General features: G+C 48.7%; 4 protein-coding genes across 6 annotated transcripts in view; 2 read left to right on the forward strand and 2 right to left on the reverse strand.

Annotated features, from left to right (window-relative positions):
- The first annotated feature begins 4,897 nt into the window (after nucleotides 1–4,897).
- On the forward strand, nucleotides 4,898–12,220 carry LOC114789813 (serine/threonine-protein kinase ULK4-like). The gene is made up of 5 exons (XM_028979214.1): nucleotides 4,898–5,068; nucleotides 5,666–5,758; nucleotides 7,756–7,941; nucleotides 10,953–11,038; nucleotides 11,689–12,220. Exons 1-5 carry the CDS (start codon nucleotides 4,898–4,900, stop codon nucleotides 11,750–11,752), a joined length of 600 nt encoding a protein of 199 aa, XP_028835047.1. The 3' UTR covers nucleotides 11,753–12,220.
- On the reverse strand, nucleotides 11,873–33,082 carry ctnnb1 (catenin (cadherin-associated protein), beta 1). 3 transcript variants are annotated; one of them, XM_028982103.1, is made up of 17 exons: nucleotides 33,013–33,082; nucleotides 18,810–18,860; nucleotides 18,143–18,367; nucleotides 17,816–18,069; nucleotides 17,495–17,733; nucleotides 16,511–16,712; nucleotides 16,273–16,417; nucleotides 16,071–16,174; nucleotides 15,925–15,954; nucleotides 15,440–15,778; nucleotides 14,659–14,817; nucleotides 14,451–14,570; nucleotides 14,226–14,376; nucleotides 14,018–14,139; nucleotides 13,867–13,927; nucleotides 13,524–13,747; nucleotides 11,873–13,437 (listed from the first exon to the last, which is right to left on the reverse strand). In XM_028982103.1, the coding sequence occupies exons 2-16, from the start codon at nucleotides 18,820–18,822 to the stop codon at nucleotides 13,542–13,544; spliced, it is 2,370 nt and encodes a 789-aa protein (XP_028837936.1). In that variant the 5' UTR covers nucleotides 18,823–18,860; nucleotides 33,013–33,082; the 3' UTR covers nucleotides 11,873–13,437; nucleotides 13,524–13,541. The 3 variants fall into 3 exon arrangements, with proteins under 3 accessions (XP_028837936.1, XP_028837935.1, XP_028837937.1); XM_028982102.1 differs by lacking the exon at nucleotides 33,013–33,082 and adding an exon at nucleotides 20,136–20,320; XM_028982104.1 differs by lacking the exons at nucleotides 15,925–15,954; nucleotides 33,013–33,082 and adding an exon at nucleotides 20,136–20,320.
- A 28,371-nt stretch (nucleotides 33,083–61,453) lies between these two features.
- Nucleotides 61,454–67,329, forward strand: pdp1 (pyruvate dehydrogenase phosphatase catalytic subunit 1). Its single transcript, XM_028980268.1, has 6 exons — nucleotides 61,454–61,589; nucleotides 62,547–62,726; nucleotides 63,462–63,606; nucleotides 63,690–63,974; nucleotides 64,805–65,020; nucleotides 65,950–67,329. Exons 3-6 carry the CDS (start codon nucleotides 63,481–63,483, stop codon nucleotides 66,796–66,798), a joined length of 1,476 nt encoding a protein of 491 aa, XP_028836101.1. The 5' UTR covers nucleotides 61,454–61,589; nucleotides 62,547–62,726; nucleotides 63,462–63,480; the 3' UTR covers nucleotides 66,799–67,329.
- Nucleotides 67,330–67,843: 514 nt separating this feature from the next.
- The window catches only part of cdh17 (cadherin 17, LI cadherin (liver-intestine)), a 7,763-nt gene continuing 5,235 nt past the window's right edge, over nucleotides 67,844–70,371 (reverse strand). Inside the window, exons 13-19 of the mRNA XM_028980345.1 lie at nucleotides 69,686–69,877; nucleotides 69,367–69,611; nucleotides 69,153–69,283; nucleotides 68,737–68,964; nucleotides 68,555–68,665; nucleotides 68,359–68,475; nucleotides 67,844–68,268 (exon numbers count right to left, since the gene is read on the reverse strand). Coding sequence (XP_028836178.1) covers nucleotides 68,174–68,268; nucleotides 68,359–68,475; nucleotides 68,555–68,665; nucleotides 68,737–68,964; nucleotides 69,153–69,283; nucleotides 69,367–69,611; nucleotides 69,686–69,877 — 1,119 coding nt within the window. The 3' untranslated portion in view covers nucleotides 67,844–68,173. The remainder of the gene's footprint in view (nucleotides 68,269–68,358; nucleotides 68,476–68,554; nucleotides 68,666–68,736; nucleotides 68,965–69,152; nucleotides 69,284–69,366; nucleotides 69,612–69,685; nucleotides 69,878–70,371) is intronic.

The raw sequence follows: 70,371 nt of genomic DNA on the forward strand, positions 1-70,371 counted from the left end.
TGAAAAGGCGGGGCCTTGAAACGACTTCACCGCTCAGGTGGGGGGGTCTGAAGAACGGAAGAGAAAAAGGAGAGTAAATCCCTCGAGCAGCACTGAGGCAGCCTGTCCAGCGCCTTCATTACAGCACACATCGATCCACCATGCTGACTTGCTCTCTCGCCCTCTCTCTCTCTCTGTGTGAGTGAGTGTGTGTGTGTGTGTGTTGGGGGGGGGCATCTTTCCACTCTTGTTGATGAGCCCTGCTGTCGGCATGGAAACCTCCACCTACGGGAGAGCGTGCACACACACACACACACACAGTGGTGGTGGGGTGTGCAGAATATTCCCAAGTGTTTTCTTTTCATGAAAATGACAATTATCGCAAATATTTTACAGGCGTTTATGGAACTTTTTCTGCTTGAACTCATTACAAGTAGAACCGGAGCACCATGCGGTCGTGGAGGATGGAGACCCAGACAGTACAATGCCGAGTCACTCCTGTAATGCGACACAGCAGCTTTTTACGAAAGAATGAACCGTAATGGAACTCGGAAGTGCTGATTTACTGACCGGGCCTCTGGTCTCTGAAGCCTGGTCCAGTTGAGATCTTCTCGGTCATTACCATCCTCGTAAACCGCCGTCGGCAGGACGGAACGATATATTGAAATCGATTTTGCAACCCCAGCCTGCTCCGTCGGTTACTGTCAGGGCTGCCGCGGGTTGGCCGGGGACAGCCCCTGGGGACGTTGGGGGCGCAGGCAGAAGAGAGGCGGCCGAATGGGCAGGGCGTGGCCCGACGTGGCACCTTCCCTCCCAAAAATGAGCGAGTGGTTTATTTAGCGAGTGGTCGGTGGCGAATACAATACTCACTCAGTAGTGGACACTCGTCTCCACTCCTGCACTCACGTGGGGTCTCAGCCGGAGCACGCCTGTGTCCATCGCTCTGGTTACGTACCTGGCTTCGTGTGAAGAGGTTGGCAGCGTACCGGCTGGGTCTTGTATGCTCTCGTCCGCCCGTATGTCCACCGGACACTGCACCTCTGCCGTAGGCCAGAGCGACCCCTTCCCTGGCAAAAACGCCTGAGTCCAACTGAACCTCTTCCAAGCGGGCCGGGGACGGCTAAACGAACCGCGCCCAGGCGCGGTGGTGGTGCAACCAGTGTGAGTGCACCCTCATATCACCCTCAGACGCTGAGATCAGCCTCCTCCGCTCCCGGTTTACGCGCGTTTCCGAAGTTCAACTAACTCACTCATCCTCACGAGATACACGCCACGTCCAACATATTCCAGCGTATGTCCTCCAGAGACTCGTTTTCACTTCCTGCCGGTGACCAAAAGCCACCTATCTGGACTGTGACCGCGGTGTGCCGCGCAAGGCTGCCGAGCGGCCTCGCGCTTGGTGCTGTGCCATGCGGAACCGACTGAGCAATGGAAGCCGTACTTGCGCCACGCGAGCCATACAAAATAAGGGGTTTCTGTTGCCCTTATCCAGAGCGACTTACAATCAGTAGTTACAGGGACAGTCCCCCCCTGGAGACACTCAGGGTTAAGTGTCTTGCTCAGGGACACGATGGTAGTAAGTGGGGTTTGAACCTGGGTCTTCTGGTTCACAGTTACCCACTAGGCTACTACCTCCCCTTCTACAACCAACCAAGACAAGAGTGTCTTCTCTTCTTCAGGCCTTCATTTGGGATTTTCATCAGGATCTAGTTTAGTTCTGTTTCTTGACTTGCATCTGGACCTTTTTTCCCCCACACCCCACATAAAACCGTGTAATGGATGCACAGGAGCATCCAGGAGCATCTAGGTGGGACCGTGCAGAACGCTGCCACTTTGCTCAGCCATCTGATCTCCAGCCTCTCTACCAGGAAGGTGAGGAAGGTGAAGCTGCTGCTCGAAACCTAAACTTAAAAAATTACTTTCACTTTCTTAGTCTATGAAAAATCTTAAAATGCATTAAAATCTGTCCTTTGTACTGAAGCAGTGTGTTTTCTGAACTGCCCCCACATCTGTGTGTGTGTGTGTGTGTGTGTGTGTGTGCTCGCGCCCAAGAGCATTTTTACTAGTCAGCTTTCATCTGTGGATATTACAGTGCAGATATGGGCCTTGCAGCCCTTATCTACTCAGTGTGTACACACACACACTTACTGAGCACTCATCTGATGCCTACCTACCTCATCACCTGCAGCGGCATCTCGCTCTCTCTCTCTCACACACACACATTCTTGCTCTCTCGTTCTCTCTCGCTCTCTCTCTGAATTATTGAGGACGACTTCAGCTGTTCCCTCTTCTGACAGCTTCCTTTCCAGTTTTATCCACGTGTCTAAGTAGCTGCTGTCATCCAACTTTCCACAGTTCAGCAGAGCTCGGACACTCACCCTCACACACTCACCCTCACACTCCCTCACACACTCACCCTCACATCCCCTCACACTCATCCTTCACCCCCTCAGTCTCCCTCGCACACTCACCCTCACATCCCCTCACACACTCACCCTCACATCCCCTCACACACTCACCCTCAATTCCCTCACACACTCCCCTCACATCCCTCACACACTCACCCTCACATCCCCTCACACACTCACCCTCACATTCCCTCACACACTCACCCTCACATCCCTCACACACTCACCCTCACCCTCACACTCCCTCACACACTCCATCTCACACTCACCTCACACTCCCTCACACACTCACCTCACATCCCCTCACACATCTTGCACCCCCTCAGTCTCCCTCGCACCACTCACCCTCACATTCCCTCACACACTCACATAACATGTCCACGTCACACACTCACCAGTAAATTCCTCACACACTCCCCTCTCCCCCCTCACCCTCACACTCATCCTTGCACCCCCTCACACTCCATCACACACTCACACTCATCCTTGCATCCCCTCTCACCCCCTCACACACTCACCCTCACAATCTCACCCTCACACACTCACCCTCACACTCCCTCACACACTCACCCTCACATCCCCTCACACTCATCCTTGCACCCCCTCAGTCTCCCTCGCACACTCACCCTCACATCCCCTCACACACTCACCCTCACATCCCCACACACTCACCCTCAATTCCCTCCCACACTCACCCTCACATCCCCTCACACACTCACCCTCACATCCCCTCACACACTCACCCTCACATTCCCTCACACACTCACCCTCACATCCCCTCACACACTCACCCTCACACTCCCCTCACACTCCCTCACACACTCACCCTCACACTCCCTCACACACTCACCCTCACACCCCCTCACACACTCACCCTCACACTCATCCTTGCACCCCCTCACACTCCATCACACACTCACACTCATCCTTGCATCCCCTCTCACCCCCTCACACACTCACCCTCACAATCTCACCCTCACATACTCACCCTTGCGCCCCCTCACACACTCACCCTCACACCCTCTCAAACATTCACTTCAGACACAGTCTTACAATTACTTAATTCACTCTCACGTCCCCTTACACACTTGCTCACTTCACCAAACACCCTCAACCCTAATAACTGAGTACTGGAGTGACCTGCACCAAACTTTATAGCTTCATTTCATTAGCATGTTCGTGTCAGAGATCCCAGTTGAATCAAAGTGTTGTCAGATCATCATTATGTTCTGGCAGCTGGATTGGCAGGAATGGTGACTTCATTTCTTTAGTCCTGAACTTGAAGCTTTTTTCACCGCTGGACACAAGTGTGTGTCCCAGTCTGGCCCAATCAGAACCGTAAAGCATGTGGGGAAACGCTGCTATAGATGGGCACGGCCAACAAAGCTGCCTCCTTTGAACTTCGTACACACCTCTCATTAAACAGGGGTGGCGAGTGGGGGCCGGCAGGGCATTTTACCAGCAACTTGAGCTCGTTGGCTTAATTAGGCTCGGATCCAACAGTGAAACTGTTGACCCGGCACTAAATATAACCGTGACAATTAACGCTATCTGTCTCCAGCCCTGACAACAGCCACCCAACTCCCCTACCCTTAGTGTGCGGCACGAGAGGAAGCTCATAATTGGCTCTTTTAGGTGTGACTGGGCGAGTAGAGATGAGGGACGGAGGGAGAGAGGGAGTCGGGGCTGGAAGAGGAGAAGATGAGTTTTATAATTGGTGAGATTTTCCTGAGCTGAAGATAAGAGCCTCGAGGGAGAGCGGGAGCTCTCTCTCTCTCTCTCTCTCTCTCTCTGTCTGTCTCTCTCTCTGTCTGTCTGTCTGTCTGAAGGTTTGCCGCGAACCCCTTTAACCCCTGACCCCTCCCATCTGTGCCCTCACCCCAGAAACAATGCAGCTTTTTGATATTTTTAATGAAAATGTACAGAATACTGCGGCCGGCGCTGCTTTTCCTCGTTTTTGACGGAGGGGGAGAATAAATTGGCGTGCGTCTGAATTGCTGACGCGTTTTTCTGTCTGGCGCCCAAATCCTTCCCTGTTCATTAGCATGTAGCGCATGTATTACTCGAGTAGAAATAATGGCAGAAACCGCCGAGCTGCACCGACATTTGTAGTTGAGGCAGGAAGTAAAAATTCTGCTGCGTCTGGAAAACGTCTTTGTACTCGTGTAAACAATGCAGTGCTGATCTGTGTGTGTGTGTGTGTGTGTGATGTAATTGGAAAGCCAGTTCTGAATGAAGATCAGCCCATCTGCCACAAAATTAAAACCACCCCGTCACCAAATCACTTCATATTTTTCCTCCTGAGGAGAGATGTTGATGGATAATGTGACTAACTAGTGGTGGACTAGCGGTTAAGGAAGCGGCCCCGTAATCAGAGCAGAGCACCGTCCCCACACACTGCTCCCCGCCCACTGATCACTAAGGGTGATGGTTAAATACAGAGGACACATTTCACTGGGTGCACCGTGTGCTGTGCTGCTGTGTATAAGAAGTGACTAGTTGAGCTGCACATGTTGGCTCTGTCCCCAGACGTGGTGACACTGCTGGTCAGCTGCCTCCTGTACGTGCAGAAGGAGCCGTTGTTGGAGGTGAAGGCCGGCAGCCCGCTGCTCCTCTCGCTGCTGGAGATCCTCCACAACCTGCTACGACACGTCTCCACCGTGGTCCGGCACGCTCTGCAGGTGACGCCGCTGGATTTAATGTCTCTTCCTCCTGATCCACTTCTGATGGCAGAATCACATCCGTCCCTTTCCTGCATCAGGCCGCTCGTAGGGGTAAATATGGGACTGAAGCTCCGGATTTGACGTCTCCCTCCGGCCCTCATTATCTCCTCCTTTTGTCTTCCGCCCGCCGCCGGCACATACATATTTATGCGCGGACGTTGGAAGAAGCGGAATATGGAATTGGAATCAATCCGAAAGCTCATTAAAAGGCGTTACTGCAAACCAAGTTCATTTGGCCAATAATGATCATGGAAGGGGAGTTCATGGGCAGAGCCGCTCTTCATCCCGGCCCCTCTCACCATTTTAATATTTCACCGCGCTTTTAATTGTCAAATGCTCTTTGCGGCTTTTCCAAAGGAAGTTTGCAGCTCCTCTGGTTTTTTGTTTCTGTTTCCATCGCTGAGTTGAAGTGGTGAACATCAGGGCTGTTTTCTGAGGGTGGGAGTCCAGCGCAGAGACACCGCAGCAGCTCCGGCTCTAGTCCGACCGCCAGCTGCTCTCCACCTCGTCTCCAACTCTCTCTACACCTCTCTCCTCTCCTCCCTTCTCTCTCAGAAGACAGGCAGCGTGGTGGAGACCGAGGCTGCAGAGGAACTTCTGCTCGTCAACAAACCACTAACACAACTCAACAGCGTCCTCATCCACATGGTGAGATGTGTGTGTGTGTGTGTCATTGTGTGTGTAATCATTTCTGTAAGATGCGCTTTGTATTCTCACACACACACACAGAGCACTAGCCTGATGTTGTGTAGCGCTGCATCTTCAGTATTCCACATCCCAACCTCACAGCGCTGACTGGTGGAGTAAATAGTGGCGCTTTTAACAGGAATTGTTCATTCAGGGCACTTTTTTATTTTTTCCTCTTGGATTCATGAAGAAGGAACGACTATTAAACATGGAGAAGTCATTTTGAAATAATCGAAGTAAACCAGTGAAACATTTATAATTGACCAGTGCAGATGGTCTTTGATCTTCTCTATGGAAGCTGTAGTTGATGCTGCTGCAGATCTGTGTCAATAATGGATGCAGGATGAATTTTCTCTGCCTGTCAGTGTGGGATGTATATTTAGTTGTGGAGATGAAGCTGTGTGCTGATGTCTCTGGGAGGCGGAGGGACGGAGAGGGACGCCGGTAAATTGGACACCCGGCGCTGTGAAGGCCTCTGCTGTGCCGGTTGGTATTGATGGCTTCTCCCCGTACCTGAACTCTGACCTTCATCGCAGAGACAGAACCTGCAGCTGCAGGCTACAGAGCAGGAGGATCCAGACAAGAGTGTGATGTGACACACACACACACACACACACACACAGGATCTACAGCTTAATGATGATGTTGGATTTGTTCTCAAGAAGCTCAAGATTCATTGTTAATTATTCATTTTATTCATTTATTTATTGTAACTTTTACTCTGACAACTTCTTCACCAGGATTTACATTCAGATTTTCACTCCCTCTCCTCTCTACTGCAGATAGTGTGTGTGTGTGTGTGTGTGTGTGTGTGTGTGTGTGTGTGTGTGTGTGTGGTGTGTGTTTGTGTGTGTGTGTGTGTGTGTGTGTGTTGTGTGTGAGTGAGTGTGTGTGTGTGTGTTTGTGTGTGTGTGAGTGAGTGTGTGTGTGTGTGTGTGTGTGTGTTGTGTGTGTGTGTGAGTGAGTGTGTGTGTGTGTGTGTGTGTGTGTTGTGAATTGTGGTGGTAACAGATGGAAGAGAAGAGCCCCACAGGGAGGAGTTTCAAACCCTCCTCGTTCCCCTTATCTTCTCCCTGCAGTCCAGATACCAGCAGGTCCATCACACTGTGTCCCCATCAACGTCCATCAGGGACTGACCTCTGACTGTAAACACACACACACAGTATTCCTGAGACACACACATGCTCTCTGTAAAAGTTTTCGGTGAGGTCACTGAAGGTGAAATAATTGTCATTGTGAAGCACAGCACACAGTGACACAGTGAAATGTGTCCTCTCTCCCTTGGTGAGCAGTGGACACCATGACTCGTCCCCCGTTCCTCTCCGTTTCCTTGATTCCTTTCTTCTCCAGGCGTTGTCCTCCTTCCTCGTCCCGGTCCTCCTCTCCCTGCCATTTTTCCCATCATGCATCTACAAGTGGCGCTAAGTAAACACGCCTCTTGTATTAGCAGGGCTAAGCAGGTTTAGCTCTTGTCGGCGGCGACTGTGTTGGCATGTGGACAATACGGCTGGGCGGGGCCGGGCGGGTCTTTTTCAGAGAGGGGACAAGGACCAGCCCCCTTTTCTCTAAACATTCCGCCCATTCAGAGCACAAAGAGCGAGGGCCCGGATTAGGTTCCTCTTACCCCCTTGCCCCATGGCCTCCTGGGAATTCACTTTTTTCTCTTTGGGGAGGGGCCAGCAGTGGATCAGTCCCGGCGTTCACACCCACCAGCTTTAGAGATAAATGGAGGGTGGAGCTGGAAAATCCCCAGGGTTGGACCAGGTCTTGGCCCACCACCATAGCAGCTATGACTGGGGGGTGGGGGGTGGTGTCCTCACGGCCTGAAGGGGTGAAGAACGGAGCAGATCTCATCTGATGGTGAGATGAAGATGATGATCTTTCCCCAGAATCCATAGAACTTGTGACCACCAGGAGGAGTTCCTGGACTTTAGACCAATGATGTTTGTCCTCCACAGCTCCTGTCTGGAGACCCGGAGGTGTACGAGGAGGCCAGCCAGTGCCTGTCCCTGCTGGTCCAGATGTATGGGGGCTGCAGTCCAGACTGCTTCAGACCAGAAGACCTGCAGGTTCTGACCGAGGCGCTGGAGCTCCAGACGCATCCCAAACAGCAGCGTCTGCTGCTGCGCATAATCAAGCGCCTGGTAACACCTACATTTACATTTACAGCATTTACCAGACGCCCTTATCAGTAGTTACAGGGACAGTCCCCCCTGGAGACACTCAGGGTTAAGTGTCTTGCTCAGGGACACAATGGTAGTAAGTGGGATTCGAACCCGGGTCTTCTGGTTCATAGGCGAGTGTGTTACCCACTAGGCTACTAACACCTACACACTTACACACACTTACACACACCTACACACTTACACACACCTACACACACCTGCACACTTACACACACCTACACATACACACACCTACACACTTACACACACTTACACACACCTACACACATGTACACACACCTACACATACACATTCCTACATACACATATACACCTACACACTTACACACACCTACACATACACACACAACTATACACAAACGTACACATACCTACACACACTTATACACCTAGACATACACACACCTACATACACATATACACCTACACACACACTTACACACACCTACACACTTAACACACACCTAAATCTAAACCAAGCGTTTTTGTCTTAGTCTTTTAGTATTAGTATTTACACACACATACACACAGACCTATACACACACACACACAAACCTAAATCTAAACCCAGCGTCTTCTTCTTAGTCTTTTATTTTGTTTTTTTTATTAGTTTTTATTGTATTTAGTATTAGTATTTTATTTGACTCTGTTATATGACATGTTTGCTGCAGTTTCAGCTCTGATTGTGTGTGTGTGTGTGTGTGTGTGTGAGAGAGAGAGATGAAGAGCTTTATCTATTGTCCCCATCTCCTGTTTCCCTGTTGGGAGGGAAACGTCTCATCACAGCAACACAATAATTTAATATTTAATATTTAATCATGTCTGCACTGAACGCAGCTCTGATGACCCAGTAGCACTTGAACGTTGGGCTGGTTCCTGTTCAGTGAGGTTCCTGCTCTTCTCCTCGTACCAAATCAAACCTGGTAACCAGTTCACACACCCATGTTCCATCCTGCAGAACTCAGCTCTTCTAGAACTGTTCATCGGTCTGATACAGACACAGCATAAGGGTTCCAACCGACTCGTCACCCAGAGTGACTCTCCAGCTCACTTCTCACAGACATTTTTTATTATTAATGTCTGCTGAACCTCAACCTCGAAACCCTGATCAGCCCTGATCTTTATTTTAGCAGATGTGGTGCTGTATTTTCATCCCTGTGGTCAGCAGTAAACTGATTCACTTCTGTGTGTGTGTGTGTGTGTGTGTGTGTGTGTGTGTGTGTCCTAATAACCTGACCGTCTTTATTAATCTGCTCCCCGGCATCCGGCTGCATAGTGTAATACAAATGTTTTACACACACACACACACACTCTCACCCTCACTTCAGTCATTACTTGCCCTGGGGCAGGATGGTCAGTCGGTCAGTGTTACAGTCACGTACCTCATAGATCATTTTACACACAAACACCACATAGTTTGTGTTTTAAACTTGGACATCAAGTGATGCAGATAGATGTTCTCATCGACCGTTCCTTCTGCATGCAGAGACGATGAGGATGATGAAGATGGTCTTTTGGCTGGACATCTCTGTGATGTCACCGGTAACCATGGCGCTTTCATCTTATTTGTGGAAACGCAGATAAATTAAAATGCAGAGTGGGCCGGTCACGAAGGTTTCAATTAGGCGGCAGATATCAGGCGTAATTCAGAGCGCTCCACACCGCACCGCCAACAAAGGCCTCTTCATTAGTATTCATTAATACAGGCCGCGCGCCGCGCCTATCAGCCCATCAAACAAATCGCTAATTGCCTCGTCACAAAATACCACAAAAACGCCACTTGGGAGAACATTTCTAGCCCATTTGTTGGTACCGTGAATGTGAGGGGACGTTTCTGCCCGTCCACATCTTGTGTCCACAGGATGTGAATTATTTCTTGTATTTCTTCCATCATCTTTCGTTGCCCTGTACCTGTACATGTGTAATGACAATAAAGTTGAATCTAATCTAATCTAATCATCTTCCATAAATTCTGTTTCGGGTATTTGGTGAATTTGAAGGTCATTATTTTAAAGTACAGACAGTCATTGCTGATTCCTAAATGATTAAGTTTTCTGATTAATGTGCGAGTCTCGATATCGAGCGCTGTGATCAGAAGGATGGATCCACAAATCATCCAGGACCAGGAGAAGTGAGCAGCGAAATCCTGCATGAACTTGGAAACTGGGAAGACCCAGGTTCATATCCCACTTACTACCATTGTGTCCCTGAGCAAGACACTTAACCCTGAGTGTCTCCAGGGGGGGACTGTCCCTGTAACTACTGATTGTAAGTCGCTCTGGATAAGGGCGTCTGGTAAATGCTGTAAATGTAAATGTCCATCTCAGCGTCAACTCTGATGATCTGGTCTTACTGTGTACTGATTGGTCAGTGTCTACTAGTCCTGTACGTGTCCATGTGAGACATCTGTACGGGTCTCAGCACAAGAGGAACCGAACTCGCTTTTTTAATCGCTTTCAGGGTTTGAAAGAGACTTTCTTATTGTGTGTGTGTGTGTGTGTGGTGTTGGGTTTGGTGGCATGTAACCCTGTTGCCTGGCAACGGGCAAGTTGCGAGTCTCTGTGGAGAACCCTGACGTCGCACACACTGCACTGCAATAATATCAGAGCTCGTCCTCGTACTTCTCTAGGTGCTGAGGGGACGTTTAGGGGAGGTTCGCGGAGGAGCGTGGAGATGCGGGGGGGGCGTGCTGTGATCAGAGCTGGACCCAAGGTGGTGGGGGGAAAACAAGTCGTGCTGCAGCATTCTGGACGAGTTGGAGAAGACGAACGGAGCTCAGAAGTAGACCTGCAGTAGTCTAGACTCGAGTCCACCAGGGACTGATCCAGATCCTGAGTGGCCTGTGTGGTAGGAATCTTCCTGATGCTGAAGAGTAAAAGTGGACATGGACACAGATCAAATTTTCCCATCTCGTCTCCCAGATCCCAGGCGCATGGGTTCCACTGATCTCGTCTCCTCCTCTGTTACAGGTAACCGAGACACACGTCCCTGACTGGACGTCACCAGACGGCCGCGCACTCGTCCACGTTCTCCAGAAGCTGTCCCAACATTCCAGGTGGGTTCAGAGCAGTCCCACCAGTGCTCTTCTGTAAGCTCTTCACTGGAAGGGAGTGTTGAGCACCACTACCCAACATCACCTGTGTATGGTGTGTGTACGTTTACTCCAGAAAGATGGAGGCGGCATATTCCACATGAAGGAAGATCTTTACAGACCAGTTTAATAAAGACTTTTGAGGTCAGGGTGCTGCAGGTGAGAGACGAAGTTGGACAGATTGTAAAACAGATGAATTCTCTGAAGGAATCAGGTTCTTGACCAGAATGGCTGAGATGATGAATGAGGTTTCAGGAGGAAGCGATGGAACGTTCATCAGGCCGCGGAGGAGCCGCCTGATCACTAATTAAACTCTGAGCTCTGAGATCCATCATCCTGTCAGCAGTCATGCAGACTGACAGGTTTAATATTCATCACATTAATTTAGCCAAAATGAAATCAAAAACGAGCCTTCACCCCCACAACTGCCTCCAATCTGATCCTCTCTGATCCAGAGGTTCCTGAGCAACATCGTGACCCCGCAATCGTAACCAATGAAATGTAGGGCCATCTCAGCCAATCAGGAACAGTCAGTCTGCATGAACGCCAGACCCCGCCCGAGTCTTCATACAGATCATAACGGAAGCGTAACCTTCTGCGTGCTCCACCCACAGGTCCCATGCTGACGTGTCCGTGTGGTCGCTGGCAGAAGAGATCTTAAAGATTGTTGGTCTGTGAGGAGGCCCCGCCCCCCCGCCTCTGTACAGTTGTGTATTTCTACAGTAAACTACGCCCAGTTCCCTGCTTCACTTCTCCACGTCTTCAGGACATGCAGCAATGACGAGGGGAGCCGACCAATCAGCAGAGGGATTTAAGTCCATTTTATTGTTCAGCCATGAGAACCACGTCTCCAATATGCACAGCAGGCTACAGTGATGAGGGGGTTTCTACAGCAACCACCCCAAAAGTTAACTTAGGTGGTCGCACCCGTGCCACAGCCTTTGGAACATCAGACACTGAAAACAGCTCAGTTCATTAAAGCAGTTCGTATTTATATTGATCAGCAGTTCAGTTCATTAAAGCAAAAGGGACAAAAAAAAAAAAAAAAAAAAATTTTTTTTTTTAAAAAAGTCAGGCAACTTATAAAATGGGATAAATCTATCCAGATAATTATGGCAGGAGAAGAAACCCCAAATTACATATAAAAGGAGGATGGAGGACTGGGCCTTCCCTGCAGCCCAGTGGAGGGCCTTGAGTAACACAGCATTAAAGGTGATGCAAGGCCCATTTAAGATTGAGATGGGTTGCATATGATTCAATTTCCCCACTTAATCGATGACAGATTTAGAATTTGGATTAATAAAAGCATTACAAATTAATACAATTGTGCATAAAATGCTGCTAGAGATCTGGTCACTTCCATATCTTCTGGGATTGCCCGGTCTTAACTATTCTGTCTGGGGTCACAAAAACCTGAAGGCGGTGTTTGAGACGGACTTTCCACTCAGATACCTGGGAAACATACCACTTGAAAAATGGAGAGGGGGAGGAAATAAAATTAAAAATAGCCTGCTGGCGATAAGTGTAGTAGCAGCCAAAAAGACCAGAATCTCCTACAACTGAGGACCGGAAAGAAATAATTAACGAAATAAGGACAAATTGGAAACAGAATGGAAAATTCAATAGTATTTGGACCAAGTGGACTAAAAACACATACATAACTTAAATGTGAATGTACCACTTTTCTTGAATTGAAGTCCCCCTGCTTTATCCTTTTTTTCAGGGCATTTTTTTCTTGCTTAATGCTTGAAAAATAGTCATAGAGAAAAATTCAGAACTGACTGGAAAAGCACGAGAAAAAAAAAAAAAAAAAAAAAAAAAAACATTTGGACCATATTCTTTGTTTTTTTGAATATTTTCGTTTTTACAAAAGCTACACAATGTCTTCACTTGATCAGATACATTTCAACTGATTAGTGTTCCAACACCGTAACTGATAAAGCATTACCACTATAACCGAACACTACAAGGAGACGTTAAAGAAATACAAATGACTGGAGAGAAAAGCAAAAAAAAAAAAAAAAAAAGTGAAAAACATGAAAACCAGGCCACCTTTAAGTACCATTATAGATTTTTTTAAATGAATAAAAAAAAAAAAAAAAAAAAAGGCAAGGCTAAGGTCGTATATTCCATCAGAACAGTCCTCTCGGCCTCCATGTTCATGTCACCCTCTTCTCTCATACCTCAGCAGTTTGGAAAATTTCGGACAGACAGGAACCAGAACTAAAGAGTTTATCTTCCACTTGTTCCCATAGGAAACTCCACTTGAATTGTGTGTCAGGCACTTTCTGAGAAACGAGCCAATCGTGACGCTCCGCAACTCTACAGGCCAATCACAACGCAGGTTCATTCTGATCTTACACCTGCAGAGAGAAAGAGACGGCGGTTAGATGGCAGCTCCAACCAAAGCAGAATCTAATAAAAATCCACCAAGTGAAGCGCCTCTTACCCAGAAAAGAAGCTTTATTTACAGATCCGTGTCGAACCACGCCAGCTGATTGCTGTCGCCAGGCGGGAGCCCATCAATCAGGTCCTGGGTGTGGCCAAGGTCAGGCAGGCCATCCACAGGGTAGTCAGGGCCGGGGTGGTGCCCAGCCATTTCGTGGTCCATCATGGGGTCCATCGGCATGCCGTCCTGGTAGCCGCCTGCGTGGAATGAGCGGTAGTTGGGATCTGTGGATAAAAGGTGGGAAGGGGAATGAGTGCGGGTGTGGACGAGCTTCCCAGGTTCTACCACATGTACTCTCTCCAGCACCGAGTGGAATTGTGTATAAATGGAGGCGTCTACGCACCCTCTGGTCTGTAGCCCAGCGGCTCTCCCTGGGCACCGATGTCCAGGCCAAGTTCTCCGGTCTGAGGGGAGATTACGGAGTCCACAGAATGAAATCAGTTATTAAAAAAAAAGAAAACGAAATGAAGGAGGCGCTGGGTGTGTGTTCATACCTCGTTCCAGGCCATGGGCTCGGTCCTGAAGAGGGAGCTGGTGAGCTCTACCGACAGACGTTTCTTGTAGTCCTGAGGTTTGTCCTCAGACATGCGGAACAGCACAGCTGCGGCATACGTGGCTGCAGTGGGGACAGACCGTAATCAGCAGCGATTTATACGGACCGACCTCTCCTGCACTACGATGAAGTGGAAGCGCGATCCTCACCCACGCCCTCATTCCTGGAGTGCAGGAGCTCTGTGAGAGGGGCAGTTGCTCCCTCTGCCTCGATGGCTTCAGCTGCCTCTTTGTCCTGTGCCAGTTCACAAAGCACGCCAGCCGCCACACGCTGGATGTTCTCTATTGGAGAGTAGAGCAGCTGGGGGGGGAAAGGGGCGGAGTCAGTAACTGTCTGTCAATCTAACAGAGGTGTCGATGGAATTAGAGGCTCACCTGTACAAAGAGCGGGATTGTGTTGAGTCCGCGGATGACGATTCGGTTGTGGACGTCCCGGGCCAAGATGTGCAGTGCACCGGTGCAGCCTTCGACAATCTCCTCCATCCTCACGCCCTCCTAGCAAAAAAAAAAACAAAACCCGCAGGGTCACCAGCTGCCCACGCTCTGCCCACGCCCACTGCAGAGAACCGACCGACACACTCACCACAAACTGCTGCTGGGTGCCGCCCATGGACGTGCGGCGCTGGGTGTCCTGGTGAGCACGGACCAGAAGCTGCACCAGCCGAGGGATGGCGCCCTGCTCGCGCAGAGGGGCGTGGTTGGCCGGGCACAGAGCCAGGTTACGGATCAAACCCACAGTGGCCTGGAGACAAACCAATGTTAGTCAGGAGGTGGGGTAAAAATAATAAAAAAATAAAAATAAAAAAAAATCCACCAAATATCCAGACCCATTTACATTTACAGCATTTACCAGACGCCCTTATCCAGAGCGACTTACAATCAGTAGTTACAGGGACAGTCCCCCTGGAGCAATTTAGGGTTAAGTGTCTTGCTCAGGGACACAATGGTAGTAAGTGGGATTCGAACCCGGGTCTTCTGGTTCATAGGCGAGTGTCTGACTCACTAGGCCACTAACCACCCAGTGGTAGACCCCTTAAGTCCAGGTCAGCTGAGGTCAAATACGCCGATTCAGTACAGAGACAGATCTTTGCTCTGATTCATTCCTGATTATCTCAGATCAGCCAGGGTGATTAAGGCCAGGTTTAGTCTCAGATTAAGATCCAAGGCTTAACATTTCAACACAGAAAACAAATTAATGATTAAAATGTCTGTGATATTATTAAACGTTCCTCGAGCCCGTCTACGTTCCTGCGATAGGTTTAAAGAGTGCTTTCACTGGATCAAAGTGGCTGTAATTCTGCACCAAGAGGGTTCAGACTCAGAACTAGGGGACCAACGAGACCGACATAAAAGCAAAATGTCACCTTAATCAGGGGCCAGTGTGAAGGCGGATGCAGCAGCTTCACCACCACAGGCAGCCCGTAGTGCAGTCGCACGGCATTCTGGGCCATCTCCGCGTCCTGGTGGCGGCTGGTCAGGTGGCGCAGGGCGCAGATGGCCGGCTCGGTGATGTCCTCCCGGTCGCCGGCGCGGAGCACGGTGCGCACCAGCGCCTCGATGCCGCCCACCTGGCACACCATCATCTTGTTCTTGTAGTTGTTGCAGGTCAGGTTGGACAGGATGCCGGCGGCGCACGTCACCACGTTGATGTCGTCCGAGCCCAGCAGCTGCACCAGCGTCCCCAGCAGGCCCTCCATGCCCTCCTGCGAGCAGACAGAGCACAGCTGATGCCACCAACGTCCGGCTCACATGACGCGCTCAACACTCGTCCCGCCCACAGTCCGGCGACTGGTTAAAAAGACGCGGCGGTCCTCATCTCACGGATAAAAGCAGGAACGGCTACTTTTACCTGCATCACATCTACTTCTGCTAACGACGTCTTCTCCATGGAAACAGTGGGGAGACAGAAAGAGAGGTCTCATGTTGGAGGAAAAGAGAGGAAAGGCCACAAGAGCTGGCGCTGTGGGGGCGGGGCTACGGCGGAAAGGCGCTCACCTGCTTGGTGGCGGCGTCGGACAGGTTTCTGAGGGTCCAGAGGCAGTTCTGCACCAGGCGCTGGCTGGGGTCGGTGAGGTGCAGCCCCAAAGCCTGCATGCCACCTGAAACCGGGAGACGTAGAGGGCGTCAGGTCCCAGCAGGACACGACCCGTCGAAACTTAAACCAGGCCGAGCAGCAAGGGCCCCGAGGTTCACCCACCGGCTTCCACGATGGCCGGCTTGTTGCTGGAGCAGACAGACAGCACCTTCAGCACCCTGCTGGTCGTCCAGAGCAGCTTCTCGTACGTGTAGGTCCGCATGATGTTCACCAGCGCCTGGGGACCTCCGCTGGCCAGGATGATCAGCTACGGCAAGAATTAAATAAAAATTAAAAAAGCCGGGTGAGGAGCACAATAAGGCAGGTTCACGGAAGAACCCGGCTACGGCGGGCTCAGTACCTTGCTCTCCTGGTTGCCGTAAGCGAGGATCTGTAGGCAGTCTGTGGTGATGGCCAGGAACTTCACGTTGGTCTTGTTGAGCAGAGCGACCATTTTCTGCAGCCCGCCGGCAAGACGCACGGCCATCTTGGCTCCTTCCTGGTGCAGCAGCAGGTTGTGGAGGGTGGTGATGGCATAAAACAGAACAGAGTCTACCGGAGACCTGCAGAAATCAAAATATATTAGAGCTCGGAAGTGATGGAAACGTTAACCTGCCAAAAGAGGAGAGTTCAAAGGCCTCTTATTATTACGTAAAGGTCGCCTGACCTGAAAAGGTCACCTTGTGAGAGGATTTAACATGAATACGAGTTCCCCAGCCCGTCTACGGTCCTGCAGCGGTTAGAAACGGCTTCACCGTTCAGCCAGCAGGAGCTCAGGCTGTCAGATGTGGAATGTCAAAGTAGCCTAGCGTGTAACACACTCGCCTTACTACCATCGTGTCCCTGAGCAGGACACTTACTGTCCCAGTCACTAATGATTGTAAGTCGCTCTGGATGAGAGCGTCTGGTAAATGCTGTAAATGTAAATTTAGTTTTTCTGGAAAACATTGTTGGTGAATGGTGTTGATGCCGCTCTCCCCTTCATTAGCATTTAAAGCTACAGACGGTGAGACGGCGTGTCCTGGGAAATCGGGTGGTAGTAGCCTAGGGGTAACACACTCGCCTATGAACCAGAAGACCCAGGTTCGAATCCCACTTACTACCATTGTGTCCCTGAGCAAGACACTTAACCCTGAGTGACTCCAGGGGGGGGGGACTGTCCCTGTAACTACTGATTGTAAGTCGCTCTGGATAAGGGCGTCTGATAAATGCTGTAAATGTAAATCTGACTGTGGGACCGGATCAAAGTGGCTGTAATTCTGCACCACGGCTGGATTTCAGACACAGTATTAGGAGTCCAACCAGACCGATGTTGGTTAAAATTTAAAACAGTGTGGCCACGTACCCCAGCATCTTGACGAGGGCGGGGATGCCCCCGGACTTGAAGATGGCGAGCAGCCCCTCCCTGTGGTGGGAGAGGTTATGGAGGGTCCCGGCAGTGCAGCGGGCCGTCTCCACGTCGCCAGTGTTCTGCATGGTCCGCACCACGGCAGACACCATCTGGGGGGAGCGCATGATGGCGTGGCGGGACGCCTCTTTCTTGGAGAGCTGGTGCACCATGACCGCGGCCTTGTTCACCACCACCTGTGAGGCGAGCAGCGAGATGGAGTGAGCTGAGAGAACTGAGACTCTATGAACGGAACCCCCGCCTGCTCGTCAGCGGTACCTGGTCTTCATCGTTCAGCAGCTTGGTGAGCTCGGGGATGGCTCGAGTGGCCAGTTCCGCGTCGTCCTGGTAGTTGATGAGGTTGACGACCGCGTGCTTGAGCATCTGTGAAGGTTCGGCCAGGCGCTGGACGTTGGTGGGGTGGGAGGACTCGAACTGCGTGGAGGGGATCTGCATGCCCTCGTCCAGCGTCTCGGGGAACATGGCGGCTCGCACGCGCTGCGCTCTGGTCATGGCGTACTGCCCGTCAATATCTGCAGAAACAATTCGTTTCAGACGAACCGTAACCCAGCCCGGCCACGCCCAGTGCCGAGTCCAGGTTCTCACCTGCCACCTGGTCCTGGGAGAAGGGCTGGCTGAAGCCCTGCTCCCACTCATACAGGACCTGGTTGTCCACGTCGTCCTCCTCCGGGTTGCCCTTGCCACTGAGGGACGGGGCGGTGGTGGTGGCCCCAGAGTGGATTCCCGAGTCCAGGTACGACTGCTGCTGCCAGTGGCTGACGGCGGCCTTGCGGTCCGGCTCCATCACCATGTCCAGCTCCATCAAGTCCGCTGGGGAGACAAGGCCACATTCAGGACTGCTCGCCATGCACGTGCATACAGGAAGTCTTCAGAGTCGAGATGAACATCGTTCTGTGTTAACTTCAGACTGTTAATGCGATAAATGGAAATGAAGGACCGGGACTGGAGGTGCTTTTCCCCCCTTAATAATCCGACTCGGGCTCAACAGCAGCCTTTCATTTGTCCAAAACTGGAGAGAAACCCTCATAACCTTTATACAACCACGAAACAGACGCGTATCGTAAATTCGCACACTGGCGAGGACGGAAGGGGGGAGGAGAAAAAAAAAAAAAGCCAGAAGACGAGAATCGCACAGCAGCTCGACCCGCCCCTTCACATCACAAGGAGACGAAAAAAAAAAAAAACCCCACACTGTTGAGAGAGCCGATAGGGGAGAGAGAGAGAGTGTGTGTGTGTGTGTGTATATACTCACACTGGGTCGCCATTTTCCCCTCAGTCACTGCTGCCTGCACAGCTGCCTGATCTGGAAAGGACGGACAACCGCTTTTATTTCACTCACACAACATACGTGTGCATTTTTATTTAACCACACACACGCCACACACTGACGCCCCGCCCAGAGTTGAATCCCTTCGCTCTGATTGGCCCGAGTGTTTATTTGCAGGTAGGCGACCCTCCGGGTGTTCCATCTGGGAAGGATTGTGGGGATAAGGCCCGTCCGGGAGCGGCTTTATCCAGCAGCGCTGCGGCACTCGCTCGCACGCAACATGCTCCACTTCCTGGAACAACACGAGCTCCACCGGGCCAGCAGAACCAGTGTTATTCCCACACAGGAATCCAAATAAAGTAAACGGCGGCCGCCGTGCCCGCCCGACCCGCGAACGCGAGGAATGCGGCGCATCAGCGGCCCCACAACATGACGACACCCCAGAATCACAACAAAACCCCAGAACCACCAATGTAGTCACCAGCTGTACGTGTACATAAATACATATGCATATTTATTTTTTGCTGTTATTGCCTTTGTTTCTAGAGACAAACGAAATGTCCCCACTCGTGGGACTAATAAAAGGTTTATCTACAGGGACTTATATGAAGATTGAAAAATCAACCAGGACTACGGCCAGACATGCTGCACCACACACCAATACCCCCCTGTACTATACAGGAGAATATCAAGTTATTACATTCCTAAATAATCGACCAGTTGTGACCACGTCCACATGTGGAAAACGGAGAGTGAAACGCGGGACGAAGAGAAGGTGCTGAACTCAAAGCCTCCAACAAACTAACTAGGAAGCGTCTGGGGCGTCGAGGCGAGGGACGTTTTAAAACCCGGCGAAAAGCGAGCGGAGCCCGGCCGAGCCCGACACGTCAGCAGCGGCAGAGCTCCGGGTCGCCGGTACGGTCCGCCCGCGGCGCCCCGGGTTTCCCCTCCGCTGGAGGAAGCGCCGCCTTTGTCTGCGCGGCCGTTCCATCCTCAAACTCGCTCTCGGTCCGGGGGGGGGGAATATAAAATCCTGAAAATTAAAGTGCGGAGCCGGGACCGGAGCTCCTCCGTAGAGGACCGAACCTGGCGGCCGAGCAAAAAAAAAAGCAAACCGGGTGCAGCGAGGGAGGGCGGAGTAAAGTCTGCGCAGAGCCGCCAACTTACGGGTCGCCTGCGGAGCTCCGCTGACCACACACGGTAAGAACGGCGAGACTTTCACCACACGAACACACACACACACACACACACACACACACAAGCGACCACCGCCATTTCTCCACAGAAAAAAAAAGCCCGCCGCGGACCCACCTGACCGCGTCAAGCGCCCCCCGTCCGTCCGTCCTCACGGTCGCACACCGGCCACGGGAAACGGATTTTTAAAAAAATAATAATAAAAGCCGAGCGAGCCGCCGCCGCGGTGCTCCGTCTCTGCTCCGGCGCTACTCCGGCTCTCCGCTCCGCTCCGCACCGCGCAGCAGGACGGAGGGAAGATGGCGCCGCGCCGCGCGCCGCCCGTTATAACCGCGCCTGCGCGTCGCGTGTCCTTCCGCCGCGACGCGAAGTAGACCCCCGCTTCGCCGAGCCGCGCCGCGGAATTTACCCGCGCCGCCGCCGAGAAAACGCTTCGGACCAACCGAGGGGACGCCGGCGTGCTCGTGTCGCTCGTTGGTTTGCGGACGATTGTGAGGAAAAGGGCCGCGGAATTAGGATCGCATTGTGCGCGTAGGAATACGGCGGCGCTGTGAGTTTTTTTTTCCATCAGGTGAAACTTCACAGATTTTTAAACCTCAACATCCGCCTGCAGTCGTGAGTAGGAATTGTTAAAAAAAACGACCGACATAAAGCCAAACTCTCCCGTTTTCGTTCACTTTCCGGCCGCTCGAGTTTCGAAATAACTCGGTGGTGCGAGCCAGCGGCCTGTCGCGTTTCTACTCACAGTTTACATTTTACACCAGACTACAACTAAAACGCCACTCACAAATTATTATTCACAACTAACGTACACCAAATTTCAATTAGCCGGGCAAATATGATCATTATCCCATGCAACAAATGAGCCTGACTAAGACCACTACAGATGCTGCCACTACTATACAGTAGATCCTATTACTAACATGAACCATATCCCACTATGTCATATTGTATATATTGTGGATGAATATGCGGTTTGTCACAGTCAACCAGTAATATATATAGATATAGATATATATTCCCAGTCATTCACGTTATTTAATGGCCACTCTTACATATTTCCTATAGGTTCATCTGCAAAATATGAATAATGAAGTGCTCTATATCTGCAGTGTTTCCAGAAAAGCACACCGATCGATCGGACGATCCTTCTCAGAATGGGTTCATTCTGCTCTAATATTATACACACAAACCGGGCAGGTTTACATGCTTTGGTACAGTAAAAGACGCTTAAATAAGTGTGTTTGTATGAGAACCACTCATTTGTATTTTACGTCAAACTGAAAATTAATGCTCAGTTAGATTTCTCCTAATTTACTGCAGTAGTGTTTCCAGTATATATCAGTATTTTAGAAAAAAAAAACATATTTTACAGCTCAGGATACCATTTAATGTTCCTATTGTTAAGGGTCAAACTAGACTGAAAAAATATTATCTGCTAAAAAAAAAAAAAGCCTTAAATGGCATCATTAACAGCACTTCTAATAAACAAACCCACCGAAAACATATATACAGCCCAAATATATATGCAGTGTTAAAGATATATATATATATATACATTTTATGGGCACCTCAGCACAATTTGTTAATAAATGCATTAAACATAAAACATAACATTGGGTAAATGCGTTCAATAAAAAGGTAAAATGCATTAAAATTCAAATAAATTAACAGCACACCTTCATCTATTTCATACGATTTCTTTCACAAACGGCCGTGCCCCGAGTGTAAATGCAGGAATTATTGAGTAGTAATCTGCTTTCAGATTAGATAACCATGTGACTTGTGTTCTAAAAAGGGATACCGAAATTTAAATAAATTTATATTGAATTAAAGTAAATTTTATAAAGGTCGCAGTCCTTCTCCCCGCGTCTCTACGCAGGTCGCGTCCACCATCCTCGGTGCTACACTAACGCGGACGTGACCGAGAATCGTGCAGAATAAAGGAAGCTTTTAAAATGGTGTAAATCTGCACCCTACAGCTCCCCACGTCCCAGCAGACGGAGAGAAGAGTCCATGCACCAAGAATAAACTCTCACAAAATAAAGAAAGGAATAAAAAGAGGACGGCTAACGCGCCGCCCGCACTCCCCCAGCAGGCTTTGTGGATGCTGCAGGAGTCACAGGTTGTGCTCATAGCCAGAAGTGCTGCTTCTGTTAAAGCATCGCCCAGGTCACAGATCCCAGGGTGCAGTGTTTGGATACAGCGAGCTGTGTGTGTGTGTGTGTGCGTGTGTGTGTGAGGGCTCCCTTGGGAAGCCGTTGCGATTGATGCAGTTTTGGGAGAGGAGGGGCTCTTTTCTTTGCCAGTGAAAGGAGGAGGCGGCCTAAACCCACTCGTGTGCGGGCAGGACTGCGCTCTCTGACCCCCGCTTAGTCAAAGGTCCTGAACCCACATCCTGGCTGGAGAACGCCGTCCGGACAGTTCCGCAGGGCCGAAAACGTTCCATCAGAGCTGCAAATTATCGAATCATTTTATCAAAACGCCTTCAAAAACGTGAGCGATCAATTACAGATCAGGCCGGAAAAAATGCGAACGTTGCATTCGGAGAAAACTGGATATTTGGTGCTTTAGCAGTCGAGCTAGATATTTAAATTCGAATGATTTTTTTAAAAATTAATTTACAAAATGAGTTTGACAGTATTTCTGATATAGCTATTCATATAAATCTAAAAACGTATATTGTCTCTTTTGAATTAAAATGAGAAAGAAATACTTTGAGCGAACATTTGAATTTTGAATGGATGTTGCCAGATAAAGAGTGTTAATATTCCGCAGCATCATTGTGCATCGGCCGGATGAAAGCGGCGTGGCGAGGCGAGGCGTGGCGTGGCGTGGCGCGGCTCCGGCTCCCGCCTCTTTGTTCGTGGAACTGACCCCACGCGCGCAGCTCGGCCCGGCCGGTCTGGTCGGGGTCGCTTTATTTCCTCTCATCAAAATCCTGCTGCTGGAGTGCAGGGGAAATAGTTTCCTGTCCGTGGAATTCCTCGTATTCATCGAAATCTATTATCCATGTAAATTCTAAATCTGCGCATCCTACAAAATTATTACAAATCCATCACAACAGACGTTTTAATTCCTCCTTAAACCATTCAAATCAAATGTGTTTGGAAACACAAAATCTGGAATTGATTAAAAGTAGGTATTAAATAATATCAAATCAAGTAAATGAACAAATAAAGCCTTATTATTATTCTTTCCTGAAGAAAAAAAAGTATATAATGCTTGTTAGTAGCTGCATTTTCTTTTCTATTTATTTTGTGTTTTTATGTGTGTGTGTGTGTGTGTGTATATTTATATATCTTCCTAGTAACATTAATACCAAATGATATGAAATACTAGTATTTTGCTGTATTGCAGTCTTTTAAAATGATTTAGTGGAAACATTATTGTTTGTGTTAGGGTGTTTTAGTTAAGGTTATGATTATGGTTGTATTATGGTTGTGCAGACGTTTGTGTTTGTTTCTGTGCTGGGAAGTCAAGTCGCGACCTGGCGTCTCTGGCAGAGGTCCGCCGGGGAGGAGGCCGAGCGGCCGGCGTCGCGATCGGCGCGATTCTATTCTGGGACGGATGGCGGCGGAGGATGCGGCGGCGGCGAATGAGGCGGCGGCGGCGGCACGCTCAGCGCTGTGTAATTGATTCGTGTTTCCTGCCTCTCATCCGTACTCCGGCATTTTCCGAACCGCTGCATGTTTCTGTTCCTAACGAGCCGCTACGCCACGCTCCATCCTGTACGTACACACACACGCCCTGTTACACAGTTCCACACACACACACACACACACACACACCTTCACACCAGCGACTACATACAAAACCGGTTTCACTCGACAAAATGACCTTTTACGGGGAGTGGGAGAGACAACAGGACAATGAGGCGGCGAGCAGGAATATAATCTCATCATGCAGGGTCTACGCTCTCTATTTACCCAAAATGCAAAGGGGCAGGTTCTTTAGGAGCGTCCTGCTGCGGGGAGTGAAAAGCATGAACCAATCAAAGACGCGGATCATCTGTGTTTATGTTTCAGCACAATGGGAACGGCGCTCTTTATTCCGTTCGTGTGGACGTCTGTCTGTCTCAGGCTGTGTGTGTGTGTGTGTGTGTGTGTGTGTGTGTGTGCAGCTGAAGCAGCATCTTCACACATTTAAAAAATAAAGCCACCAGCTGTAAGCGTGAGGAGCGGCGCCCCGAGTCTCGGGCTCGACAGGAAGTGTCACCGCGCTCGGCGCGTCTCATCTATTTTTCAGAGCGATGGATAGACAGCCAGTCAACACCGGGAGAGCTGACTGACGTTTTCCTGTATTCCGTGTGTGTGTGTGTGTGTGTGAGAGAGCGAGAGAGGGGGGGGGGGAGTCTGCATTGTTCCTCGTCCTCCACACCTCATCACACACTCTGCTGAGGACACACACACTCCGCCACGCCGCTGCAGCCTGACACCGGCGGCGTACGCGGGATTCCGCACGATTAGATCGACAAGACGCACACGTGTAACAGTTCACACGTGTAAACACACACACACACACACACACACACAGCGCAGCAATACGACGAGCACCGACGGCCTTTACCGCGTTTAGCGCTGTTCCGGTCCCCTCTCACCTCGCCGGTGGCGGCCTCCACGAACACGACTCGAGCGACAGATGCCTCTTTTTTGGGGGGGTTCTTCTTCTTCTTCTTTTTGTAAAACGGGGGCCGCCCGCTCCCCGATATTTTAAGCCCGATTTTCTATGGTTTGATTTGCTGCGCCGGGTGGGAGCGGCAGCGGCTCTGGGAGAGGCCGCACACCCCAGCGGGGGCCATTAGACATGGTGTGGTGGCCGACATGAAAAGGCCGGGGTGGAGGAGCGCCACGCAGCCGTTTCCCGGTTTACCCACAATTTCACTCATTCACCGAGCAGAATAACAGACGTTCTAAAGGCCTCAAACGTATATACGACATTTTGTCCAGTCTCTACCCTCAAGTGCGGAAATACACATTAGTACCAAGCATTATTTAAATCAGAATTTAATTTTTTTTTTTTTTTTTACTAATTATTTTGCGATATAATGAAAAGCATAGTGGAAAATGCTAAACCAATTGTGATGGTAGAATTCAGCTTATTTACATAAGAATCAGAATCCCGAGTAGTGATGAGTGCCATAAATACAGAGTATCTATATCGAATGCTAATACATAGAATTTTGAAGTATAGAATTTATATACTTCAAAATTCATTTAAGCTTTTATTCTGACCATGCCCCAATCAACCTTTTTCATAAAGCTCATAAATCCAAAAGCAATGTTACTGAACAATCCACTTCAATTTCGCCCTTTACTGCGTTTTCAAATGAAATACGTTTAAAATTCAGTGCATCTTTCGCATTGCAAAGCATAAAAAAAATTATTGTCTGTTAATAGCATAGTACACGCATGATCTCAGCTCATGTTCTACACTAGAGTACTGGAGGAAAATGTGTAGTTAAATTACAGCGACATATTGAACGATTCATGATCTTAATGTGTACAAAACCTAAATAATATCACGGGAGTGTTATTTGACTATGAAGCGGATGGTTTTCGGCTGCAGGATACGCCGCGCAGACAGTCATTAAAGGGTTAAAGTCAGCATCTGCCATTATAAAGTAAAGGGACAGGAATCGGTCATTTTACAGCGGGCCCGACACCACAATTGTAAAGAGATGTCAGGAGAAAAAAGAAAGAAACGCACTCCTAATAAATGAAACTATGAAATTTTGCTTAAACGGCAAACCAAGACGGAAGAGGGGTTGATTACAGCAGAGATTCCAGCCGGTTCATTCACCCGTACCAGGTCTGCTGGATGCCACAGGCCTGCCAGGCTTGATCCCGGTGAGATTACAGTAAAACCAGGCCTGAAGTCTGGCCTTGTGGTTTATATTACATTTATTGCATCGATTAACTATAATGATGTGAATTCATGCCAGAACCAGGTCACACAATTTCATAATTTGCAAATGTGATCACAAAGTAATCAAATGTTACATTACTTTCAGGTATTATTACATTTTAAATCAGAATCGTGGTTATTGGCCAAGTGTTTGCAAGCACATCCAAGGAATTTGATTCCGGTAGATGGTGTCTCAAGTACAGAGTAGAAGACAACAACAACAACAAGGTGTAAAGATGCAAGTGTTATTTGTACAAGTGGTAGAATGTCTTTATACTGTTATAAATATATATGAATATATGTATGAATGTACATAGGTCTGTAAGTGTGAATAGGTGAACAATGTGCAGTACAATATAAAAGACAAAAAATCAAAATCTCCCCAACACTGGACCGCCTCTCACTCATCACGTTCCGCTGGTCCCGAACAACCCAGCAGGTAAAACGTTTCGCACATCACCAAAGCTTTTTTTCTTATTCGGTCAGATGTGTCCTGATTAATGGAATCATCTTTCTATCTACTATGGTGCTTTGGAGTGGGATCATTTTTCTCTTTTTAATCTATAAAGGATCTCGTGTCTTTATCTCTGGGCGCAGCAGTTCCACCAGCCATCGATAAAGATGCAATCACAGTACAACGTTCAGGCAATTGTGTGAAAAATAAATACGCCTTCTCCACCTCGGTTCACTCATGCTGACCTCCAGCTTTTTAAATGCTATCGACTTTTATTAGCAGCACATTCATCCTTCAGACTAAACCAGGAGGACCTTTTAACCAGAAAACAGTACAAGCTTCATAAACCTAAGTTGTTCTACATACTTTTATGTTCAATGTTCGAAACGAAATGACAAAATACAATTTTGCCTCAATAGTCCTGATGTGCTAAAAACTCCTTTAATTTAAAAGTAGGGCCATCAGCAGGAATGTACATTTCCGATAATACACGGAGCTTAAACGTTCACCGCGCTACACAACGCGACACGAACAGTGGAGATGTCAGAGCCTGTTGTGAATAGATGCTCAGTAGATCTGGGTGGCACGTTATATAAAAAACAATGACATTCATATGACGAGTGCCACAAAAAAAAACAACATTACAGGTTCAAGTCTGTTCATCATTTATCACGATGATTTCCCCCCAAAAAGATTTTTCTGCATATGAATCAAAGTAAGTTGTGAGATTTTAGATTCCCCCCACCAGTTTACAGTGGGGGGACACAATTATTGGATAATTATTACTAAACGGTAAAAAAAAAAAATTTTCCCAACCTTTTTTTTTTTTACAGTGTAACATTGAAACGATCTATAATTTTAATGGTAAGTTTATTTGAACAGTGAGAGACAGAACAATAACGAAAAATGCATTTCAAAATTGTTATCCATTTATTTGCATTTTTATAAATAAGTGTTTGATCCCTTTTGCAAAACACTTGGTGGCAAAACCTTCGTTGGCAATCACAGAGGTCAGACGTTTCTTGTGCCTTTGCACGTACCTCGGGGGCATTTTGTCCCACTCAAGTCATCTCTAATGCCTTGGCTGAGGGAAGGAGGTTCTCACCCGAGATTTGACGGGACATGCCTCATCCATCCTCCCTTGCGGGACAGTCCTGTCCCCTTGGAAGAAAAACACCCCCAAAGCATAATGAAATTGAAAGTGCATTTTTACATCCCTAAAATGTAACTCAAATTCTCATTTCAATTTCAAATGTATTCCGTTCAAATTCAGTTCCTACTGGCACATTATCAGCCCATAGAGTTGATGCCAAAGAGCTCCATTTTGGACTCATCTGAACACAACACTTTTCATTCAGTCATAGAAAGTGATTGTCATCGTGGACACAGAACACGTGTCACCCTTAGTGAGCAGGGTGTGGGGACGGTACCTTGATCAGTGGCACCTCGAACCGGGCAGTCCAACCACTGCCCCCAGTGCTCCTCCGAATCGTTTAGATGTTCGGTGTAAACCTGTACGTGTGCTTTCTCGAGCAGGGGGACCGTGAGGGCGGCAGGATTTCAGTCCTTCAACTGTTTTCTTGGTGACCGATGTCTTCTTGTGTCTTGGTGACCATTGACAAGTTCCTCCAAGTAGTTCTGGGCTGGTTTTCCACTGTTCTCATTTTTATTGAAGCTCCATGAGGTGAGATCTTGTGTGGTGCTCCAGACTGAGAAAGATTGGCCCTTATTTTAATGTTCTTCCATTTGTGAAGAATCAGACCTTCTCACCCAGCTGCTTTGTGTAGCCTTGTGTTGGTCTTGGACATGGTGCAGAGTTTGGAACCTGGATAGGTTGATTGCTTCTATGTACTGTCTTTTATACAGGACAGGTTCTGAGTTGAGAAGCTGCCAATGTCACTTCCTTTATTGTATAAAATACATATTACCGATTGATGGGCGATCAAACACTTATTTCATTAATACATTTTTTTTCTCACTGTTTAAATAAACCCAGAACTGAAATGATCGTGTCTTTGTAAGTAGGCAAATGTACAAATTCAGTTCAAATAATTATGTGAGCAAAGGTTTATGGCATTGTTATGCAGATAATATTCTGAAAAATAACGCTGCATTACAAACACCTTTCTGGGATCATCTCCAGGCTGCATCTACAGCGCTACACGGAGAGGCGACATTGTGGGAGCGTTGAGGCAATGCTGAGTGGAGTGAAAGTGAAGGAGTGGGCAGCCATGACAGGCGTGTGGGGACGGCGCCTCGTTCAAGGAGACCTCGTGGCACCTTGATGATTTGGTATTCGAACCGGCAACCTTCCGATTATATTGTATTACAATTACCTACCTACCTTTCTTTTTTTTTTTTTTTACTCTTGCACAATTTTTTTGTTACTTTTTTACTTTCACTTCACTTATTTGCACACCTTCACTCTACCTGTTACACATATTTTATGTTAAAGACGTAAAAGTGTAATATTTGGTTAAGTTTGCAATATTTGCATATTGGTTCATTGTATAACTTGCAATGTTTGCAATACTGTGGTCTGTAGCAGTCGCTAAAACATTAAACTGCGTATCATGCCGTGTGTGACTGCGTACGTGACAAATAAAATTTGAATTCCGACTGTGACCTGAGGTGTCGCTTCACGACGCATCAGCCAGTCAGCGCGCCATCTGGAACCGCTGCATATCAGCAGGAACAATTTCCACCTGATGCCTCGAAAGTGCACCGCACCGCGATGAGCTGGTTGGCATGGTTACGCGCAGCTTCATTAGCGACGGAGCCCCGCCCCTCCCCGCTGGCCCTGGACCACGGGCCTGTCCGCGCGTGGTTGGACCGTCTCCCGTCCTCTGCGGCGGCGCGCAGCAGGGGGGACCCAATTACAGCGCTGATTAAGACGCGCTGCTGGAGGAGCCTAATTGGCTTCGCGAGACTTTCTCTCGCTGAGACATTAAAAGACGACTGCGGAGGGTTGGGGGGGGACGGGGACAGAAACTGCTTCCTGCTCCCCGGCTGATGAGAGGGAACGCCGGTGCCGGTGCCGGGCCGAGCCTCTACCTGTTGCGCTGTGTAGGTTGATGTGGGAAAATTCAGTAATTCAGTAGTGTTTCTTCCTCCTTCTCTCTCTCTCTCTCTCTGTACTGGTTCTATGGTGAGGGGAAGGGGGATGGTGTGTGTGTGCGTGTGCGTGTGTGTGTGTGTGTGTGTTGGGGGGGTTGCTGACATTTGTGGCTGGGTTTTGTAGAAGACTCCCTGCTGCGCCAAGCGTTAGCCTCAAAGTGAGCCAGCACAGCAAGACCCCAAACAGCTTGAATCACACCCCATCCCCCCTCACACACACACACACACACACACACACACACTGCTTTTCCAACCTGGACGCAAAATTTCGATTATCTGGGATCCCAACAGCTCTGGATTCTGCTACAAGCCTGGTTAATGTACACACACACACACACACACGTACAGCACATATAGAGCATGTGACCAGTAACATATGCGAAGGTTCACACATTAACACACAGTCCTGTAAACCCAAACACACAACATAGTGTACATCCAGCATGCAGATAAACGGGAATCTCAGGGGAAGCTCATGCTGTACAGACTACACACACACACACACACACACACACACACACACACACACACAGACGGCTTACAGGTAACACACACACACAGCGCACATTCGCCGGGAACCTACAACACAGTAACATGAATACTGATCGTTAAATGTGTCAGCGTGGGATCTATTCAGATAGTTTGATAAGAATTAATAAAACGCTACGTTGTGGTTTTAACTGGTCGCGTTTCCATGAACCGTATTTAAAAAGATTTAAAATCTGGCGTGTATCAGTCGAACGACGTGTTATTTCAGGTGACTGGAAAACGCCGTATTTCACAAAACAGCAATGGACATGGATTTAAAGGTCACATGACATACAACAAACCATCGCATGACACGGGGGGCCTGGACAGAGGACGAGTGAAATCCAGAATGTAACGTCACTGGATGGAAATGCTGCTAATGTGAGTCTGGTAGTGTTGTTGTCATGAGTAACGCTCAATTCTTACACTAATTCCATTAAGATGTGAGTCTATTGTTGGTACAGTTATGTCGGCAAGTTAAACAGCAGCACATCTCAGATACAACATACAGCTTTTCATCATCATCCTCATCGTCATCTCTTCCAACACGTAGTCCAACTCTGCTTTCATTTAAATAGCAAATCCTGGTTTTTTTTTTTTTGCATATGCAGTGAAAAGCGCTTGTATGTTTCCGATTACCACGGAAACCATACAGGTCACGTGACCCTCATCTGAACAACCAGAGAAAAATACGAATATCAGCCGGCACTACATGGGGCAAAATAATAAATCAGTAAAAACATTATTCTGTGTGCAGAAGACATCTTCTTCCTGTGCAGATGAACGGACGGACGGACAGATAAACTCGTGTTTGACTTTCCGGCGGGAATTCCGCTGCACCCCTGGAGTCAAAATGCGGGGTGAGCAGGTACGTTCTCACCGCTGCCGGGGACTTAATGCCCTCCTCTGGCTTTGATCAATAACGTTATGCTGATGGCCCCGTGCCGTAATCTGTCCTCAGCCCGGATTACAGCGTCCCCCACCCAACCAGGGCGGGGAGGGGGAGGGACTTTTAATTGGGAACGAGTGCTAGAGAGTCGGAAATAATGGCGTCTCTAACGTGTTCATCCCTCGCCGTGGCCTTCCGCCCCATCAGAATGGAGTCAGAACCATGAAGAGGACATTTTACCTCCTTTATTTTGGGTCCATAATCCTCCATTATTTCTGGCCGCTTGTCGTAACGTAATGGCTGGACGTGGAGATAATCGCGGCAGATTCGGAGCGGCCAATTTCATCCTAAATTAAACAGCGACACATCTCAGATACAACATATAGCTTTTCATCATCACCATCATCCTCATCGTCGTCTCTTCCTGTCACCCAGTCAACCCAACGCATTTAAATAGCGAATCGTGTTTTTTCATACGGGGGAATTGGTGCGCATACAGTGAAAAGCGCTTGAATGTTTCCGATTATGACAAATTTTAAGGCAAATTTAAGTCCCCACCAGATATCCACACCCATGGTAATAATGGTATTATTACAGTGATTTTCACACCTCAATTAGTTTAATAGGCAGGAAGTGTTTGTGTGTCTGTAATTCTGCGAGCGGATAATTCAGTTTTTCAACATTTGCAGAAAATTTGCCTCATGAAACGCACGCCAACGGTACGGTGTTCGTCATGCGTCATCAGATTTTTCAACAGTGACGAAACATTTTATCTGAGATCGAAAATGTTTTATTTCATTTTAACGCTCTGTTTTTTCTGTCATTTTCATTGAATCCAGAACAAATCTTTCTAGCTGTTATTTAAAAAGCCCAATTATGATTATTAATACGAACACATTTGTCTACGTGTTAGGTGTATGTATTGATCGCTGGCGAAATGCCGTAGTCTTCCGAAGGCAAAATTTAAACGTGAACCCGATTCCGCTTCGCCAACAAACGCAGTCGCAAACAAGCGAAAATCCAGAATCACCTTTTGTTGGGCGGCAGCTTTTTGGATTTTGCCCGTAACAATGAGGCCGACGCTTTGTGATCATTGTTTGGCCTGTAAGCGCGGGCCCTCGGACAAAGGGCCGGGGGTCCTTGTGGCGGTTCGGCGTGGAAGACGGGGTGGGGGGGGGGGGGGCCCGCTAAGCCGGTTTTGTTCCCCGAGTTTCGGGCCGGCTGCGGGGAGCAGAAAGGAGCGGGAATAAAAGCGGGATGCTCGGCTCGCTGTCAGCCCAGATCATTGGCTGAATACTAATGAATATCAAAGGGAAACCCTGTCAATAAGATATTTATGAAGGCACCGGAATTTTGCCGCTTCTTCACAATGCCGCCCTTTCACTTCAGGCTTTGGGATATTTGATATCTAAAAAAAAAACATATATTTCCGTCCATAAATGAAGCCTGGCGGTGTCATTTGGCGGAAAGTCGTTTAGTTGATATTCATTTGGCGAAGTAGACCAGGCTGTAATAAAAATGCCTTTGATGTAGTTTTATGCGCCATTACAGATAATTCAGTTTACCGGGAGCCGGCCGTAATTACAACGGCCCGCTGTTCCCGGCACACCTTCATTTCACCTTTTTTTTTTTTTTTTTTTTTTGGTTTGTTTTTAACGCGCCGCCATTTGTTTATGGCGGATTTGTACGACACCGTTGGCCGTTTCGACCGCCATTGAAGAATAAATGGAATTATTATCCCTGTTATTTCATACGCACATCTGAGCGCGCTCAGAAAGAGCCCGGTGCAGGTGATTAACATTCGGAGCATGTTGGTGCTCAGCCAGCCCGGGACAGAGGAATATAATCACGCGGTGGAAGACGGCGGCAATAATGAGGAGCCGGTGGCGTCTGCTGACGCGTCCCCTCGCCAGGTATAATTGTCTAGACGTTGGTGTAATTGGGTGCCAGAGTGGCTCTGTAGGTAAAAGGCATCACGTCCTGCATTATTTAGCAGCAGAACCGGCGGCATGGACTCAGACTTGTCACTCAGAACCCGCACCGTCCCGGAAAACGGTCCAAAAGAAGCGCTGGAGCTGCCGAAGTGGAAGACTGCCTACCTACAGCTCGGCGTGGGCGCCGGTGCCGACGGTCCCATCCCGGGAAGGGCCAGGTGTCCGGCTCCGCCTGGGCGAGCTCCTCCGAGGGGAAAGTTGGGGGTGCTTGCTGTGTGATATTAGTGAGCCCCGAGCCTTGAAGAAGTGGCTTTTCTCTCCCAATTCTGTGGACTTGGAGCTTTGAAGGCCCCCGACTGTGCACAGTGCGCTCTTTCAACCGCGGAGGAAGATCGCAGATTTAAGGGGGGAAAAAAGTGAATAAAAGCCCAGAGAAGAAGCGTCTGACGCGCACTATTGTCATTATTCATGACAAGATTTCTGGGTTTGATGCCCTAGATTCAGAGACAGATTCGTAGGAGAATCCCCCCGTCTGAAGCCCGTAATAAAAATAGATTACGCTGTTATACACAATTTAAAAAAGGCACGTTTAAAAAATCCCATTTCAACTTCCTGAATTCATTCACGGACCCGAACCTCCAGAATCTGGGTGCTTGGCGCTGGAAGTCGGAGTTAAAACGCGCCTTGGTTCCCTTTACAGGGGGACGGGACCCCTGATTACGGTGGAGCGTGTTCTTGCTCCACCGTAACACTGTTGTATGACGAAAAAATGATTTTCGGGTACCACGGTACGTATAAAAAAAACCTTTCAAATTAGGGGCTGTTTAATGATGAAACGTGGGTCGTGGGTCGATACGTTTTACCAGTGAACGTTCAGTGCGTCCCGGCGCTCTGACATGCACTGCGAGGCCGGAAAAATCCCGAAAACCAACAAGCGGCCCGGCGTCTCGCACGAGGCCCACGGGAAACTAAACCAATACGACCATAATCCACATTGTGCGGGCCGGTTGTGTGATGCAAATGTCCTTCAGCGGAGGGCCCAGCATTTCTGTGACTGTGGCTTTGATAACCTCCATTACGGCGGATTAGGCAAATGCTGATGTTCCTCGGCGCGGCTTTAATCCTCTGATCTGTTCTTTTTTTGTTCCGTTTTTTTTTTTTTTGGCCACCTCAAGGATCCGGGTGTTTTTTCTTTTCACACGTTGCCGCCCTTTCTGGTTTTATTGAGACTTTGACGCTCTTTACCTCTGTTGCGCCGCCGCCCGAAACCCCAGAGCCACACCCCCGCCTCCTCCGCAGCTTTTGTCTGCGAGTGCGGCGCTGGCCCGTTATGTTTATTTATTTGGCTCATTGATTTTCCCGCATGTATGTACACATATCTCCGCTCGATCATCGATTTTCCCCGGCCTCTTTTCCGCCCTGTTCTCCGACGGATCGGGCTGCCTTCCGCCACAGAGCCCCATTTAACCGGACACATTTCAAATGAAGCAGGACAAATGAACGAGGTTTCGTTTGGTTTGATGTTTCTGTTGAACTCTGCTAGCATTTACAAATGATTATTTTACATATTAGTATATTATATAGTAGTACATCAGTGTGTGTGAATTTTTATATATATATATATATATATATTCTTTTTATTTTATTAAATCAGCTAATTTTATTGGTTTCTTCAGACAAAAAAAGGTGATACGTGATAAATAAAGATATAACCCAATTATTGTTTTTTTTACTGCTAACTCTCAGGTTAACGTATCTGATCCTGGCCTGTGTGGATGAGATGGGGGGAAAATGTGTGTGTGAGCTTGGGGGGGTCGGTCTTGTATTAACCAGTGACTGTGGTAAATGTCAGAGTTCATATTAACCAGCGACTGCGGTGCAAAATAACCACGACTGCACCAAAATATATTGCAGACAATTATCCAGAGACTGCAGAAAATATAGGAATTCATTTTTAAATCTTGCCAACTACAGTAAATGTATGAACTTCTATCCAATTACTGTAGAAAATGTCTTATTACATATTAACCAGAGAAAATAGTAAATATATGAATTTATATTCAATTGTAGTAAATGTTGTTCATATTAATGCTCAAGCATAGTAAAGATATTAGCTAATATTAGTCACCGGCTGGCAAACCGAAGCTCAAATGTAAAACGGGGAGCCGTGTGTTGTTTACGAAGCACCTGAATAAATGCATCACCTGATATTTTATTCATAGGACCACGGTGTTTCTTTAATATTAATCCCTCGTCAGAGTCGAGGTTCTGTATGTGTGTGTGTGTGTGTGTGTGTGTGTGTGTGTGCACAACTGTATACGTAAGTATGCGTTCTAGTATTAATGTTAGATGATCGAGCCTGTACATCACACACACACACACACACACACACACACACACACACACACTAGACTATTGTAGGTAAATTTTGGTTTCGGCAAGATCGTGCTGATTGGCTCGGCTTCAGCAGAATCTGACTCCTGATTTATTGTTCCATAAGTGTCCTCAGATATGCAGTGCGACCCGATGTCAGAACCTATCACTAACCCGCCGCATCGGTACTTCACCTTGGCCGTTATTACTACAACAAAAGCTTGCATTCATTATTAAGAGCATCGATTTGTGTTTTTGTGGCAAACCGAGCAGCAAAAAGCTTTTATTGATCCTGATTTGGCCCCGAGCATCTGAATATAGCGTGCTCAATTCTGACTGTAGGAGGACACGTAAAGACACAGGATTCGTGAGCAAACCAATCCTGTTCACTGAGAGTCTGCCCATAATCTGTGCCCTTCAGAGTTCCGTAAAGAATTCCTCTGTCGCATTGTGGAAGTGCTTCTCCTCAGTTCTGAATCACACCTGAAGGTCAGCAGCTCCACACTCACGCCAGCATCACCATTTTAAACAGCGCGGCCGCCGAAATCACCATTTAAAACACGCCGGCTGCGTCCCGCCGAGCTGTTTGTTGTCACGCCGCGCCATTCCTCTCCTGAGAGGCTCCAGCACCCCGCCCACAGAGGACTCCATCATAACTCGGGTGAGATGAAGAGAAAAGGAAGAGACCAGATCAGAACCCACCGCCAGAAGACAGAGGAGCTGTCTGAGCAACGACATTTCTCCCACAATGCACCGCGCGGGGTCTGAAGTTAGTACCAAATGTGACTACAACACAACGTTGGTTCAACGGCAGATTCCAGGAAGCCCCGCCTCTGTCCTGCTCTGATTGGCTGAGACCGGTAGCTGTCGGACAGACGGAAAGTCGCGACGCTTTGCCGAAGACTTGGTGTGTTTACGGCCTGTTTGAAAGAAGATCTGGAGATGCGAGTGTTTCACTGGACACCAGCGAAGTTCAGTCTTCTGTAGTTCCATGTCCATTTGGAGGACGGGCAGATAAAATTCCCAGACGGCTTTTAATAAATTCGATTTTTTTTTTTGTCCACCAATCAGTTGCAACCAGAGCTGCAGCTGGAACATCTGGAGAGCCACGCCCAGCGCAGCATGGCGGCTGAGGTGACAGCGAGGACAGTCAGGACGCCTTCCTCTGGCTGCGGAGATGACAGGAGAATAATCATCTCACAGCTTCAGCACTGCAGGAACCCAAGAGAGACGCTCATGGTTACTAATGCTGTCACAAGCAATCTGCCATTCTGCCGGGACATGGCTTCGCAGCGGTTCTCAAGCAGGAAGTGGCGAGACTCCACCGCAGGGACCAATTTAAAGTTCGCATACAAACGACGAAGATGCGCCGAAGGAGCGGCCCAGATGCTTCACGCAGGTGGCCACTTTCCATGTTCCGACAGCGCAGAGTCGAATCCCAGCGGAGAGGAACAGACTTCCTGTCGCTACGACCGAGCACAGCGCAGCTCACCGGGGACCAATGAGAAGAAGTCTCAGGAAACTCATCCAATCAGCACCCAGGCATGCCCAGAAAATAGAAATATTGACTATTTTCTTAAATATTCAAATTACATATTCATTAAAATGGTTCGGAAAATTACAGTGTAGCACTTCCCCGATCCCCAAATTAGTCCATTATTATTAAGTTGCATTCGTTCTTGAATCCATTTGCTGGACCTGATGTAGTCCTGGTGTATCCAAACTGATGTTAGAATACTACCAGACGCCTTTATCCAGAGTGTCTTACTATCAGTAGTTACAGGGACAGTCCCCCCCTGGAGACACTTGCTCAGGGACACAATGGTAGTAAGTGGGGTTTGAACCTGGGTCTTCTGGTTCACAGGCGAGTGTGTTACACACTAGGCTACTACCACCCTGATTACAGTTACAGGGACAGTCCCCCCCTGGAGACACTCAGGGTCAAGTGTCTTTCTCATTTACATTTACATTTAAGGCATTTGGCAGACGGCCTTATCCAGAGCGACTTACAACGTGCTTCCATGTTACCATGGATGAAGTGGTCAGTTCTGGTTCACCAGGACCCCCAACTATGAATACAACCTTTTTATTCACTCTGTTCTAGTTTCTATACAGAAGTCAGACAAGAAGAAGGTCACAAGTTCATCTAAATCTTCTCTAAAGAGGAAGGTCTTGAGCTGCCGTGTGAAGGTGCTCAGTGACTGAGCTGGAAGTTCATTCCACCACCGAGGGGCCGAGACGGAGAAGACACGATGGTAGTAAGTGGGGTTTGAACCTCGGTCTTCTGGTTCACACCTGAGTGTAGTAGCCAGGCAACATTTCCTACAGTTACCGTATGAGTTACGCACAAGTGTGAATTTGTTTCACAATTTCGTCATCCAGTGCACAGTTTTGGAATATTACACAATTAAGTCTTTTAGCCAGATAAACACTCATCATGTCGCATAAGTGCCATCAGATGGGTATATTTGCCAGGCTCGTGTGTCGCCAAAGTCCCTCTTCGAAAAAGCTGACTCTGTGCAAAGCAATGAAACATCACTTGTTCCCCAAGGATTTGGGACGGCGCTCTGGAATTCGACATTCCGACTGTAGCAACCATTATTAGGGTGCTAGTAGCCTAGTGGGTAACACACTCGCCTATGAACCAGAAGACCCAGGTTCAAACCCCACTTACTACCATCGTGTCCCTGAGCAAGACACTTAACCCTGAGTGTCTCCAGGGGGGGGTCTGTCCCTGTAACTACTGGTTGTAAGTCCCTCTGGATAAGGACATCTGGTAAATCTGGGACATCAGGGGCAGTGGTGGCCTAGCGGTTAAGGAAGCGGCCCCGTAATCAGAAGGTTGCCGGTTCGAATCCCGATCCGCCAAGTTGCCACTGAGCAAAGCACCGTCCCCACACACTGCTCACTCAGGGTGATGGTTAAATGCAGAGGACACATTTCACTGTGTGCACCATGTGCTATGCTGCTGTGTATCACATGTGACAATCACTACACTTTCACTTTGACTAAATGCTGTAAATGTAAAACGGCACAACCAGAGCTCTGCTCGTAGGTCATCACCACTAGAGGGTGTGTGCGTAGTAAGTCAAAGCGGCTGGACAAGATGGACAAGAACATGAGAAGAAGATGGGATAATCAGTGAGATAATCGCCGCCATGTCCTGTGATCACTCGTTATTCCGTCTGTACGGATCGCGTCTCCATCCAGCAGAAAATTGAAAATGTTAACGTGCGCTCGGAGAGGCGACCACTTCCCTATCAGGCCCTTAATTATGCAAATTGAAATGTGCAAATGAGGTGACCTGTGCAGCCGCTCTCCTCCAGCACCCTGATCCCAGGCCTGCGGCGCACTTTCGGCCATTAACCGTTTTATGGAGGCGGTTGGGACTCCAGCCGAGCAGGATAATGACATTACGCACCCTGCCCTCTCCGCAGGCCGTCTTCTTCAGCCACCACGCCACCAGGACACATGATTGGCTGTAATTCGTCCACAGTGGCTGGTGCCGATAATTACGCATCGCACGTCGCCCCGAGCCTCCCGGCTGACCAATTCCACCGACATCAGCTGCTAATAAATCTCTCCGGGATCCTAGCGCCATTTTCCAGACTAATTCAGGTGCTTTTATGTACGTTTCGGGAGAAATGAAGGGGACAGAATTCAGGTGGCTGCTCAAAGAAACTCTAAGTCCTCAATTTGTACTCCGGAAGCATCCAGAAAACCACGGTTTTCCATCCCGGTTCAGAATTTTCCTGCACTTTCCTAATCAGCGTGCGCGGGAGATTCGATCCCGATTCAACATACGTGAACCGACTCTCGACTCCACATTCAGATTCACTCAATGGAATCGATTCCCAAGATATGAACTGACTGTCGACTACACATGAGATCTAGAACTGGATGGATAGAAAAGTGGGCGGATTGAGCGGATGGATGGAGGGATGGATGGATGGAGAAGAGAAGTGGATGCACATTTAAACTAGGGTTTAAACAAAGAGAATAAAATTAAATTCAGTCTGGGATATTAACAGCGGGTTAAAGTGCAGGTAATATGATGATTAAACAAGCAAATTATGTGATGTTGCACAACGGTTATTGCACATAGTTATTAGGCAGGACAGTTAGAATAAAGTGCACAACAGTTTTAACACATCATTAAATAATAATAATGACAGGTTGTGTGTGCATATACAAGTCCAGGGTAGCAGTATGTCTGTGTGTGTGTGTGTGTGTGTGTGTGTGTGTGTGTGTCTGTGTGTGTACTTGAGCAGATGTGAATCTTAAAAGATTCATTCATTGTGTTCATTTTTCAGTCGTAAATAACATGGTAGGATTCGCTTTTACTGACCCCGTCTGTCTGGATGAAATTTTATTTCTCAGGCAGATAATAATGTGATTATTATCGTCCTCCTCCCTCCTGCAGCTGCTCCCTTTAGGGGTCGCCAGAGCGGTTGCTGGACGCAACCCTCCCCATTTACCCGGGCTTCGGACTGTCAGTACCTGCATCCCCAGTGGCCGGGTTAATACTGTGCTTATTATGCAAGTATAAAATAAAGTTCATGTCCCTGTGTATCATCAACTATATCAACAGCACCAACATCATCATCATCAGTTGGACTGGTTCAAATGCCACGCTTCTTCTTGATCACTTATCGCCTTTTACACTGTGATAAAAATGTACACATCAGCATTTGAATTTTTTATGTGATATTGTTACATTAATAAACACACAAACCTTTATATGTAATTCGATTTTTACTGTTGTGACTCAAACGTTCTCTTCCATATAAAGTTTTGTTAGTGAACATTTGCAAGCAAAAAATATTATTAAATGATAACAGCTTCGTATAGAAAACTGTGATCAATTACCCACTTATTACATATTTGACATTATTAAAAAAAACTGATTTCTTTTTGCTAGCCTGGCACAGTTTGGGCGAGAGAAAGAGTCGAAGAAAGGTCAGCTAATCCCAATCCCTCTTTTCCTCGAACCGGCGGCTCCCGGTGACTTCCCAGAAGTCCATGGTGCGCGGGAGCAGCGGACTCTGTAATTATGAGGCTGCCGGTGGACCGCGGGCCACTCCAACCCATGGCTTACTGGAATTCTGCACGCAAGGCCCAGTGCCACGCCAGCTGGAGCCCTGGTGGAGCGGCCACGATGACGGAAAACGGAGAATGGCTTACCCTGGCACCGCAAGGCCACCGGCAGCCGAAAATAGCCTGCTTTTTGGTGCACACTCCGCTTGGAAATACACTGCAGCATATTTCCGTATTTGTGCGGCTTAATTAAACAGAGACATTCCTGCAGTGGAGGGACCGGCCGGAATCGGTGCCATGAGCCTCGATTCTTTTCTTGGACACTCAACACGATCGTCATGCCTCTGCCAGCCAGGAGGTCCGCGGGGACGCCAACGAAGCCGCATTTAATCCAGCGAGGACGTTTCAGACGGCGGAACTTGCTCACCGTCGCGGAGGAATTTCGTTCAAGGACGAGAGGAAGTGGAGATTAAATGAAGTTTGTCAGCGTCACCTTCCTGCCACATTCCAAATGATGTGATTGGTTAACGGCAGGTCAAAAGGTCAACATGTACCTTGCTGCTCCTCAAACCCACCAACCTGCCCTGTTTCGCTTTGTGTGTGTGTGTGTGTGTGTGTGTGTGTGTGTGTGTGTGTGTGTCCGTCTACTCCCAGCAGCTGTAGGATATAATTGCGAGGGGAATTCAGTTGAAACTTGCTTCCGGCAAACTGCGGCGAAACCCAAAAACACAGCAAAGTGGAAATAACCCGGTGGTTTCATCGCTGGATCAGAACCACTCAGATTCTCACCGGGAATAAAGGCAGGAAGTGAAGGTGGAAGCGTGGCGGTTCGGGGTTCAAACGGGTCCACTTCCTTGTCCACTAGGCCCTGGTTCTCGGTGACTTTTTTGGTGCTCAGGACTAGGTCCTGGGTTGGGACTAGGTGGGTGAAGGAACTGACTGTGGCCCTTTTGACTGTACAGATGGGTTAGAAGCCCATTTACATCATTTACATTTACAGCATTCACCAGACGCCCTTATCCAGAGCGACTTACAGTCAGTAGTTACAGGGACAGTCCCCCCCCTGGAGACACTCAGGGTTAAGTGTCTTGCTCAGGGACACAATGGTAGTAAGTGGGATTCAAACCCGGGTCTTCTGGTTCATAGGCGAGTGTGTTACCCACTAGGCTACTACCACCCACCCTGACCCCGAAAGCTCTTCTGTTGTCCTGACTGTCCTCAGGATGGACACCCCCATCATCCCAAATCATCTCATCCCATCGGGGTCAAGCTTCTCTACAGCTGAAATGTGTGTTTTCCGATGGGCCATGAAGGCGCTTCTGTCTCCAGCCCTTCGTCAGCCCTGGCGCTGCGCACAAATCCGGTAAAATCTGGTTATTTGTCCTGGTCTGTAGCTGCATTGATGTCGTGGCGTAACTATGATGCCGTGCATTGAAGCGGAGGGCGTCTGCCGCGGCACAGCCCAATCGAAATGATCAGACAGGAGAATAATTGTGACCGATGGTATCGCACGAGGGTCACGGCTGCGTGTTCCGCTGGGTGTGTGGAGCGATCGATCAACAAGGTCATCAATAATCCCTCCGTCCTGATGAATCGCGAGGATTAATGCACATCTGGAACCGATCGTCTTACGGCTGAACGATAAAGGACGACGAGCTCCGGAACGGATCTGTTCGTTTTTCATCAGATGAGGTTTTATTATGAATCCACGATCATTCATTTCTCATACGGCCTCGAAAAATCCTGCATTCGTATCTAAACCGGTTAAGGGCCTCCTTGCACCCAGCAGTTCCGTTTAGTCACGCGGAGGAACGTCAGATGCGGTGAAATCGGGGTGAAACGGGGGTGACGAGGTGCTTTTAAAGGATTAATGAAGATCGTCGTGTTGTTATAAAAGACGACATGGCCGTCGCTGTGCGGTTCGTCGGCGAGGGGGGGGGGGGGGGTGCTGTTTTCGCCTCGACTACCTCAGCTGCGCGCTCGGCGCTTCATCCTCCTCATCCTCGTCTCCAGAGAGCCTCATTACTGCGTCCTGCAGCCGAACCTCAAGGTAAGTAGGGTGTGTGTGCACGTGTGTGTGTGTGTGTGTGTGTGTGTGTGCGTGTGTTGGACGTGTGACAGCGCTCCGGCCGCCGCAGGTGTGTGTCGGGCCCAGTGTGACCAGGGACTCGGGCTCGGGGAGAGAACACAGGTGGCGTGGAGTCGGGGATGAGAGCGAGCCAGCAGTGCAGCATGTGGCTCTCGTCCAAACACTCGTACAGCATATGCCTGGGAGGAGAGAGGGAGAGAGAGAGAGCAGAACATAAACACCAGAGAGCGAGCGAGCGAGAGAGAGAGAGAGAGACGGGCCAGGCGGGCCGAGAAAGAGAGCGAGAGAAAGAGAGAACAGGGAACAAAGGGGTAAAACAGATAGAGACCAGGAGAGAGGGACAGAGACAGGCAGGCAGGGAGAAGAAGCGAGTTGAAGGGTCTGTGGGGAGGAGAGGAGAAGGAAAAGAAAGAGAAAGGAGAGCACTGCGTGGGAGGGCCCTAACCTCCCTGCTCCTTTCAAGAACGAGGTTCTGTTTGTCAGCTAAAAGATTTAGATATTCATGTAAATATTCATCATGTTTTTTTCATTATAACACTGAAGTAGAAATCATTAAAATATATTTACATCATTAATGCTCTGAGACACAAACCCAAAAAAAAAGTCTATTTTCTGTAGTAATTCTTCTCTTCAACTGAAATAATGGGCAGCATCTCAGCTCTGTCTCTGTCTCTATAAGACTGTCTCCGGGGGGACAATGTTAATGATGAGTCTGTTCCCTCCTGCCTGGTAGATTGCTGGGTGACTCCTTGCTGTACCTGTACACCATGTGACGTCCCCATCGGCAGTCCAGACAGTGTCCAGCACAGTTAGACATGTGTGACTCTTGTGAACAGAACATTCAACTAGGGTGGTAGTAGTAGTAGTAGTAGTAGTAGTATGTATGGGGTAGTAGTGGTAGTATGTATGGGGTAGTAGTAGTAGTATGGGGTAGTAGTAGTAGTAGTAGTAGTAGTATGTATGGGGTAGTAGTAGTAGTAGTATGTATGGGTCAGTCGTCTGTCTGGGGTCGTCGTCGTCGTCGTCTGTCTGGTCGTCGTCGTCGTCGTTCGTCGTCGTCTGTCTGGGGTCGTCGTGGTCTCTGTCTGGGGTCGTCGTCGTCTGTCTGGGGTGGTCGTCGTCTCGTCGTCGTCGTCGTCGTCTGTCTGGGGTCGTCGTCGTCGTCGTCGTCGTCGTCGTCTGTCTGGGGTCGTCGTCGTCGTCGTCTGTCTGGGGTCGTCGTCGTCGTCTGGGTCGTCGTCCGTCGTCTCGTCGTCGTCGTCTGGTGGTGTCGTCGTCGTCGTCGTCGTCCGTGTCGTCTGTCTGGGGTCGTCGTCGTCGTCGTCGTCGTCGTCGTCTGTCTGGGGTGGTCGTCGTCGTCGTCTCGTCGTCGTCGTGTCGTCGTCTGTCTGGGGTGGTCGTCGTCTCGTCGTCGTCGTCTGTCTGGGGTCGTCGTCGTCGTCGTCTGTCTGGGGTCGTCGTCGTCGTCTGGGGTCGTCGTCGTCGTCGTCGTCGTCCTCGTCTGTCTGCGTCGTCGTCTTCGTCGTCGTCGTCCGTCTTGTCGGGGTCGTCGTGGTCGTCTGTCTGGGGTCGTCGTCGTCTGTCTGGGTGGTCGTCGTCCGTCGTCTCGTCGTCGTCTTTCTGTGGTCGTCGTCGTCGTCGTCGTCCGTCGTCGTCTGTCTGGGGTCGTCGTCGTCGTCTTCTGGGGTCGTCGTTCGTCGTCTGGGGTCGTCGTCTCGTCGTCGTCGTCGTCTGGGGTGGTCGTCGTCGTCGTCGTCGTCGCGTCGTCTTTCTGGGTCGTCGTCGTCGTCGTCTCGTCGTCTGTCTGGGCGTAGGGTAGTAGTAGTAGTAGTAGTATGTATGGGGTGGTAGTAGTAGTAGTAGTAGTAGTAGTAGTATGTATGGAGTGGTAGTAGCCTAGTGGGTAACACACTCGTGTATGAACCAGAAGACTCAGGTTCAAACCCCGCTTACTACCATCGTGTCCCTGAGCAAGTGTCTCCAGGGGGGACTGTCCCTGTAACTACTGATTGTAAGTCGCTCTGGATAAGGGCGTCTGGTAAATGCAGTAAATGTAAAATGTAAACTAATGCACAACACATTAAAAAAAGTGAGGAATTTCGGTCTCGCCTGTAGCCCGTACTTTTACTCCATCACCGAGAGGGAAGCGATGAGCGCTGGAGTTCGGTTCCTCCAGGAATGCTCAGAGGCCATTTGTCAGTTTTCGTTTTCTTGTTGATTTGACTGCCACTGGACATGAAAACATGACCAGTTCCAAATTTTGCAACCGTCGACGATCTGGCATTTGCTCTGCAGAGGAGTCGTCAGTGCGCCGCTTTCCACCGTCTCCAGCCGACCCGTCTCCCATGGTGATGCTCCAGCACCAGTAAGCCAACACCAGCTTGTGTTATTATCATATTTCATCAATTATGCAAACGATGGCCTGCTGCGAGGTCCCGCAACGGGTCCCGCCCCAAAATGCATGCAAATGAGCTCGCCTCGAGGCGCGAGCTGACCTTTGCCTCGCCTTGCCTCTCCGAATGCGGGCATGGCGTCTCCCGCGAGGAGAGCAACACATTTTGGCTCCACCGGCGGGCCCGACAGAAGCCGACACGGAGCCGCGGTTCGCTGTGGGCGCGCCGCCACCCTCCGAGCCTTTCCGCGATTCTGCCGCGCGAACACAAGGCCAATTACGTCTCTGTAGCTGCACGTTTCCCATCCGGCCCCGAGAGTCCCGGGTCCAAACGCTCGGAAGGCAAGTCAGGGGTTGGGTGCGAGAGCGCCGCTTTCTCCCAGCGAGTGGGAGCGCACGTTGGCACGCCGCTTCTGAGCACACGGCTCGGCCCGGTGTCAGGTTGGGGTTGAGCAAGGCGGCCCGCCGGGGCTCCACATTATCCGTTCAGCCTCTAGATGGTCGCTTTTCATGGAAACAGGGAGACGGCGGTGAAGTTTACAAGTCAATGGCAACTTTGTGTTTCTATGGCAACATGAAAAGCCTGCACCACCGAGAGAAGCGCGAGGAGCACGTCGTCCGGGGCGTAAAGCTGATGTGGAGTTAAAGACCTCTCAGCAGAAACCTCAATGACGCCCCCTTTTGTTCTAGCGCCGGCTCGCCAGCCGCCGTATCTGGAGCTCATTAGCCCGGCGGCGCGGCGTGCGGCCTCTTGAATGGGAACGAGGGAGTCAGGCGTTTCGCTAAATGTAATCTCCCATCGAGTCCAGCCTCTCCTGCGCTGCGCGTGAGATCCGTATCGAGGAGATGACATTACGGATTGGGCCTCGCGTTCCAATGGCGAGCCAAAACGGTACCAGTGCAGGTCTCAAGGATAGAAGCAGCACGTCGCATCAGCAGAAGCTGTAAAATGCTGCATAAGGTGTAGCTGCGTGATGACCTTGATGGAAGCTGGAGTCGACGCTGAGGTGTGTTGGCAGAGCTCGGCCTCCCCAGAGGATGGTGAGAGCAACTGAGATCATCAGGTCCAAGAGCTCAGCAACAGCAATGCTGTGGACCCCTCCCATGGATGTCCTCCCTCTGTTTCCCTCCATCTCTACACAGGGTCAGAGCTGTTATCGGGCCTAATAAACGAGGCCCGACCCGAGTCCAACTGTATAAAAGCCCGGCTTTCTTTATGCGACCTAGACTCTTCTCCGTCTTGGCCCCTCGGTGGTGGCATGAACTTCCCCTCGAGGTCAGAACAGCTCAAGACCTTCCTCTCTAGAGAAGATTTAGATGAACTTGTGACCTTCTTCTTGTCTGACTTCTGTATAGAAACTAGAACAGAGTGAATAAAAAGGATTGTACTCATAGTTGGGGGTCCTAGTGAACCAGAACTGACCACTTCATCCATGGTGACATGGAAGCACGTTGTAAGTCGCTCTGGATACGGGCGTCTGCTAAATGCCTTAAATGTAAATGTAAATGTAAATGACCTACGAGCGCTAGACTAAGAAGGAAAGGAAATGCATGGGGAGATGTGGAACCATCCAGGGAGCAGCGTGTGGGGACGGGACCTTGATCAAGGGCATCTCGGTGGCATCCTGGCACATTACAGGTTTATCTCCTTAGTTGCTGGGCTAGAGGGTGTCACAAACGCGGAACCACGCCCACTACCGACCCCAACATGCTGATTATCAGCGCTCTGATTCAAGCGTTCTGATGGGTGAAATTTGAAGGGAATCTTCCCTCTTTTTCAAGCCCCGGCCTCACGTGAAAAGCTGCTCATAAATGTTCTGGCCAAATCGTGTTTGGCTTACTCTGCCGTTAATGATTCTATCTGCAGCCTTCACACACACCCGTCCAGGTGAGGGACACAGAGACTGGGGGGGTCTCAGTGGGTCCAGGCCTCAGGTTTGGCAGGGAGAAGCACCTCGAACGCTCGGCCTCAGCTGTGGGTGTGTTTTCCGTGCCTGGCTTTCTTGTGTGGCTTTCATATAAAAAAAAAACCCAATAATTTTTATGAAATGCAGTCAGGCACAAAGGCCAGAGCTCCTCCAGAGACAAGAGGCCGGCGGTACACAAGCCACACGTTACATGAAGTCACCTAGAACAGCGTTAAATGACGGGTTCGCGATTTAAAATTAAAAGATTGAACTCTGAGCTAGCGTTGAGCATCTGAAGTTGGCTGAAGGAAGCCACTTTCTGGAAGCCACCTCATTACGGCTTCCCTGCTGGCCCCCGTTGCTGCGCGACATCAGCCCCATTACACCAGTATATCTGCCACATCTGCTATCGACCCGCGCCCATTAACAAGTACCCGTGCCGGCGCTTGGGTTGAGAACAATTAAATCTGGTTTGCGGGTCTCCATCGGAAATCAATAGTGTCTGGGCTTTTATCAAGCCCTCCGCGCGAAGCTCTGCGGACGCAGGGCGCCCTGAAGGTGACCGCGACCGTCGCTCGCCGTGGGAACTGGGGTCCGATCAATCAGAGCAGCGCTGTGATTCTCACAAGCAAACAGTCAACGTGAGCATGACAGCGGTGCATCCTGATATTTGTTCCTGCCGCATTGAATTCTGCTGAAGCCTGGATTTGTAATCATGGTTCTGTCATTTATAATCTTGAACTTTTTTACACAAAATGAAAAGTTCTTAACTGCTGCACAATGAACCATAAACACATTTGAACATGCGATGGAAGGCAAAGGAAAATGTTGAGTTTCAAGGTGGTAGTAGCCCAGTGGTAACACCCTCGCCTGTGAACCAGAAGACCCGGGTTCAAACCCCACTAACTACCATCGTGTCCCTGAACAAGACACGTAACCCTGAGTGTCTCCAGGGGGGGACTGTCCCTGTAACTACTGACTGTAAGTCGCTCTGGATAAGGCCGTCTGGTAAATACCGTAAATGTAAAATGTAAATGTAAGGTCAGAAGAAAAGAGGAGTTAGACATGTTACGTGAGGACTTATTTTTGTCCTTCCGCAGAAGGAAAGTGAAGTGATTGTCATTGTGAAGCACAGCACATGGTGAAACAACGAAATGTGTCCTCTGTATTTAACCCATCACCCTTGGTGAGCAGTGGGCAGCCATGACAGGCGCCCGGGGAGCAGTGTGTGGGGACAGTGCTTTGCGGATGGCTCCTCGGCGGATCGGGAGTCGAACCAGCAACCTTCTGATTATGGCCCGCGTCCTTAACCGCTAGGCCACCACTGTCGCATCAGAAGGGTTCCATCAGAACATTTAGGGCCACATTTTATTCCATTCGCAAACACTCCCCGCATGTTAGATTTGATGAAGCACAGACCTTATACTACAGCCATTAGTGAGGATTTACATTTTTTTCTAATGATTCCATCTTACTAGAATCTATAAACTTCATAACATTATTTAAGCTTAATTTTTCTATTTTTACACTGTAACATAGGGATACTATTGTTCTAAAGAGAATCTCTGTGTCTACGTCTTATCTCTAGGTTGGATATGAAAGCTGAGCTCTCAGTATTTCTCTCATGTTGGACTCGGGTGTGATGGGGTCCTTTGCCAGGGTCACATTAATTAGGGTTTTGCTTATTCACTCCAAGCATCTCTGTTCCTCTCCAAACTGAAGTCGGCATTATGGTCCAATGTAATAATGTTGTAGGTTCAATAAGTGTGTTGTGAAGGTTTTAGTTTTTGCCTGCAGTCCTGTCTCTTCATTTAACATAAGAAGAAAAATAGAAGAACAGAAATACAAAAGGATGCCCTTCTGACCAGCTTCCGATTGATGTGACCACAGAGGCTCTGAGTGATGCCTGCCCTGTGTCCAGGCTGCCCTCCTGGCTTTAATTCTAAATGGACCACAACAGCCACCATTGTGGAGCTGATGGCTGCCTCCTCCCATTGAGGCTTCTGTCTGAACACATTAAACAGAGCAGCAGTCACGTCTCAGGGGCTGTCAGAGAAAACTCAAGGCATCATATTCCAGACATTCTTAGGCCTTTTCTCAGTGCTCTTTAGCTGTAAAACAGAAAAGAACCAAACATGCATGGCCAGTATCTGGACTAAAATAATTATCAGTGACATACCTTGTAGTCCACGTATACAGTTCAGGGTCAACTGTCCTAAGTTACTTTTCCTTTGACCTTGATCTCTGTCATCATGTGATTAAGGTTATGACGGTTGTTATAATGAGGTTGTGATTGTGGTTATGACGTAATGATGGAGGAGACTGAGGTTGTGAGTATGACGGTAACTGTAATGGTGGAGGGGACTGAGGTTGCGATTGTGATTATGATGGTTGCTGTAATGATGGAGGGGACTGAGGTTGTGATTTTAGTTATGACGTTAGCTGTAATGGTGGAGGGTACTGAGGTTGTGATTACTGTTATGACGATAGCTATAATGGTGGAGGGTACTGAGGTTGTGATTTTAGTTATGACGTTAGCTGTAGTTGTGGAGGGGACTGAGGTTGTGATTTTAGTTATGACTGTAGCTGTAATGGTGGAGGGGACTGAGGTTGTGATTGTAGTTATGACGTTAGCTGTAATGGTGGAGGGAACTGAGGTTGTGATTTTAGTTATTACTGTAGCTGTAATGGTGGAGGGGACTGAGGTTGTGATTGGGGTTATGACGGTAACTGTAATGATGGAGGGGACTGAGGTTGTGATTGTGGTTGTGATGGTTGCTGTAATGGTGGAGGGGACTGAGGTTGTGATTGTGATTATGACGGTAGCTGTAATGGTGGAGGGTACTGAGGTTGTGATTACTGTTATGACGATAGCTATAATGGTGGAGGGTACTGAGGTTGTGATTACTGTTATGACGATAGCTATAATGGTGGAGGGTACTGAGGTTGTGATTTTAGTTATGACGTTAGCTGTAGTTGTGGAGGGGACTGAGGTTGTGGTTTTAGTTATGACTGTAGCTGTAATGGTGGAGCGGACTGAGGTTGTGATTGTAGTTATGACGTTAGCTGTAATGGTGGAGGGAACTGAGGTTGTGATTTTAGTTATTACTGTAGCTGTAATGGTGGAGGGAACTGAGGTTGTGATTGTGGTTATGACGTTAGCTGTAGTTGTGGAGGGGACTGAGGTTGTGGTTTTAGTTATGACTGTAGCTGTAATGGTGGAGGGAACTGAGGTTGTGATTGTGGTTATGATGGTAGTTGTAATGGTGGAGGGGACTGAGGTTGTGATTGTAGTTATGACGTTAGCTGTAATGGTGGAGGGGACTGAGGTTGTGATTGTGGTTATGACGTTAGCTGTAGTTGTGGAGGGGACTGAGGTTGTGGTTTTAGTTATGACTGTAGCTGTAATGGTGGAGGGGACTGAGGTTGTTATTGTAGTTATGACGTTAGCTGTAATGGTGGACGGGACTGAGGTTGTGATTGTGGTTATGATGGTAGTTGTAATGGTGGAGGGGACTGAGGTTGTGATTTTAGTTATTACTGTAGCTGTAATGTTGGAGGGAACTGAGGTTGTGATTGTGGTTATGATGGTAGTTGTAATGGTGGAGGGGACTGAGGTTGTGATTTTAGTTATTACTGTAGCTGTAATGTTGGAGGGAACTGAGGTTGTGATTGTGGTTATGATGGTAGTTGTAATGTTGGAGGGGACTGAGGTTGTGATTTTAGTTATTACTGTAGCTGTAATGTTGGAGGGAACTGAGGTTGTGATTGTGGTTATGATGGTAGTTGTAATGTTGGAGGGGACTGAGGTTGTGATTTTAGTTATTACTGTAGCTGTAATGGTGGAGGGAACTGAGGTTGTGATTGTGGTTATGATGGTAGTTGTAATGGTGGAGGGGACTGAGGTTGTGATTTTAGTTATTACTGTAGCTGTAATGGTGGAGGGAACTGAGGTTGTGATTGTGGTTATGATGGTAGTTGTAATGGTGGAGGGGACTGAGGTTGTGATTTTAGTTATTACTGTAGCTGTAATGGTGGAGGGAACTGAGGTTGTGATTGTGGTTATGCTGGTAGTTGTAATGGTGGAGGGGACTGAGGTTGTGATTTTAGTTATTACTGTAGCTGTAATGGTGGAGTGGACTGAGGTTGTGATTGTGGTTATGACATTAGCTGTAGTTGTGGAGGGGACTGAGGTTGTGGTTTTAGTTATTACTGTAGCTGTAATGGTGGAGTGGACTGAGGTTGTGATTGTGGTTATGACATTAGCTGTAGTTGTGGAGGGGACTGAGGTTGTGATTTTAGTTATTACTGTAGCTGTAATGGTGGAGTGGACTGAGGTTGTGATTGTGGTTATGACATTAGCTGTAGTTGTGGAGGGGACTGAGGTTGTGGTTTTAGTTATTACTGTAGCTGTAATGGTGGAGTGGACTGAGGTTGTGATTGTGGTTATGACATTAGCTGTAGTTGTGGAGGGGACTGAGGTTGTGGTTTTAGTTATGACTGTAGCTGTAATGGTGGAGGGGACTGAGGTTGTGATTGCAGTTATGACGTTAGCTGTAATGGTGGAGGGGACTGAGGTTGTGATTTTAGTTATGACTGTAGTTGTAATGGTGGAGGGGACTGAGGTTGTGATTGTAGTTATTACTGTAGCTGTAATGGTGGAGGGAACTGAGGTTGTGGTTGTGGTTATGATGGTAGTTGTAGTTGTGGAGGGGACTGAGGTTGTGATTTTAGTTATGATGGTAGTTGTAATGGTGGAGGGGACTGAGGTTGTGATTGTAGTTATTACTGTAGCTGTAATGGTGGAGGGAACTGAGGTTGTGATTGTGGTTATGATGGTAGTTGTAATGGTGGAGGGGACTGAAGTTGTGCTGGCTGCAACTGCAGTGTCTGGCTGTGGGATTATGGAAACAGGCTCATGGGCGGACCCTTGTGGCAGGTTCTGGTGGTGGGTCCAGTGGCCATTGACGGCAGGAGGTGCTCATCTGATGCATGTTATCAGCAGCGGGCAGCCACTGCCACCCCACTGTGCAGCGAGATGAGGCGACACAAACCATTAACTTCATGAAACAGTGCGGCAGACGGCTATCTGCTCTTTGATTCCTGCTGCACACACACCCAAGCGCAGAGAGGAGGGACATTATTCTACGAAATGATTAGTCTGGTGCCGACACACTCCTCCACTCCCGTCTGTGCCGAAATGCGCCCTGGGCGGCGGCCGCTAAACTTCACATCAGCGACTGATTGTGCGTGCGAGTAAGAGAGCAGATTTGGCCGCCTAGTTTTGTATCTTGAGTGGCCATCTTACATTCTCCCCAGTTCGATCGTGGAAAGGTGCTGGTTTTCATTACACACACACTCACCAACACACACACAATCTGATAAGTAAATCTGCGGAAAGGCGCATTTATATTCTCGCACTCTGGGATTGGTCCTGCAACAACAGCAGACGTGTGGAGGGACGGCGTGTGCTCACGGTGGACCGGAGTGTGTGTGTTGCTCATGCCGTCAATCTGTCCCCGATTCAAGGCTCATCCGACACGACGGAAAAATGCAAAAGTTACGTCTGTCGGTTCTCTGAAAACCAAACCGAACGCAGTAGCTTTGTCGCCGTCATGATTAAACAGAATTTCAGGATCCGCAGATTAAATTCAACATGCTACATTTTTCACTCCCAGTTAAAGTCTGATAAGCCCATTGAGACATTCTGTATGGGGGCAGTGGTGGCCTAGCGGTTAAGGAAGCGCCCCCCATAATCAGAAGGTTGCCGGTTCGAATCCCGATCCGCCAAGGTGCCACTGAGGTGCCACTGAGCAAAGCACCGTCCCCACACACTGCTCCCCGGGCGCCTGTCATGGCTGCCCACTGCTCACTCAGGGTGATGGGTTAAATGCAGAGGACAAATTTCACTGTGTGCACTGTGTGCTGTGCTGCTGTGTATCACATGTGACAATCACTTCACTTTCATCAAATACACTTTCATGTGATTTTGGGCTATATGAGAAATACATGTTGTTGTATAGCATCAGCCTCGGGAATGAGTTGAACGTGCGAATGTTGGTAACGTGCATTAGAATACACTGCACAGAGACGCCCTGCCAGCTTACTGCGTCGATGTGAAGCAGCAGCTCGGCCTGGAACATAATTATGCAGATCTGAGCGGACAAGAGGTCACCAGGAGTCCAGCTGCCGGACGCTACGCTGTGATCTCACGCGATCCTTAAATATTTCATTCCATTTACTATTCTGTATGGTTCCAAGCACCGCACAAAGTTCATAAACACGTTTTCAAAATTCTTGGCAGCAAATGTAAAAAATTCTAATTATTGTAATAATACTGGAAGTTTTTTTTTAATGCAGATGTAAATATGTATTATTCATAGTTTGGGGGGGGGGTGAAATAAAGCAGGAATTAAAAGCCTTTTTCAAGAAGCCTGTGCCGGTTCTGGTCCCGATTGTCGTGATTTTCACCACACTGAGGTGCATCGTGGGTAATTCCATCAACGCCGCGTTTCACCTGTTCGGCAGGAAGTGGGGGGACGCGTGGCGCCTCGTTCGCATGCAGCCGAGGCCTGGCACCGGCAGACAGGAAGAGGGGGGTTGTGAGGGCTGGCTGCTGAAAAATTCATGCCACTGCGGCTCGGTCTATTCGCCGCTCAGCGGGGGCCCGGCTTTGATACTTTCCACTGTGTGGAAGAAATGCAAATGATTTTCGCTGCATAACTGAGAGAACAGCACCCCCACCCAAAAAGAAGTAGGGAGCGGGAGAAAATGGAGCCCGCTCGGCAGCGTGCGGCTCCTCCATTTTGTCTGGGAACTTTGTAATGCCGTTTTTCGGGGGGGTTCGGGGTCCGGTTGTGTTCCCAGCGATGAAATGAGCCCGGGCAGAACCGGCGCCGCGGCGGGTGAAAGAGGCAGGAGGAGCGGCTTGTTCTGAGCAGCTGGAGGGGAAATATCGGCTCTGACAGGTAGCGCAGCGGGGGGCCGCGCTGGGAGTGGGGGTCTGCTTCTCCCCGGAATGCTGATTAGATATGCTGACATATCACCGGTGTCAGGGCTTCACCGTGAGAAATATTCCGGATTTCGGAGCGCCAAGGCGTTACCAGCGAGCGTCCGGGATTCAACATTTCATTTGACATCGTGGACTTGATTTTTGTGCAGAATAAAATTGGGTGAAAATGGGTGTGGCACCCATACAACAATAATCTCTCATTTGCTAAAACATGAATAGTTTTCTCAAGGCTCAACAATGATGACCTGGAGAGGGGAGGGGCGTGGCCACGCCCATCAGGCGCCCAGGAATGTTTTTTTTAATACAATTTACAACTTTACAACTTGCGACTGTGAACATATTTGATCAGAACGACGGCTCTGCTGCCGCCACGTGTGAAATAATGAGAGAATGGTCCTGGGGCGGGGGTCGGGGGTCGCGGCCGCGGTCAGCACGGGCCACATCTGTGTGGTGCGGGCGTTCGAGGGCTGACCTCCAGTTGATCTATGCTGCAGGAATTTAAATTCGGCAAAAACTGCACAGTCTGACCTACGTGACTCAAAATGGCTCTCGGTTCCGGGGCACAAAGTTCTTCTGCCAAGAACCTGGCAGTGAAGCCCAGTCCAGTGCAGGGGTCACAGAGGTCAGCAATGCAGCAATATGAACATTTTGGATAATATTGACACAGAATATGCCATTTTATATTTATGTATATATCTCATGGAGGTTTCTGAATTAAATGGCGGCAACTGATCTGCACTCATGTCAACCAAATGGCAATGAATTTTCTGCATGAAAAATGCTGGATTTCCATGAGTTCACTGACTTCCTCACCATTACGGACTAATAGTTTGGACTAAAATGCATTTTAAAATCATTCTGACACAAAACATAATAATATGGATAATGTGCTATTATTCAATAAAATGTCTCATCCGTAAAGCAATAAAGAGCTCCTCTTAGTGCAATAACGGAATTCAGCTTCATAATTATTTAAATATTTCAGTATGTTGGCTGATGCTGATTGGCTGTGAGCCCCCGTCTTTCTGATTGGAGTGAAACTGCACCAACAAAAAATGTTAAGAAAAAATGTCAACAACATAACAACTAGACTGCAGAATATTGGTTTTGGACAGAAACAGCTGAATCCCCGGGAGCATCTAAAAACTCACCAATAAACCAATGAATCATATTCCTATTTTTGATATTTGAACTATTATTCATGTCATGTTAATAAAATACTATTAAAATGACAATATAAGCACTATTGATTGTTCCCTGCATTGATGTGACTGGTACCGGGCGGTGGAGTTAATTAGTCCCCCTGTGTGGCGCTTCTCTCCTCCCCTGCTGCGTCGCTGCTGCTGCGTCGCTGCTGCTGCTGCTGCTGCTGCTGCTGTCGGAGGGAGATGGAGATCACGGACGAACATGAAACATGGATTTTCTTTTCTTTTCTGAATCCTGTTTGTCGCCGGTTTCGTGGAGGAGATTTACTGAGTCACGTGACCTCGCTGCCTCTTTTCTCACTGGTTCTGAAAGCAGACAATCGACAATCCTTATATATAATACAATTCCTTTACAACCAGTTTAAATTGCATGGCATGTTGGGTATGTTCTAATATTCATATTTCTAATATTCAGTTTTTTGGAAGGACTGTAGAAACACATCAGTAGGTAGACAGACAGGCCCAGTTGACCCAGTGGAACCAGTACATTAAAAAATGGCCTCTTTAATTACGGAGGAGAAGCTTCTGGGCCTTCGTGTCCGCCGCAGGATCGACTGCGGTAAATAATCGGAATTGAAATTAATCCCATCTGCCCCGCAGGTGCGGTTTGTTTAATCGCCTTCTCTGAAATTAATTGCCCTGTTTCTGGATGTTTCTGCAGCAGTCGCCATCGCAGCGTCCTTGGAGCTTTGTGTAAATCCGCCCTGATTCCTCCACTGCGAGTGAGGAATCTTGCTGGAATCCATATTCCACATAAAATTCTCATCTAGTCTAATCCTGGGTTGAGTAACTAATTATTGTCTCATCAGTGTGATGGGTGTGTTGTTTTTTTATATTGTGTGTGTGTGTGTGTGTGTGTGTGTGTGTGTGTGTGTAACATGGCCGGCAGACCCGCAGCTTCCCTCAGACTTCAGCTTTGTTACTGAACTGTGGGCATCTGGGATGAAAACCGATCCTGCGGATCCCAACACGGCCTCCGTTGTCATCTGACGGGCTGTTGGGGGAAGTGGGCGTGGTCCATTCACACCTGAGGGTGTTCCCAAAGCGGGATTGTGAGGTTGTCCAATAAGAGACCAGGAGAACTTGTGTGTTTGTGGAACACGTCCCTGGAGTTCTGCTTTCTGCGGGTCGTCTGCAGTACCCCCCCCACCCCCCCCACACACACACACACACACACACATTTACTCACAAAAGAATTTCGCTTCTAATGAGAAATTTACACAGGGAGTGTGTTATTAACACACGCCCGCGGAAACATACATGTTTACACAAAAATGTTAATGCATGGCAAGTAGGCCATTAATTCCAGGTCTGCTGGTGTTCATTATGATCCATATTTTAATCCAAGGTGGTGATCCCACCCCGTATGGCGAACATGGCAGTGCCCACGATGCTTGGTGCTGCACATGCGGTTAACATTATGTGATGATGACAAGACTGGACAGAACAATGTCCTTGATAGTTGATGCATGATCGCTTTTGAATTACAGGGACATGAGAGGCATACGTCACGCTTATGGAATCCAGTTCATTCCTGCTGCATTTTTTTTTTTACATTTTACAAGGTCGGGCCGGTTTTTTACACGTACATCGAGTAACATGTCGAAGTGACACGACAACGTCAGGATGTGGTTCCGTTATGAGACGTCGGTCACGCCAGCTGGTGAACGGAAAAAAACAAAGGGCAGCGACCACGTGTCCATGAGCGGGTCTCTGCTGCCACCACGTGGCGGCGCCGCGTCACTGCGGGGCGGGGCTCGTCACGTGACGTCGAGCCGTCCGCATCGCCGCGCGCGCACATAGATTCCAGTTTTCATCATTTCGTTGGGTAAAGATGTAAATATGTTTATTTTGATGGTCTAGAAAGGCTACTTTTGACAATATGGCCTCTTTATATGGTCTCGCTTTGTCACTTTTTTCAGGAATAGTAATTGTTTATTTGCATGCTCACATTTTGATTGTCTTTTTGTCGATCAAACTTTATATGCCCTTTCAATGAGATCATACGCTCACATGCACATCTGCAGAAAACTACCTGGGGGTCGAAGGTCAACCAAGGCTTGGGAGGTATGGGAAGCGAGGCCCAGCCGAGGCCTAATAAATTATCACAAGCTGGGTGCACAATGCTTAATTATAAGAACTGTTTACTGGCCAGGCCCCAGCAGCCAGGAATTGCATTATGATGATAGATGTACGATGATATTCACCAAACATGCACACTTAAAGGTAGGTTTTTACTCTGTGTGTGTGCGTGAAGGAACACTGAAAAATAAGATGTTTGTTGGAGACTTATATAACGTTGTAAGCATTATGCATTTATATTTTGAACACTTATTTGTAAAGCACATGCACGCAGAGCGTCTCTCCCTGAGCTGGAACGTCCCTGAGAGAATTCCACACGGATTTCTCACACACTGCAACTAACCACAGCTGCAGAAAAACGTAGATAAGACAGACAATCAAACACATTATTGAGACAGGGCAAAAACACACACACACTTCTGGGTGTTTTTTTATGACGTGACCAAAGATAAGAGAATTGTATAAGAACGAAAGCCCCGATGTGCGGGGAACAGATCTGTCGGCTGGTATTGTAATAAAGAGAACTGTCTACCATGGTTCACTGTTGCTTGAGTTTATTGATCAAATCAAAGATCCTATAGTTCCGCACACAACGTGTTGGAGACGTCATGGCACATGAGTTATGAAACAAGCCGGGTTTGGCTGCGGCACAGTGGACAGCCACTGTCCCGTACCTCGGCCAAAATTTGCATCATTGGAACGTCGCCACATTAATATCGTCAAAGTGAAATCTTTGGGCACAAAGCTGCATCGCCGGACTCTCAGGCCGCCCTCTTCTGGAAACAGAATGAAAGCAGGTTTGCATTAATGGGGTTCTGTCAGTGCAACGCTCATCTCAGCAGCTCCTCAGCCCCGCAGTGTTCCTGATCTTTGTTCGCCCACGCTCTGTATTGATGTATTTTATTTCAAAAATCAGATTTGAAAAGATGTTGTGTCTTCCAAGTGAGACTGAATGTAAAGATGAGAGAGATAGGCGGCAGAACGGGATTGGAAATATCTTTTAAATCAATAATTAAAAAGAAGTTTAAACATTAAGGAATTCGATCTTGAAGTTCTTAAAAATTCCAACCAGAATTTATGTTTACACTACAGAATATGAAACAGAACTGTGAAACACACAAATGGGAAAGGGATGTACTCATCAGTCTCAAAAATGCACTTACAAATTAACTTTTGGAAGTCAATTAGCATAAACACCTTTAGAATGACTAAAAACTGTAACGTGCAGCTATACATTTGTACACAGGACACAGGAGGATCCAGATGGGAATCAGAAATACTAACATGTGTGTAACTCACCAGATAATTACTTGCCTGCTCTGTGGCACTGCACACCAGTCCCGGAATCCTGAAGTGGAGTGAAGTGATTGTCATTGTGATACACAGCGGCACTGCACAAGGTGCACACAGTGAAACGTGTCCTCTGTATTTAACCATAACTCTTAGTGAGCAGTGTGTGGGGACGGGGTTTTGCTCTGTGGCACCTCAGCAGATCGGGCCCATGGCAGAAGAGCACGCCATCCCACCAGCAGAGAGCACACCATTCCTAAAGACTGGAAGTCAAAAGAAAACTTAAATAAAGCCTTATTTTACAAAAAATTACTATTAGACCATGTTTCCATGGAGAAGATGTCTGCCTGGAAGAAAAATCAACTCTCAGAATTTGAACAGAATTTGATGTGGGGGGATATAGAGTATATTTCCACATACTGTACACCAACGATGTGTATTTTTTATGTAGTGTATATTTATATTTCTGTATTGTACATCACAGTGTAGCTATATACTGTATGTATTATGTGAAATGTATTTATGTTTCTCTTCTTTCTTTCTTTCTTTCTTTCCTTCCTTCGTTGACATTGGCCAACAATTATGTGAAAAATTGTGTAAATAGTAAAAACTAAGTTCTCCTCCATAGAGGGGCAAAAAATACGAACCTTACCCACCCCGGTTCTGGGATCCCACCCTGAAGTGGGGAGGTCCACCACGGCATCGCCTCCGGCCACGACCACAGAAGGGGGTCTCTTCTGCATGAGCTGGTGACCACAGAAGTAAGGGAGATGTAGGACTCCTCCGAGTATTTCCCTGCAGTTCAGTCCGTTTCAATACGATGAACTCAAAGCAGCACTAAAATGGCTAAAATAGCTGCTCAGTGACAAACTGTCATTTCATGACACTGTCTTAAGCAAACTTAAGCAAACTTGAATCGTGACTCCTACACAGGGCTGAGAAACTGGATAAATGTTGTGTTCAGTGTGGGTTACTGTCAACAAGTAGATGGAGTGACGGGGAGTACACGTGTAGAAGACACAAAGTTAAAAAGTTTCATTTGGTTACGATGTTGACGTCTTGGCTGACGCGTCAATGAACCGTGTCCAGCAGGGGGCGCCGTCCGCTCCCTTGGGGGTCGAGCTCTGATCCCGGGGAACTTGGTGGTGTGTGTGGTGTGTTGTGCACTCTTCACGTTTTCAACCTAAATTCCTGCCTAAGATTTAAATAACGGGATCATGATGTGACCTCACAGGACTCAACAGGACATGGGAACTTACCAAATGTTCAAAGTAATAAACCTTCGCTCCATTTGATAGCAACGTCTTGAGAAAATCAAGGATGGTTTTAAATTAAATGCTGCAAATCTACATGTAGAATAAACCAGGGACACCGCGTCCTCCAGGCTTCAGAGAAGAGGGACCGTCTGGCTGGTGGTCAGTGGTGAAATGTCATGTCTGAAATGGGGGGAAAAGTGTACCATACGCTGCCTATAGGGATGAAAAGCGTGCTCAGTTCGAAGCCTGCATGGCTGATGGTGCGGAGATGCATTAGTGCCTGTGGAATCGACCCCGTCACGGCATCTCTTTCAGAGAAGGCCTTGCCACGGCTTCATAGTAAAATAGTTCATGTCACCTGGAGTCGGACAATGTGAACGCGAATAACAGCCCCTCTGATGAAGATGACTTCTCTGAAGCAGGAGAGCTGGAGAGGGACCTTTCAGGACCATCCATCGGAGGCATGGATCTGCCGCATACCTTTCCTCACCTCAAGAAGCCGTCACTTAAAGTCAACCGAGGTCCTCCTGCGTCTGCAGCCTGTCAGAGACTTTCTGGACGTGCAGGTCTGTAGTTCGCGGCTAAACGGTCACAGAATCCTGAGAGGCGGCTGCTGCTGAAGCTTTACCGTCACTTCACCGGGTGAAGAAGTGACACATTTTGGCCAGACAGACACTCTCTGATGAGGTGAGGCGTCCTGTGCGTATGCAAACCGCCTTGTTCCATCTGCTGTTATGCCATTTGGGGGTTCACACATAAATACATGACCTACTGTAGGTTCCGCTTTCAAAATTGTGAAAAAAGGGGAGATTTGGAAATTTGTGTTTTCATTTGTTTTGTTCTTTTTTTTTATTGTTTGGAATTAGCAGAATTTCACATTTATATTTTTTGATTACATTGACGACGTTACAATCAAACAGTTACAGTTATCACCACATACTTCTGTACTCTTGAGTACATTTTTGGATGACGACTTTTACTTGAGTATTATTATCTTTGAGTTACGCTACTCATTCTTGAGTTACATTTTTGGCTACTCTACTCACCCCTGCCTGCGTGTGATCATGTCACCTAAACTATACATAAAGTCAGCAGTATTCCGTTATTACACATCTCATGCATGGGGAATTTACATATACAGGGTGGGCCATTTATATGGATCCACCTTAATAAAATGGGAATGGTTGGTGACATTGAACACATTTTATAAGTGGTCAGAAACTTGTAAATAACTTATTATGAAGTTACCTTAAAACCTTTTCTTGTGAAATTACCAAAAAAATTGATGCGTCACATGACCCTCTTCCTATTGAAAAAACAAAAGTTGGATCCAATGGCCGACTTCAAAATGGCCACTATGGTCACCCCCCAACTTGAAAAGTTTGCTCCCTCACATATACTAATGTGAATGACTGAATGGGGTGGAAATGCTTTACCTTCCTTCTAGAACAACTCGGTTCCAGACAGCTCGGTTCCTGTTGCGGTTCATCCACCACTCAGTGCTTGTTGTGGGCAGCGCTGGCACAGGGAAGTCACAGATGATAAAGTCTCTGAATAAGACCAAAACATGAAGCGCCACCCAGTGTGGGCTGGAAAATGGCAGGTCTCTTCTCGAGCATCAAGCGTGAACTGTCCAACATCAGGCATGTTGGACCGAAGCGGATTGTGCTGGAGAAGACTGAGGCTTTTAGGACTGAGGTCTTTTGGCATTTTAAGATTTTTGTTTGCATCGTCTATTTAATATAGGACTGTTCCATACAGCATGTGGGTTTTGCGTGTGTGTATTAGGACTGTTAATGCTGTGTGTGTGTGTGTGTGTGTGTGTGTGTGTGTATCCTCAGACAGGATGAGAGATGACATCTTCTCTTGTAGAGATAAAAAAGGGGGAGGGATCACCATTCTTGTCTCCATGTCTCTGCTGCTGACATTCTCACTGTAATAAACCATCTCCTCCATCTTGTCCTGAGACTCCTGAATCCTCTCTGGATCCTGCATCCTCCACTGGGCGCAGGAAGGACGTTCGGGATTTCAGAACCCCAGAGAAGAGAGGCGGGAGGGGCTGGCTTACCTTTCCAATGAAGTACTGATCCTCTGGAAATGTGTGTGTTTCTCATTTCTTCTTTACTTTCATTTTCCTTAAGTGTTGGTTGAAGAAGAAACTTGTACTTGTGGAAGCATGTTGTGGAATCAACATAGTTAATGGGGTGGTAGTAGCCTAGTGGGTAACACACTCGCCTGTGAACCAGAAGACCCAGGTTCAAATCCCACTTACTACCATTGTGTTCCTGAGCAAGACACTTAACCCTAAGTTGCTCAAGGGGGACTGTCCCTGTAACTACTGATTGTAAGTCACTCTGGATAAGGGCGTCTGATAAATGCTGCAAATGTTAAATAGCCAAATTCAAAAACTCCACCACCATGTGCTTAAGGAAAGAAACACATTACATGAACAACTGTTCTAACAAAACCGCCATTCTGACATCAGATTTTTTTAATGGTTTGCCCATGCAAACAAAAGCTAGTTTGGCATGTTTTACTGTATTTTGTAATGGAATGTTCAAATTGATTTAATTTCTGTTTGTGTTGATCATTTATAAACATGAATTATAAGCTCAGTGGTAGAGCATTTTGACTGCAGATCAAATCCTGGTGCCCCTTTGAAGAGTGGTGGCCTAGCGGTTAAGGAAGCGGCCCCATTGCCGGTTTGAATCCCAATCCGCCAAGGTGCCACTGAGCAAAGCACCGTCCCCACACACTGCTCCCCGGGCGCCTGTCATGGTGCCCACTGCTCACCAAGGGTGATGGTTAAATACAGAGGACACATTTCACTGTGTGCACCGTGTGCTGTGCTGCTGTGTATCACAATGACAATAATTTCACTTCACTTTCATTAAATAAATGTAACTGTTTTTAAGTAGTTAAAATATATGTAAAAGTTGGGTGGGGCACACGATGTAATGTACCTTGTTTTTTATAATAATGATAATAGCAGGTTTTATCTGACAATTTACTGCAGTACCTCGGCTTTACAAGGTTTTACGTCCCCGTCCGAGCAGGAACATGTTCTTTCGGCCTGACCTCCCCAACATGGCGCCGCCGCGGACGCGCCACGTCCCTGTTGGGCCAATCAGCGCGGAGAATGAAGCGGGGCCAATCAGCGTGAGGAATGTTGCTGGGCGGGTCAGTGCCGAGATGCGGGTAGCGGCGTCGTGCTTGCGGTGCGGCTGCCCGGCGAGGTGCGTATTTCTGCTGCTTTTTCATTCCCGTCGTTTCTTTCTGTCCCCTTTCTATCCGCGCCGAGTTCCGGTGACGCGGACCGAGTCTTCGTCCCCGCGGCTCTTCGCTGCTGCCTGTCCCGCCGCGTCGTTAGCGTAGCGCCGCGTTCAGAATTCAGAGCCAGTATAAATCCCCGGGGCCCGGGCGGGGTCGCGGTCCGGTCAGGGGTTCGAAGGGCGCAGATTTAACCCTCCATGACCTGCAGTTAAGCGTTCCGGCTCGGGCGAGTGTGTGTGTGTGTGTGTGTGTGTGTGTGTGTTTGTTGGTTAAAAGTTCTTGAAGATTTCTTGGGTCTCTTTATGGGCCAGAGGACACGCCCACTGTTTGTGCATGATTGTGGCAGAGTGTGTAATGGTAGTGGTAGTAGCCTGGTGGGTAACACACTCGCCTAGAAGAGCCGGGTTCAAACCCCACTTACTACCATTGTGTCCCTGAGCAGGACACTTAACCCTGAGTGTCTCCAGGGGGGACTGTCCCTGTAACTACTGATTGTAAGTCGCTCTGGATAAGCGTGTCTGGTAAATGCTGTAAAGTGTGTGTGTGTGTGTGTGTGTGTTACACGGTTGAAATGTCAGGAGCTCAGGTCGGTTTAAATTTAGTCCGACCGTACCGCCGTCGCCAGCTGTTGTGTAAAAACGCCCCGTTCACTTTCTACCGAGTTACAACTCTATTTATTTCCATATTATTCTGTGAAGTACGTGACCCGGCGTTCCCATGGCGTCGACCTCTCACCTCCTGCGGAGCCTGCGTGTTCTGCGTCGGATGCGGTCGGCGTGGGACCTGGAGCGGCGATTCAGCGTGTCGGCGAAACACTGCAGTTACACACTCACCCCGCCGCAGGTACGTATACACACACACGCACACACACACGCACACACACACACCTCATTCTCCTCATTTTTGGCGGTGACCTTGTGACCCAGGTGAACAGCATTCTGAAGGCCAACGAGTTCAGCTTTAAAGTTCCGGAGTTTGACGGGAAGAACCTGAGCTCCGTCATGGGCTTCGACAGCAACCAGCTGCCGGCGAACGCGCCCGTCGAGGACCGCCGCAGCGCCGCCACCTTCCTGCAGACGCGCGGGATGCTGATGGGCGTGTTCGACGGCCACGCCGGGTGCGCGTGCGCGCAGGCGCTGAGCGAGAGGCTGTTCTACTACATCGCCGTGGCGCTGCTGCCGCACGACACGCTGCAGGAGCTGGAGAACGCCGTGAGTTCTTATCTTCACTCTACTTACATTTTTTACATTTACAGCGTTTACCAGACGCCCTTATCCAGAGGGACTTACAGTCAGTAGTTACAGGGACAGTCCCCCCCTGGAGACACTCAGGGTTAAGTGTCTTGCTCAGGGACACGATGGTAGTAAGTGGGATTTGAACCTGGGTCTTATGGTTCACAGGCGAGTGTGTTACCTGCTAGGCTACCACCACCCTACTATGTCTGTTAGTAGGGCTGCGTAGTTGTAAGGGTGTGTGTGGCTGTAGGTGTGTGCGGGTGTGTTTAGCCGTAGGTGTGTGCATGTGTAGCGGTAGGTGTGTGCATGTGTGTGTGTGTGTGTGTGTGCATGTGTAGCGGTAGGGGTGTGCATGTGTGTGTGTGTGTGTGTGCATGTGTAGCGGTGTGTGTGTGTAGCGGTAGGTGTGTGTGTGTGTGCGTTATCGTTTTGTTGCTCACGCTGTGTGGTAAGGATCTCATGATATGATGATATCAGGATATATTGTGATATTGTACATACTGCGATATTGTAGTTTAGTAAGCGTGTAAAAACCGAACTGATTGCAATTTCGGTCTGTTCACTCTGTAATGTAAAGCACCCAGCTGCACAGCGCCATCTAGCGGCGTGGAGGGTGTAGTCACATGCTGACCTCACTACAGAAAACACTCGACAGGACTAAATATGCAGACAAAAATATCAATATTGGGTGTCCCTGTTAATATAATATCATATTGTGATGTATTGTTTGTATATTTTCTGGTTACTAGTGAGCAACGTTTCTGCTCTACATCACGTGTATGAACACGTTTGTCTTTGTGTGCCAGGTGGAGTCGGGCAGGATGGTGCACCCCCTGCTGCAGTGGCATAAACACCCCCACGACTACTTCAACCGAGAGACGCAGGCGCTTTACTTCTCCTCCCTCAGGACCTTCTGGCAGGAGCTGCTCGACCTCGGTTCCCCCGGCGACCAGCCCAGCGTCCCGGAGGCGCTGACCAGCGCCTTCAAACGCCTCGACAACGACATCTCACTAGAGGCACAGGTGACGTAACAAACGGTGGACACCGCGTGTGGGTTCAGCCGAGGTCCTGTCCCCCTGGGTCAGCTCGTTTCTAGGTTAATGTTGAAACAGGATACGTTTTTTTTTTTTTTTATATTTTTCTGATATGCCAGACTGAAACCAGACCCCACAGTCAAGAAACAGTTTATTAGCATATAAAACCATTAACATATAAAAGCAACTAGTTTTACACAGTGAACCGCGTCTCGATGCTTCTGTATTCCAGCACGTCCCAGACAAGGTGAGATGCTGCTCATATTTTCGTCTCCGTCTGCCATGATGCTCCAATGACCTGATGACAGTTGTCACTTTTCAATGTTATCACATCTTTAGTCCCGCCCACACTGAAATCTGATCAGCCAGAATGCTCCGTCATGCGTGCGCTTCTCTCAATATGTCCAAATATCCGGGATATTTTATGCAATTTTCAGGAATCAGACGTGGGATGTCTCCATTTAACAGCTATTTAAATACACACAGTTTCCAGCATAATCGAGCAAACAGCCAAACATCATCACCGAGATCGAGCTCAAAATTATTGCAATTATCGGCCTAGCGGTCAAGCAAGCGGCCCCGTAATCAGAAGGTTGCCGGTTCGAATCCTGATCCACCAAGGTGCCACTGAGGTCCCCTTGATGAAGGTCCCGTCCCCACACACTGCTCACCAAGGGTTAAATACAGAGGACACGTTTCGTTGTGTCACCGTGTGCTGTGCTGCAGCGTCTCACATTGACAACCACTTCACTTTTCATTGTGGACAATGAATCAATATTTTACCCTGTCAGAATTTTAAATTTTTTTTCCCCAAAATAATCCAGCAGCAATGACAATAATCCACCTGACGTGCATTTAACTGGTAAAAAGCGGCATTATGTGAGCGGGCGCACCGTAACTCCTCCCCCTCTGTGCAGGTGGGGAACCCCAACGCCTTCCTGCACTACTGGCTGCTGCGCGTGGCGTTTTCCGGGGCCACGGCGTGCGTGGCCCACGTGGACGGGAAGGACCTGCACATCGCCAACGCGGGCGACTGCCGCGCCGTCCTCGGCGTCCAGGAGCCCGACGGCTCGTTCTCCGCCCTCACGCTGTCCAGCGACCACAACGCCCAGAACGAGGACGAGGTGGGCCGCCTGCGCCGGGAGCACCCCCCCAGCGAGAAGAAGACGGTGGTTCGGCAGGACCGCCTGCTGGGCCTGCTGATGCCGTTCCGCGCCTTCGGCGACGTCAAGTTCAAGTGGAGCATCGAGCTGCAGAAACGGGTCCTGGAGTCGGGGCCCGACGCCCTTCACGAGAACGAGCACACCAAGTTCATCCCGCCAAACTACCACACCCCGCCGTACCTCACCGCCGAGCCCGAGATCACCCACCACAGGCTCCGCCCCCAGGACCGCTTCCTCGTCATCGGCTCGGACGGCCTGTGGGAGACGCTGCACAGGCAGGAAGTGGTGCGCGTCGTGGGCCAGTACCTGACCGGGGTCCACCAGCAGCAGCCCATCACCGTGGGCGGCTACAGGGTCACCCTGGGTCAGATGCAGGGGCTGCTGCTGGAGCGGAAGGCGCGCGTCTCCTCCACCTTCGAGGACCAGAACTCCGCCACGCACCTCATCCGGCACGCCGTGGGCAACAACGAGTTCGGGACCGTCGACCACGAGCGGCTGTCCAAGATGCTGAGTTTGCCGGAGGAGCTGGCCAGGATGTACCGCGATGACATCACCATTATCGTAGCGCAGTTCAACCCACACGTCATCGGAGGGCGGAGTTAAACCAAACACACACACACACACACACACACACACACACACATGGACCCAAGAGTGTGTGAGAGAGTAAAACGTGCCAAAAGTAGGGGACAGATCAAGTGGTAACGCAAATACTTTAAGTCTCTGTACTTGTGTGTGTGTGTGCGTGTGTCAGATGGTAACCACGGCAACCACTCCATTGTTTCTGTCATAACAATTCACCTGTTACTTTACCAGAGTTACTACTCATGTTACATTTTCATGGTTGGTGCGTACGTTAAACCTGTGTGTGTGTGTGTGTGTGTGTGTGTGTGTGTGTGTGTCTTTTGATGCAGAGCATGCACGCCGCACGTAATATTTGCACACAAACAGTATATTTGCCTTTTAAACATCGCACACACATATAGAAATAACCACGTTATTAGCATTTGAACGCAGATTTTAAATGTAATAAACTGTGGAACGCGCTGCAATTTAACGCCGGTCTTTATTTAAACTCTGTATTTACCCACCTTGACAGTTTTATAATATTTAAATAAATTATTTCTACGCGCACCTCGCCCCTTCACTCTCTTCCTCTTTATTTCATGATCTTTCCAACGGGCACCGCCCGCGGAGTCCAGTTCAGCATGGGGACTGAAATAGTCTGACCTGCATACCGCCCGCCGTCAGCTGTGGTCTCCAGTCACCGCGAGGGTGAAAGGTCACGTTAGGCCGTGTTCCTGATCAGCACACTGACCCCAGATCTGCTGTGGAGAGGAGGACACTTTACCCATTAGGCTGCTTAGTACTATGGTACCAAGTATGATTGTGCTATGGTTAGGGCAGTGGGGGCCTAGCGGGTAAGGAAGCTGCTCCATGGTGCCCACTACTCACTAAGGGTGATGGTTAAATGCAGAGGACACATTTCGTTGTGTCACCATGTGCTGTGCTGCAGGGTTTCACAATGACAATCACATCACTTTACACTTGAAAGGGGACGTTGGAAGAGGGAACACGATCCCCCCCAGAGCTGGTGAGGTATGAGGTCGGCATCTTGCCGACAGAAGCAAATAACCAAAGGAAAACGTGTGGATGGAAGTCAGATTTATTGAGAAATGTTGAAACCGTACAGGACCTGAGTTCTGGGTCAGCGTGTCAAGTTCAGGCTTCGATTTTCTGTAACGCGGCATCATCATCATCATCATCATCATCATAAAAACTACACAGACCAGAATAAACAGGACAGGCATTCTGATCCCAACACACCTTCTCAGATCAGCAGTCTGCACACACACACTTTCACACACACTCACATCATGATCGTTTAGTCACACAACCTCCTAAAAAAACCTATAAAACCGAGGCTGAACGACACCTCAGTCTCCATAATAATAAATATGTGTGTGTGTGTGTGTGTCTACAGCATGACATTCGTCTCTCCATCCAGGCCGGCGGCTTTTTTCTTCTTGTTGGATTTGTTGATACGGTGGATGGTGATAATTAAGACAAGGACTGTAAAAAAGAAAGAAAGAAAGAAAGAAAGAAAGGATGATGATGATGATGATGATGATGGGAAATGAAAACGGTTCATTTCACACTCACTGATGAAGGCGAACGTTCCTCCCAGAATTCCGATGGTTGTGGACAGGCTGTACTTCCAGCGGTGAGTCCCCGGCTCCGTGTAACAGTACCCCAACTCGGTACAGTTACACACTCGCACTGACACACACGGAGGAGTGTGTTTATTATCCACACACACACACACACACACACACACACACTGTGGAGCTGCACTCACCTTCAAACAAGTGTGTGACGCCCATGCCGGCATTGTCTTTAATGCTGATGGGGATCTTCAGGGTTTGGTCAGATGGTGGCGCTTTCTTCAGGTGCAGAGTGGCCGAGGTGCCTATAGACAGACAGGTGAGCACGCGGGGGGTCAGAGGTCATGCCTGAGGTCCACCGTGGGACGCCACTCACCGTCCACGGCTTTCAGCTCCCAGTTGTTGGAGCGCTCCTTCTTCAGGCCCAGCGCGAAGGTGAAGGGCTCCCCGTAGGGGGCGCTGTCCGCATCCCGGGCGCTCAGGACCACCGGCTTCCGCTCCTTGGTACAGATGAAGGCCTGGGACCGCACCAGCTGGGGGATGTTGTCGTTCACGTCTACAATCTGGATGGAGACGTCCCTCTCTGCCTGCTTCTCCGGAGCATCTGACCCAACGTTAAAAACATGACAAATTCCAGGTGACTGAAACTGAGACCGAAATTTATCAGCATTAAGTCATTGCTGATAAAATGTCATTTAGCATTTAAATTCCTAATGACCACTTAGAAACAATAGAATAATCAATTATTAATGCTGAGGATCAGTAATTGACGGGTGGGCGGGGCAACTGTACTTTTCTCGTAGGCCACGACCCTGACGCTCAGCTGCCGCGCCTCCTCGAAATCCAGCTTCTGTTTGGTCTTCAGCTCCCCGCTGGACGAGTCCATCTGCAGCCAGCCCCTCTCATCTCCTTCTAACTTGAACCTTCAAACACGTGTGAATTATCTATTAAAAGGGCGCGGTGGTTGGTGCCGGGCGATGTTGGGTGGACTGTGTCTGAGTCTCACAAAATCTCTCGTCCTTCTGGGTCTTTGGCCACCATCTTCAGCACAGTGGCCCCGACAGTCAGGTTCTCTGGAACCGTCACCTCGAGGACGTCCATGTCAAAGACTGGAGGCTCGTCCACGTCGAGAATCTCCACGGTGACAAACGTGGTGGCGCGCTCGTCGTACTCCACCCCAGACACCAGCGGCTCGGGGTTCCGAGCGTCGATCTGCAGTCGGTAGGATGCCGTTGTCTCAAAGTCTAGAGGCTGAGGGAGGGAAGTGTAGAGGTGACGATCTGTTCCTGTGATCTGAGTGACATCGTGACGCCCGTCCCCCTCACCTGAGTGATGACCAGCCGCCCCTCCCCCGTCACCTCATCCACCTCCACAGCAAACACTCCGCCTGGGTCTCCTGCCACGACGTGGTATTCGACCTTTGAACTCCCTGTGCCGGGGTCGTCAGCGTCGGTGGCCTTGATGGTCACGACTGCAGTGCCCAGTGGCTCGTCCTCGGACAAGGTAATCGTCCCATACTGCACCAGGGCAAAACATTTACACCTTATCCAGAGCGCCTTACAGTCAGTAGTTACAGGGACAGTTCCCCTGGAGACACTCAGGGTCAAGTGTCTTGCTAAGGGACACGATGGTAGTAGCAAGTGGGGTTTGAACCTGGGACGTTGTGATCATCTGGTTCTTACTCAGTAGGCTACTACCAGCTGAACAGCCAATCAGAGCGAGCCAAACGTATCAGGGAGTTTTCCATCATTTTAACCCTCGCACAGCTTCCGCCTGTCCCACAAAAGACATTCAGGCCAACATTGCTTTGGGTGTCCCATTGTCTTCTACTGAGAGACTGTTCCACATTGCCAACTGGACATATGTTGCCAATGGCCAATTTCTATAATTATCAACCATAAAAATCCACCTGTGAGTACTGAGGAATTGTCATTTATTCTTTATGTAATAATTCGAACCAGTGATGTCGGTCTCTTATTCTCTCTTATCTTAGCCTGCAAACTTTTTACTA

This window comes from Denticeps clupeoides, chromosome 5 (assembly GCF_900700375.1).
Source record: "Denticeps clupeoides chromosome 5, fDenClu1.1, whole genome shotgun sequence".
Lineage (NCBI taxonomy): Eukaryota > Metazoa > Chordata > Actinopteri > Clupeiformes > Denticipitidae > Denticeps > Denticeps clupeoides.

What these genes read in the sequence shown, in the direction of transcription:
- pdp1 (XM_028980268.1), top strand. Translation starts at nt 63,481, where the DNA reads ATGGCGTCGACCTCTCACCTCCTGCGGAGCCTGCGTGTTCTGCGTCGG. An exon ending in ACACACTCACCCCGCCGCAG is followed by an intron (nt 63,607 to 63,689) that starts GTACGTATACAC and finishes CTTGTGACCCAG; the next exon opens with GTGAACAGCATTCTGAAGGC. An exon ending in TGCAGGAGCTGGAGAACGCC is followed by an intron (nt 63,975 to 64,804) that starts GTGAGTTCTTAT and finishes TTTGTGTGCCAG; the next exon opens with GTGGAGTCGGGCAGGATGGT.
- ctnnb1 (XM_028982103.1), bottom strand. An exon ending in ACGGCAACCAGGAGAGCAAG is followed by an intron (nt 16,418 to 16,510) that starts GTACTGAGCCCG and finishes TTCTTGCCGTAG; the next exon opens with CTGATCATCCTGGCCAGCGG. An exon ending in CTCCAGGAATGAGGGCGTGG is followed by an intron (nt 14,140 to 14,225) that starts GTGAGGATCGCG and finishes TCCCCACTGCAG; the next exon opens with CCACGTATGCCGCAGCTGTG.
- LOC114789813 (XM_028979214.1), top strand. Translation starts at nt 4,898, where the DNA reads ATGTTGGCTCTGTCCCCAGACGTGGTGACACTGCTGGTCAGCTGCCTC. An exon ending in ACAGCGTCCTCATCCACATG is followed by an intron (nt 5,759 to 7,755) that starts GTGAGATGTGTG and finishes TGTCCTCCACAG; the next exon opens with CTCCTGTCTGGAGACCCGGA. An exon ending in AAGCTGTCCCAACATTCCAG is followed by an intron (nt 11,039 to 11,688) that starts GTGGGTTCAGAG and finishes CTCCACCCACAG; the next exon opens with GTCCCATGCTGACGTGTCCG.